The sequence below is a fragment of the Pan troglodytes genome, chromosome 1 (assembly GCF_028858775.2).
Source record: "Pan troglodytes isolate AG18354 chromosome 1, NHGRI_mPanTro3-v2.0_pri, whole genome shotgun sequence".
Lineage (NCBI taxonomy): Eukaryota > Metazoa > Chordata > Mammalia > Primates > Hominidae > Pan > Pan troglodytes.
Genome location: NC_072398.2, coordinates 202,741,726 through 202,812,710, shown reverse-complemented (window position 1 = coordinate 202,812,710; position 70,985 = coordinate 202,741,726). Strand labels below are relative to the sequence as shown.

The 70,985-nt window shown below is 45.9% G+C and overlaps 2 protein-coding genes and 1 long non-coding RNA gene across 4 annotated transcripts; 1 reads left to right on the top strand and 2 right to left on the bottom strand.

Moving 5' to 3' along the window:
* Window positions 1-18,770: 18,770 nt before the first annotated feature.
* DNAJC8 (DnaJ heat shock protein family (Hsp40) member C8) lies at window positions 18,771-54,733 on the bottom strand. Of its 2 annotated transcripts, none has more exons than XM_054663997.2 (11): window positions 54,525-54,733; window positions 52,574-52,699; window positions 51,112-51,316; window positions 47,105-47,206; window positions 33,135-33,191; window positions 28,792-28,858; window positions 28,198-28,292; window positions 26,567-26,638; window positions 23,481-23,572; window positions 21,953-22,028; window positions 18,771-19,583 (listed from the first exon to the last, which is right to left on the bottom strand). In XM_054663997.2, the coding sequence occupies exons 3-11, from the start codon at window positions 51,187-51,189 to the stop codon at window positions 19,461-19,463; spliced, it is 762 nt and encodes a 253-aa protein (XP_054519972.1). In that variant the 5' UTR covers window positions 51,190-51,316; window positions 52,574-52,699; window positions 54,525-54,733; the 3' UTR covers window positions 18,771-19,460.
* On the top strand, window positions 54,225-56,292 carry ATP5IF1 (ATP synthase inhibitory factor subunit 1). Its single transcript, XM_003338984.7, has 3 exons — window positions 54,225-54,462; window positions 54,553-54,644; window positions 56,029-56,292. Exons 1-3 carry the CDS (start codon window positions 54,376-54,378, stop codon window positions 56,168-56,170), a joined length of 321 nt encoding a protein of 106 aa, XP_003339032.1. The 5' UTR covers window positions 54,225-54,375; the 3' UTR covers window positions 56,171-56,292.
* Window positions 56,293-57,698: 1,406 nt separating this feature from the next.
* LOC101058434 (uncharacterized) lies at window positions 57,699-65,403 on the bottom strand. Its single transcript, XR_680972.5, has 3 exons — window positions 64,758-65,403; window positions 59,438-59,609; window positions 57,699-59,242 (listed from the first exon to the last, which is right to left on the bottom strand). It is a non-coding gene; the product is annotated as an uncharacterized LOC101058434 (long non-coding RNA).
* Window positions 65,404-70,985: the final 5,582 nt, after the last annotated feature.

Sequence of the window (70,985 nt, the reverse complement as noted above, 5' to 3'; positions counted from 1 at the left end):
CCCATTAGTCTGTTTTTTTTTTGTTTTTTTTTTTTGTTTTTTTTGAGCTGGAGTCTCATTCTGTCACCCAGGCTGGAGTGCAGTAGCGCGATCTCAGCTCACTCCAACCTCCGCCTCCCAGGTTCAAGCAATTCTCCTGCATCAGCCTCCCAAGTAGCTACAATTACAGGTGTGCGCCACCACGCCCAACTGATTTTTGTATTTTTAGTAGAGACGGATTTTCACCATGTTGGCCAGGCTGGTCTTGAACATCTGACCTCACATGATCCGCCCACCTTGGCCTCCCAAAGTGCTGGGATTACAGGTGTGAGCCACCGTACCCGGCCTAGTCTGTTCTTAATACAGCAACGCGGTTGAACTATTAAACATCAGTCACATCACATCACTCCTCTGCTCAAAGCCCCCCAGGGCCTTCCATCTCACTTACAGGAGATGTCAAAGTCCTTTAAAGCACCCTCAAGACCCTGTAAGACCTCACCTCATCTCCTACATCTCGCTCCCTCCACTGTAGTCGTTCTGGTCTTCCTGCCCTTCCTCAACACACTCTCACCTCACCCTTTTGTTTTTCCTTTTGTTTTTTTGTTTGTTTTTGAGACAGAGTCTCCCTCTGTTGCCCAGGCTGGAGTTCAGTAGTGCAATCTCAGCTCACTGCAACCTCCTCTTCCTGAGTTCCAGCAATTCTCCTTCCTCAGCCTCTCAAGTAGCTGGCATTACAGGCGTGCGCCACCACACCTAGCTAATTTTTGTATTTTTAGTAGAGATGGGGTTTCACCATGTTGGCCAGGCTGGTCTCGAACTCATGACCTCAAGTGATCCACCCACCTCGGCCTTTCAAAGTGCCGGGATTACAGGCGTAAGCCACCATGCCCGGCCTCACCTCACCCTTTTGCACCTGTTGTTCTCTCTGCCTGGACCACCCTTCCTCAGACACTCAAAGTTAGGTCTTTCCTCAAAAGCCACTTTCTCAGTGGGGCCTTTCCTGACCACCCTAATAAGTTGCAGCCATCCCCCTACATTCCCAGGCTCTCATCCTGCTTTCCTTTTCTCCACAGCACGTATCACATCTAATACAACATGTATTTTATTTATTTATTTACTTTGCTCATTATCTTCTCCCCAGCTAAACTGTAATCTCCTTGAGTTTATTGCCAAGATCTGGAACATTGCCTGGCACATTGCAGGTGCTGGATAAAGCTTATTGAATGAATGAATGACATTAGAGAGAGGAAGTGATTTATCCAAGTAACATAGCTGGTAGGTAACAGAGCTGGAATTAGGATCCAGATACACTAAACTAGGGCAGTCCTGCACAACTATTATAAAGGGGTTGTTCAGTTCTTTCTGCTCTCAAAACTTGTCCTTTGCCAAGAGTGTTGTGGACATTTCCTTGCTGTGAGTATCGCTTTTCTCATCAGCAAATGGAGGATAATGGGGGTGAAAGAATACCATAGGGAAAAGGGCATGGGTTTTAGAATCAAAGAGACTTGAGTTCAAATCTTGATGCCATCTGCTTTCTGTGTGAACTTGAAAAAGCCAAATTACCTCTTCAAGCCTGTTTTCTAATTTGCAAATGGGAATAATCATATAGGAATAATCACAACCTTATTCTGTTGTAAAGACTATCAGACCAAAGGAAAAAAAGGTTACGAAGATTGGGAAGGAAAAGCAAAACTGTCATCTTCGCAGACAGTATGACTATTTACATAGGAAAATTGCAGCAATTCCATAGAAAAATTATTAGAACCAAAACAGCACCTAAACAAGATTTCTGGATATAAAACCAACATGTAAAAGCAATCATGCTCCTATAAACAAGCAATTAAATAGAAAATGACATTATTAAGAAGACACAACTTATAACAGCAAGAAAACTATTTTGGCTTTTTTTTTGTTTTTTCTTCTTTTGGCCAAAGATATGCAAGATCTTTGAGATGCAGTCTTATCCTGTCACCCATGCTGGAGTGCAGTGGCGCCATCTCAGCTCACTGCAACCTCCGCCTCCTGGGTTCAAGCAATTCTCCCTCCCCAGCCTCCCCAGTAGCTGGGATTACAGGTGCACATCACATGCTCGGCTAATTTTTTGTTTTGTTTTGTTTAGTAGAGACAGGGTTTCACCATGTTGGTCAGGCTGGTCTCGAACTCCTGACCTCAGGTGATCCGCCTTCCTCGGCCTCCCAAAGTGCTGGGATTACAGGCGTGAGCCACTGTGCCCGGCCCCAAAATGTGCAAGATCTTCATGAAGGAAATTACAAAAGTTATTTAAAAAAAAAACAAGAATTAAATAAATGGGTAGATGTACTATATTCATGCATGAGACTGTCAATATAATCAAAATACAAATTCTTTCCAATTTAATCTATAAATTCAGAACCAGTACAATCAAAATCCCAGTAGTTTTCCCAGAAAATTTATAGGCTAATCCTAAAATTCGAAATGAAAAAGCAAAGCGCCAAGAGTAGCTGAGAAATTTTTGAAGAACAAGGGCATATATATGAACAACAAGGATACCTGAAAAGACTTTTCATATCACATGTCAAGTCTTACTTTAAAGTCACAGTATTAAGACAGAGTGGTGCTGGGCGTAGTGGCACACACCTGTAATCCCAGCATTTTTGGTAGGCTGAGGCAGGCGGGTCGCCTGAGGTCGGGAGTTCAAGATCAGCCTGGGCAACATGGTGAAAACCCATCTCTAATAAAAATACAAAAATTAACCCGGGGTGGTGGCACACGCCTGTAATCCTTGCTTCTGCAGAGGCTGAGGCAGTAGGATCGCCTGAACCCGGGAGACAGAGATTGCAGTGAGCCGAGATCGTGCCATTGCACTCCAGCCTGGGTAACAGAGGGAGACTCCATGTCAATCAATCAATCAATCAATCAAGACAGAGTGGTATTTTTTTCTTTTATACCAACGGGGGTCTCACTATGTTGCCCAGGCTGGTCTTGAACTCCTGAGTTCAAGTGATCTGCCCGCCTCGGCCTCCCAAAGTTCTGGGATTACAGGCGTGAGCCACCTCATCCGGCCCTCAAGAGTGATATTATCATAGTGATTCCAAAACCCATGCTCTTTTCCCTGTGGTATTCTTCCACCCACACTATCCTCCGTTTACTGATGAGAAAAGGGCTACTCACTGAAGTGAGGAGGAATAAACAGAGGAAAGGAACAAAACAGAGACCCCCATAAATAGAGAGCTCATCTATGGAAACTTGACACATATGACAGAGTTGCCATTACAGATCAATAAGAGTAGATATTAGCTACTAATAGCCACTAATAGTGCAAGTTATTAGCTATCCATTAAGGAAAAAATAAAATAAAATTAGATCTCTCACATCATATCCACAATTAAATTCCAAATGGAATAAAAACCCACGAAAAGCAAAATATGGAAAATTTTGGAAGAAAATAGAGTTGAATATGTTTATGATCTAGGGGTGAGAGAAAAAAAAATTTTTTTTAAGACAGAGTCTCGCTCATCACCCAAGCTGGAGTGAAGTGGTGCAGTCTCGGCTCACTGCAACCTCTGTCTCTGGGCTCAAGCCATCCTCCCACTTGAGCCTCCCGAGTAGCTAGGAATAGAGGCACCGTGTATTTTTTGTAAAGGTGGGGTTTCGCCATGTTGCCCAAGCTGTTCTCAAACTCCTGGCCTCAAGCGATCTGTCCACCTCAGTCTCCCAAAGAGCTGGGATTACGGGCGTGAGGCACCATGCCCAGCCAAGAAAACTTCTTAAATTAAGACATGGAAATTACACATAATAAAGAAAAGCTGGATAAATTTGACCATAGAAATGTGAAAACTGGGCTGCGCTGGGAGGCAGCGATGAGAGGCTCGCACGCCTCCAGCCCGGCCCCGGCCCCCCGGGACGGAGAGCCGAGCAGCCCCGGCTCTGGGCTATGGACTATGGGCGAATAGCTCTGACCACCCGGCGAAGCATGCCGCCTGCCTTGGCCTCCCAAAGTGCCGAGATTGCAGCCTCTGCCCGGCCGCCACCCCGTCTGGGAAGTGAGGAGCGTCTCTGCCTGGCCGCCCATCATCTGGGACGTGAGGAGGCCCTCTGCCTGGCTACCCAGCCTGGAAAGTGAGGAGCGTCTCTGCCCGGCCGCCATCCCATCTAGGAAGTGAGGAGCGCCTCTTCCCAGCCACCATCCCATCTAGGAAGTGAGGAGCGTCTCTGCCCAGCCGCCCATCGTCTGAGATGTGGGGAGCGCCTCTGTCCCGCCGCCCCGTCTGGGAAGTGAGGAGCGCCTCTACCCGGCCGCGACCCCGTCTGGGAGGTGAGGAGCGTCTCTGCCCAGCCGCCCCGTCTGAGAAGTGAGGAGACCCTCCGCCTGGCAAACACCCCATATGAGAAGTGAGGAGCCCCTCCGCCCGGCAGCCACCCCGTCTGGGAAGTGAGGAGCGTCTCTGCCCGGCAGCCACCCCATCCAGGAGGGAGGTGGGGGGGTCAGCCCCCCGCCCGGCCAGCCGCCCCGTCCGGGAGGGAGGTGGGGGGGGTCAGCCCCCCGCCCGGCCAGCCGCCCCGTCCGGGAGGGAGGTGGGGGGGTCAGCCCCCCGCCCGGCCAGCCGCCCCGTCTGGGAGGTGAGGGGCGCCTCTGCCTGGCCGCCCCTACTGGGAAGTGAGGAGCCCCTCTGCCCAGCCAGCCGCCCCGTCCGGGAAGGAGGTGGGGGGGGTCAGCCCCCCGCCCGGCCAGCCACCCCGTCCGGGAGGGAGGTGGGGGGGGTCAGCCCCCCGCCTGGCCAGCCGCCCCATCTGGGAGGGAGGTGGGGGGGTCAGCCCCCTGCCAGGCCAGCCGCCCCGACCAGGAGGGAGGTGGGGGGGTCAGCCCCCCGCCCGGCCAGCCGCCCCGACCGGGAGGGAGGTGGGGGGGTCAGCCCCCCGCCTGGCCAGCCGCCCCGACCGGGAGGGAGGTGGGGGGGTTAGCCCCCCGCCTGGCCAGCCGCCCCGTCCGGGAGGGGAGGGGCGCCTCTGCCCAGCCGCCCCTACTGGGAAGTGAGGAGCCCCTCTGCCTGGCCAGCCGCCCCATCCGGGAGGGAGGTGGGGGAGTCAGCCCCCTGCCCGGCCAGCCGCCCCGTCCGGGAGGTGAGGGGCGCCTCTGCCCGGCCGCCCCTACTGGGAAGTGAGGAGCCCCTCTGCCCGGCCAGCCGCCCCGTCCGGGGGGGAGGTGGGGGGGGGTCAGCCCCCCGCCCGGCCAGCCGCCCCATCCGGGAGGGAGGTGGGGGGGGTCAGCCCCCCGCCTGGCCAGCCGCCCTGTCCGGGAGGGAGGTGGGGGGGGTCAGCCCCCTGCCCGGCCGGCCGCCCCGTCCAGGAGATGAGGGGCGCCTCTGCCCGGCCGCCCCTACTGGGAAGTGAGGAGCCCCTCTGCCCGGCCACCGCCCCGTCTGGGAGGTGTACCCGGCAGCTCATTGGGAATGGGCCATGATGACAATGGCGGTCTTGTGGAATAGAAGCGGGGGAAAGGCGGGGAAGGGATTGAGAGATCGGATGGTTGCCATGTCTGTGTAGAGGAAGGTAGACACGGGAGACTTTTCATTTTGTTCTGTACTAGGAAAAATTCTTCTGCCTTGTGATCCTGTTGATCGGTGACCTTACCCGCAACTCTGTGCTCTCTGAAACATGTGCTGTGTCCACTCAGGGTTAAATGGATTAAGGGCGGTGCAAGATGTGCTTTGTTAAACAGATGCTTGAAGGCAGCATGCTCGTTAAGAGTCATCACCACTCCCTAATCTCAAGTACCCAGGGACACAAACACTACGGAAGGCCGCAGGGTCCTCTGCATAGGAAAACCAGAGACCTTTGTTCACTTGTTTATCTGCTGACCCTCCCTCCACTATTGTCCTATGACCCTGCCAAATCCCCATCTGTGAGAAACACCCAAGAATGATCAATAAAAATAAATAAATTTAAAAAAAAAAAAGAAATGTGAAAACTGTACATTAAAAGACACTGTAAAACTGATGAAAGCCAGGTGCAGTGGCTCACACCTGTAATCCCAGCACTTTGGGAGGCTGAGGCAGGCCGATCAATTGAGCCCAGGGTTCAAAACCAGCCTGGGAAACATAGCAAGACCTCATCTCTACTGAAAATACAAAAATGGCCGGGAGCAGTGGCTCACACCTGTAACCCCAGCGCTTTGGGAGGCTGAGGCAGGCGGATCAATTGAGCCCAGCAGTTCAAAACCAGCCTGGGCAACATAGCAAGACCTCATCTCTACTGAAAATACAAAAATGGCTGGGAGCAGTGGCTCACACCTGTAACCCCAGCACTTTGGGAGGATGAAGCTGGCAGATCGCTTGAACCCAGGAGTTCGAGACCAGCTTGGGCAACATATCAAGACGCTGTCTCTACTAAAAATACAAAAACTAGCCTGGTGTGATGGTGCACGCCTGTAATCCCAGCTACTTAGGAGGCTGAGGCATGAGAATCACTTGAGCCCAAGAGGCAGAGGTTGCACTGAGCCAAGATCTTGCCACTGCACGCCAGCCTGGGTGACAGAGGGGGACTCTGTCTCAAAAAACAAACAAACAGGCTGGGTACAGTGGCTCATGCCTGTATCCTAGCACTTTGGGAGGCCAAGGCAGGAGGATCACCTGAGGTCAGGAATTCGAGACCAGCACGGCCAACGTGGTGAAACCCTGTCTCTACTAAAAATACAAAAAATTAGCTGGGTGACAGGCCCCTATAATCCCAGCTATTCAGCAGGCTGAGGCAGGAGAATCCCTTGAATCCTAGAGGTGGAGGAACCCGGGAGATCGCACCACTGCACTCCAGCCTGGGCAACAAGAGTGAAACTCCATCTAAAAAAAAACAAAAACCAAAAACTGATGAAGAGTCACAAATCAGAAGATATTTGCAACATATATAACAAAGAATTTTCAGGCATTGCATAATATAAATTTTATAAGTCAACAAAAGAAAAACCCAATAGAAAAATGAGTCAAGAAAGGAATAGGCAATTCACAGAAGGAAAAGCCCAAATGACCGAGAAATATAAAAATATAGTCAACATTTCAGGAAATCAGGAGCCTAAGTTAAAACAATCACCACCCACCTGAATAGAAGAAATTCAAGTCTGGCAGTTCCAAGTACTGGAGAGGATACAGAGCGATGGAAACTCTCATTACCCTGCCAAAAGACAGTGCAACTGCCACTACTATTTTGGAAGTTAATTTCATAATCAATGCTTGCCAGATGTTGTGCCAATTAAAAGAAAAATAAAATAATAAAAAATAATAATTGTACAATAAAGTTGAAAATGTGCACATTCTTCCTAGGTATTTACCAAAAATATTAAACACAGAAATAAGGAAACAGACATTTGTATGATTCTTCAGTGCGATCCTGTACATATGTTAAAATGAAAAGAGCTGCATGTAATAACAAAGATAATAAACATAATGCAGCCGGGCATGGTTGCTCATGCCTGTAATCTCAGCACTTTGGGAGACGGAGGCGGGCAGATCACGAGGTCAGGAGTTCGAGACCAGCCTGTTCAATATGGTAAAACCCCATCTCTACTTTTTAATACAAAAATTAGCCGGGCATGGTGGCGCGCGCCTGTAGTCCCAGCTACTCATGAGGCTGAGGCAGGAGAATCGCTTGAACCCAGGAGGTGGAGGTTGCAGTGAGCCGAGATGGTGCCCCTGCACTCCAACCTGGGCAACAGAGTGAGATTCCGTCTTTAAATAAATAAATAAATATAAATAAACATAATGCGATACTAAAAAAGCATGTTGCAGAGGATAAATTATGCTTTTTGAGACAAGCTCATGCACTCCAGGCTGGAGTGCAGTGGCATGATCTTGGCTCACTGCAACCTCCACCTCCTGGGCTCAAGGCGTCCTCCCACCTCAGCCTCCCGAGTAGCAGAGACTACAGGTGCACACCACTGTGTCCAGCTAACTTTTGTATATTTTGTAGAGACAGGGTTTCACCATGTTGGTCAGGCTGGTCTCTAAATCCTGGAATCAAGTGATCTGCCTGCCTTAGTCTCCCAAAGTGCTGGGATTACAGGCATGAGCCACCATGCCTGGCCAGATAACATTTATTTTTTTTGAGATGGAGTTTTGCTCTTGTTCGTTGCCCAGGCTGGAGTGCAGTGGTGCAATCTTGGCTCACCGCAACCTCCACCTCCCAGGTTCAAGCGATTCTCCTGCCTCGGCCTCCCAAGTAGCTAGGATTATGGTCATGTGCCACCACGCCTGGCTAATTTTGTATTTTTAGTAGAGACGGGGTTTCTCCATGTTGGTCACGCTGGTCTCAAACTCCCAACCTCAGATGATCTGCCTGCCTGGGCCTCAGAGTGCTGGGATTACAGGCGTGAGCCACCATGCCTGGCCAGATAACATTTCTTAGCACATTAACACATTATTATGCTGGAGAATGCAATACACATGCATCCACATATAAAGACAAATTCAGGATATGATTACCTCTGGGAAAGAGGGGGTGGAATGAGTGTGGGTACACAGGAGGCTTCTATTACATCTGTAATATTTAACAGTACAGTGGATACACAACTGTTTTGTAATATTATTCTACAGATTATATTTATCTTGTATTCTATAAGATAAATACATAAGCCTGAGATTGGCAAAGAGAATCTAGAGAATGAGGAAGTGAGAAGTCCAGGAATATGCCACATCATCTATCAGGCTTGCCATTAAGTCGTAGTAGTTAAGAAGGGGTGGTATAGACAATATCAAGAATAGACAATAGTGCAAAAGAACAGAATAGAAAAAGAGTCACGGGAGGAAGGGGACTGCTCTAAAACCAGAGGTCTCTGAGAGCCCAAAAGTAACTTAGGCAGCAAGTTCCCAGGGAGACTCCTGAGGATGGACAGCCCTGAATCTTCTCTTCCTCCTCACCACAACCTCAGCTTTTCTCTTGGGCTCTCTCTCCCTCTCTCTCACAGCCTTCCTCAAACTTAGGGAGTTTAAATCTCACCTCTGCCACTTCACAACGGTGTCACCTTGGACAAGTCCCTGGGCCTCCCTGAGCCTCAGAGTCTTCATCTGTGAAGCACTGCCATCCTCACAATGGGATTAGGCCAGTAAAGGACGCCTGGCCGCTATCATTCTCCTCTCTCTTCTCCTCTTCCTCTTCCTCTCCCTCACCCTTTCCCTTCCTTGCTCAGGGCTGAGTCCTGCTGGCCCTCCCTCTTCAGCTCGGGAGCAAAGCAAGACCTGCTCCGCTCCCTATCTTGTAAGAAAGGTCACCGTGGCATGCACTGTATCCTGAGAGGAAGACTCAGAGATGTGGCCAGGCCTCGCGGGGGAGGCCTGACAGGGAGAACAATCCAGACCAGGAAATTCAAAGGCAGGGAGGTCCCTAGAGGTTTAGGGCAGCAGAGGACTTAAGTTGGAAGAAGCCCTAGATGAGGCCGCTGGCTTTGCCTGGGCAGGGGAGGGCCTGGGAAAGCCCACAGAGCCTGGGCACTCTTCATAGACCTAGAAAGCTATGACATTGGTATGAAATGTAACTGTCATGAGTCTAACTCAGTGGTTAAAAGAAACGTCTCCAGCCGGGTGCAGTGGTATATGCCTGTAGTCCAAGCATTTTGGGAGGCCAGGGTGGGTGGACCACTTGAGCTCAGGAGTTTGAGACCAGCCTGGGCAACATAGCGAAACCTCATCTCTACAAAAAGAAAAAAGAAAAATGAGAGAGAGACAGAGACAGAGAGAGAGAGAGAGAGAGAGAGAGAGGTCTCCTAGAGTAACTCAGGCTTCCTCCAAGAGGGAGATAGGGTGGTTGGAGAACAAGGATAGGAGAGCGTCTTTTCTCTATGTACTCTTTTATATCTATTGAACTTTTAACTTGCTAATTTGTTACCTCTCTCTCTCTTTTTTTTTTAATTAAAAAAAAGAAGTAAGAGGCCAGGTGTGGTAGCTCATGCCTGCTGCAATCCCAGCACTCTGAGAAGCCAAGGCGAGAGGATCACTTGAGTTCAGGAGTTCAAAACCAGCCTAGGCAACATGATGAAACCCTGTCTCTACAAAAAAATATAAAAATTAGCTGGTCATGGTGGTGCATGCCTGTGGTCCCAGTTACTCATGAAGGGACTGAGGCGGGAGGATCGTTTGAGCCTGGGGTCTCCAGGCTGCTATGAGCTGAGATCGTGCCGCCACTGCCCTCCAACCTGGATGACAGAGTGAGATTGTGTCTCAATAAATAAATAGTAAAACATTTAAAAAAAAAAAGGTGGACTCTGGGACCAGACTCACCTAAGTTTAAATTCCATTACAGCCTCTTAGCTGTGGTACATTAGGCAAGTTTCTTAACCTCTCTGAGCCTATTTCCATAGTTGTAAAATGAAGATAATAATACCTACTTCATAAAGGTTTTACACAACTGCATAAGATAATACTTGTGGCCGGGCGCAGTGGCTTGTAATCCCAGCACTTTGGGAGATCGAGGCGGGTGGATCACCTGAGGTCAGGAGTTCGAGACCAGCCTGACCAACATGGAGAAACCCCGTCTCTACAAAAATAGAAAATTAGCCGGGCATGATGGCACATGCCTGTAATCCCAGCTACTTGGAAGTCTGAGGCAGGAGAATCACTTGAACCTGGGAGGTGGAGGTCGCAGTGAGCCAAGATCACGCCATTGCACTCCAGCCTGGTCAATGAGAGCAAAACTCCGTCTCAAAAAAAAAAAAAAAAAGATACTGTTTGTAAAAGCCTTGGTGTTTGGCTCCCAGGAGGCATGTGGTAAATGCTGGGGGTTTTTTTTGTTTGTTTGTTTGTTTTTAAGACAGAGTCTTGCTCTGTGCCCAGGCTGGAGTGCGGTGGTGGGATCTCAGCTCACTGTAACCTCCGCCTCCCGGGTTCAAGTGATTCTCCTGCCTCAACCTCCCAAGTAGCTGGGATTACAGGCACCCGCCACCATGCCGGGCTAATTTTTGTGTTTTTAGTAGAAACATGGTTTCACCATGTTGGCCAGGCAGGTCTCGAACTCCCGACCTCGGGTGATCCACCCGTGTTTTTATTATCAGTGTGCTCTAAGTCCTAGGGCCATAGGAAGCAGCACTGAGACAGCTGGGAGTGCTAGCTTCTCCTGTCATGCTCTTTAGTGCGGCTGGGACCCCCGGCTCAGCTCTGCCCTTCTTGCTCCACTGTGTGGCCTGGCTGCCAGTGCATGAGCTCGGGAGGGTGAGAAGTGGGGATGGGATTACTGACCGACTGACTGAACAGTAGGGCGGGTGCATCTAGGGGAAGGGGAGTTCTGTGATATGTACAGATGGTTGCATTGCTCTGTGTGTGTGTGTGTGTGTGTGTGTGTGTGTGTGTGTAGGGAAGATATTTGTGAGACCTTGTGGAGTAGGTTTGTTTGCAGTGAGTGGGTGGAGGGTCTTCCGGGTTGGGGTGTGGATCTGTCAGTGCAGTTGTGCATGTTGTGTGTCTGTAAGGATGTTTTCCCTTGGGTTAGGATCTGCATCACGTGAGGCAATATTGTCCGTTGGTGCCTGTTCGTGTATGTGTATAGGGAGGGTCATGGGTTGTATCTGTGGATGATGAGGGTCTGTTGTGTGTTGTGAAGGGGTTCTGTGGGTGACGAGGATGTGTTTTGTGTGGTGTGTGAGGAATGCTGCGTCTGTTGGTGAGTGTGTGTGAATGGCCCTGAGGGGTGAGAGGATTGTGCTGTGTCTGTGGGCAACAAAGACGGGCCATGTGTCCTTGAGGGGGTGCCAACAGGAGGGAAATCAGACATCACCTAGCTTTGTGGACCCTTCCAGAATCTGAGCAGCCTTGGGGATTCTGCAGGACAGCTAGACAAAGTGGCCGAAACTTAGCCCTTCCCTCAGGCCACCAGCCTCTTACCTGAGAAACAGCAGGGACAATGGTCCAGGCAGTGACAAAGAGGCTGAGGCAGATGGGGGTCCCCTGAGAGCATGTTTCCTGGACGGCTTCTCGGAGAGGTCCTGGATGACTTCTCGGGGAGCTCAGGAAGCAGGTAATGAGTGCACAGGAGGCAGAGGACGGGCCCAGGCACAGGTGTGTGACTTACTCTGCTCTACCCTCCAACGAGCAGCAGCAGGATGAAGGATTAGGAAAGGCCTGCCCCCGGGCTCTGCTGGGTGGGCAGGGCAGCTGAGGCCAGGAAGCCAGCTCCTGGGGCGGGGCCCCAACACCAAGGTCACCGGGAATACCCACATCCAGCCAGGCACACCAGCTCATCCCACAATACTGGGCTGGGCCCCTCTGATGCTGCGCCCCTCTGGGAGGAAGGGCTGGGCTTGGGCTGGCAGGGGAGAGAGGAACTGGGTCCTTTGACTGAGGGGGAGATGAGCCCTGACCTAGAGAAGGTTTTAGCCCTGTCCTCAGGAGCCCCCAGCCTGGGGGGAGATGGGGACACAGCCCTGTCCTCAGGAGCCCCAAGCCTGGGGGAGATGGGGACACAGCCCTGTCCTCAGGAGCCCCCAGCCTGGGGGAGATGGGGACACAGCCCTGTCCTCAGGAGCCCCAAGCCTGGGGGAGATGGGGACACAGCCCTGTCCTCAGGAGCCCCCAGCCTGGGGGAGATGGGGACACAGCCCTGTCCTCAGGAGTCCCAAGCCTGGGGGAGATGGGGACACAGCCCTGTCCTCGGGAGCCCGGGCTTCAATTCAATGGGTACAGCCCCAAATCCAGTGAGCCCCAAGTTGATGAAAAAGACCCAAAGCTGCTTTCAGAAGGCACCCTGTCTGAGGGGACACACAGCCAGTTTGCCCACAGGAGGCCAGTACAATGGGTGTGACAAAGCCCTGCCCACAGGTGCCCTCAACAGAAGGGGAGACAGACCTGCCTTCAGAAATGCCCAGCCTCTGGGAAAGAGAAGTTTCTGCCTTCTGAAGCCATATCTGGCTGAGAGGGAGACAAAGCCATCCCTGTCCCCATAGCCATCAGGCTGAGGGAGAAGACAAACCCTTGCACCTCAGAGTTCTGGCAAAAGCCTAGGACTGCACTCAGTGCTCCAGCTTTGCACATTCTGCACTGAAAGTTACTCTATTTCTATTAATACCTCTCCCCACCGCCCCCTACCACAACCAAAATATTGGGCTTAGCAGGGAGCAGAGGTGTCAGGCCACAGAGGAAAGCAAACTGGGCCATGGCATAGGTGAACATTCTCAAATGCCAGCTCTAAGAATCTGCCAGATGAGGGCTTAACCGCCGCCTCTGGTCCTCAGCTTGAGCCCTGCAGTGAATGTTTTCTGAGCCTATTTCCTGAGTCTGTAAGAGCCACACATACTCCCTACCTCACACTTAGCATGATGACTGGCACGTACCAGGAATTCAGTAAATGAAAATCACTTTATTTACCCAAGCTCCTGTCGAGTGTCCCAGGCTTAGGGGTCAACTCCTTTCCCCACATCAGACTCAGTTGGAGAACTTGTTAAAAATAAAAGTTTAGCCGGGCGGGGTGGCTCACGCCTGTAATCCTAGCACTTTGGGAGGCTGAGGTGAGTGGATCACCCAAGGTCAGGAGTTCAAGACCAGCCTGGTCAACATGGTGAAACCCCGTCTGTACTAAAAATACAAAAATTAGCCAGGCATGGTGGTGGGCGCCTGTAATCCCAGCTACTCGGGAGGCTGAGGCAGGAGAATCGCTTGAACCCAGGAGGTCGAGGTTGCAGTGAGCTGAGATTGCACCATTGCACCCCAGCCTGGTTGACAAGAGTGAGACTCCATCTCAAAAAAATAAAAAATAAAATAAATTAATTAAATAAAGGCTTAGGCCAGGCGTAGTGGTGTATGTCTGTAATCTCATCACTGTGGGAGGCTGCCGTAGAGGATCACTTGAGACCAGGAGTTCGAGACCAGCCTGGGCAACAAATCCAGACCCCATCTCTACCAAGAAAAAAAAAAATAGCTAAGTATGGTGGTTTGCACCTGCAGTCCCAGCTATTTGGGAGACTGAGGTAGGAGGATCGTTCAAGCCCAGGAGATTGAGGCTGCAGTGAGCCATGATCGCAACTGCACTCCAGCCTGGGTGACAGAGCAAGACCCCATTTCAAAAAAAAAAAGATTCTGATATAGCAGTGCTGGTGATGGGGCCAGGAAGAGTGAAATTTTAACAAGCACCCAGGCGATTCCAAGGTAGCAGCCCATGGAGCAATACAGGCTTGGAAGGACTCCAGAGGAAGCCAAGGAGAGGAGGGTTCAATCCTTCAGAGGCTGTTTCTAGCTATGCTTGCCTATCTCCCACCAGAGGAATGGCAGCCCCACTAAGCCACAGGTATGTGGTTAGGATAATGGCATCACTGACAGAACCCTAAGCTCCACCCACCCCCCACCTCTTGGAGGACTGGCTGTCCCTGCCTGATGGCTCCATCCCTGGCTGGGTTAAGTTGGGAGCTTGTTAAAGATCCAGCTGTCTGTCTCCCCACCACACACACACATACCCCACCCTGAATCAGAATCTTCAGGGAGATCAGAAAATGTCCTTGTAGGCCAGGTGCGGTGGCTTATGCCTATAATCCTAGCACTGTAGGAGGTTGAGGTGGGAGGACTGCTTGAGCTCCAGAGTTCGAGACCAGCCTGAGCAACATAGTGAGGCAGGATAGTTTGAGCCCGGGAGGTTGAGGCAGCAGTGAGCCATGATCATCGTGCCACCACACTGCAGCCTGGGCAACAAAGACCCTGTCTCAAAAAAAAAAAAAAAAAAGAAATGTCTTTTTAACAAGCTTCCCAGGTGTCCTCAATCCTCAGCTCTTTCATCCCTTTATTTAAGCAGGGAACAACCAGCAGGAGTGGGGCAGGGAGGAACGGCCACTGTGCACCCCACTGTGCTGGGCACCTGGCTTCCCTGACCTCCTCAGTCCTCAGGATACCACACACAGTAGAGTCAGGATTCAAACTCCAGTCTGTCTGATGCCAAATGCAGGCATATTGTCTCCATTTGGAAGGTTTGCCTCCATTTGTTTTATAATGAACAGAATCTCACTGATTTGCAAAACACGAATGGAGACGGTGTTTTTACCCTCATTTTACCAGAGGAGGCAGCTAAAGTCCAGAGAGGGGAAATGATTTGCCAGAGACACAATGCTAATGAGTGGTAGAGCAGAAAACTCAAGGAGGTGGGTGACTTCACGCCCTTTTGCACTCATTCCACAGGGCCCTTGTCGAGCTCCGAGCCCCCAGTTCTAATGGTGAGAAGCACTGATAACCTCCAGCAAGAGGCAGATGATCCAGATGTGCTAGGTTGAGGTTGGGGAGAGGGAGAAGGAAATCTAGAGGGGCAAATCCTGTTTCCTTGAGTTCCACCCTTAGAGCAGGCCCAGACCCATCCACAACCTCCCACACATTTCTTCCTACTTCCACTGGGGCCCCAGGGAAGCGGGAGGGGCCAGAAAGTGAAGCTGGCTGTGGCTGCTCCAGGAAGCAGCTGAGAAGCCACAGCCATAGGGTGCGGGCGTTCAGGTGACTGGAATGCCGAAGGCAACAACAGCTGATGCTTTCTTTCAGTGGTTACAATTTTTTTTTTTTTTTTTTTTTGAGACAGAGTCTCGCTCTGTCACCCAGGCTGGAGTGCAGTGGCACAAGATCTTGGCTCACTGCCTGCAACCTCCACCTCCCGGGTTCGTGATTCTCCTGCCTCAGCTTCCCAAGTAGCTGGGACACAGGCACGTACCACCATGCCTGCACCACCGTGCCCAGCTAATTTTTTATTTTTAGTAGAGACGGGGTTTCACTATGTTGGCCGGGGTGGTCTCAAACTCCTGACCTCTAGTGATCTGCCTGCATCGGCCTCTCAAAGTGCTCGGATTACAGGCATGAACCACCACGCCCAGCCTACACTTCATTTTAAAGGTGCAGTTCCCACTTTACATACCAGGATGCTGAGGCTCAGAGTTGATGTTACTGGCCCATATGCCGGGTTTCTACCCATACCTGGCTGGCTCCTTCCACCTCACCTCTGCCCACAAAGGTCATCTTGCCAGCAGTTGGCTCCACAGCTGGGGAGCCTATCTGCTCCACTATTTACAGAAAACAAGAAAAGTGGCTCATCCAGCCTTTCATTTTCTTCTGGGCCCTGGCACTCCTCCAGCAAGCCTTCCCTACCCAGAGAGCTCCCCTTAACCTATTCATGGATGAAGGGGTGGGAGAGGATGGCACTGCCATAGCCACAGCCCCACCCTGGAGGCCAGTCTTGACTGTACTGCCTCAAGTCAATGCCCAGCATACACTCCTCTCCCCAGCCACGTCATCACAGAGATTGCTCCAAGCAGGGTTATGAGAATGGGCTGGGACCACTGCTGATCTTCCCAGTGGGTCTGTCATTAAAATGTGCCAGAAAGTAAGTGGGAAGACTTTGGTCCATCTAGGAAAATACGATGTCCTGACTGAAACCCAAATTCCTCAATATGCCATTATGATCTCCCTGATCTCATCTCACCTCGTCTGTGCTCTAAGCATAACAAATGTTGTTCAGTCCCATGAATGGGCTATTCTCTTACCCTCTGGGCCTTTGCACATGCCATTCTCTCTGACTGAAACATCTTTCCCTCAAGTCCCACCCCTTCTGTGCCAGACACTGTTGTTTCTAGCAGGCATTCTTTTTTTTTTTTTTGAGACGGAGTTTCATTGTCGCCCAGGATGGAGTGCAGTGGCGCGATCTCGGCTCACTGCAAGATCCGCATCCCGAGTTCACGCCATTCTCCTGCCTCAGCCTCCCGAGTAGCTGGGACTACAGGCGCCTGCTACCACGTCCGGCTAATTTTTTGTATTTTTAGTAGAGACAGGGTGTCACCGTGTTAGCCAGGATGGCCTCGATCTCCTGACCTTGTGATCCGCCTGCCTTGACGTCCCAAAGTGCTGGGATTACAGGCGTGAGCCACCCCGCCCGGCCTTTCCAGCAGGCATTCTTTCATCTTTACCAACTTTATTTTATTGGAAACAGGTGCCCAATCCCAAGGAGTAAGGCTTGGTATATTGCCTGTCTGTTCTTCGCAGCTCTCCCAGCCAAACTTACCAAGAGGGGTCCCTGTGACCCATTTTCTAACCAGTGACATCTTCTGGGAAAAATTTTGCTCCCTGGATGACTTATTTCTGTTTGGTAGTTGTTATAAGATGTGGTGCTAGAAACTTCTTGCAACTATGAGATGCCAAACCCTCCACAGAGGACGGAGAAGCATAGTAAGAGCCTGTTTCCCTGGAGGTATTACTGAATGAATGATTCCACCATGAACAATACCTGAAACCACCTGTCTCCACTTATGGAAGTAAAATATTCCTCTAATTCTTTTTGCCATTATTCCTTGCAGCCAAAACACTCCTAACTGATGCATCAGCCTCTGGGTTCCAGTTTTTAAAAGGGCCACTTTCTTCTGGAAACATTCCCCGGCTGCTAAAAATGAGATCAAGGGCCCCCTTCTCGGAGCAGTGGACAGTCTTCTTGCCCGTGTGCCCCAGCTGTGAGGCAGGCAACAGGGGTCCTGCAGTGTTCACCATTGTATTTCTAAACCAGCATATTTGTTCAATGAATAAACACACCTGATATGATTTGGATTTGTGTCCCCACCCAAATCTCATGCCCAATTGTAATCCCCCATGTTGGAGGAGGGACCTGGTAAGAGGTCATATGATCCATATGTTTGGATCATAGGGGCCACCCCCTTTGCTGTTCTTGTGATAGTGAGTTCTTATCTATCACTATCCAGATAGTGAGATCTGGTTGTTTAAAAGTGTACGGCACCTCTCCCTGCGCTCTCTTCCTCCTGCTCCGGCCATGTAAGACGTGCCTCCTTCCTCTTCACCTTCTGCCACAACTGTTAAGTTTCCTGAGGCCTCCCCAGCCATGCTTCCTGTAAAGCCTGTGAAACCATGAGTCAATTAAACCTCTTTTCTTTATAAATTACCCAGTCTCAGGTAGTTCTTCATAGCAGTGTGAGAACTAACACCCATAGCTAATTGCTGGCACAGCCTCCTTGAGGGCAAAGGTAAGTTTGCAGATAGCTGAACTGAACCACCACCACTTAACCTCTAAGGAAGCGGTGTGTGCACACACATCCTGGACTGAAATGGGGTTGCTTGGCTTTGCTTGGCTAGAAAAGATAATCACTGTCCCCCTAGTCAGGACTGCATTACCTCACGGCATGTATCACTTTTGCAGGGCAACTAAACATTTTCTCCCCCTGCCTTGGTCCAGTTTTAGCCAGAAGCACACCCACCCACCCACCCACTCATCACTGTGCTCTACTTCACATGTGGTTTGGATGTGCTCAGTGGTACTTGGAAGGACAGTAAGACACCCAAGCCTCTGTCCTCTCCCACAGAGAAATGAAAGTTGCACTTCTCATGATACTAAAAGACATGGTGCCTTTCGTAGTCATTGTGCCTGTTTACTCATCTACAAGACATTGCAAAAAGCAAAACTCTAGTTTTGAGTCACCTAGTTTCCTGTATCTTCACATTTCAAGTGTCACCTTTCCCCTTCTCACTTTGGGCCCCTCCCGAGGGCTGATTCTGTCCCTGAAAGCAAGCAGGACATTTAAGCATAGACTATGAGCTGGACGCTTTCATATATTACTTCATTTAATCCTCAAAACAATCAGTATCTTCATTTTACACAGAAATAATAGGATATTGGCAATACCCAAGGAGCACTATGGTAGTTACCTTGTATATGCCATGGCAAATCTGCCCTAAAAGCTGCTGCAGTAATTCATATTCCCATTTCATAGATGAAGAAACTAAGGTTCAGCCAGGTCTGTCCAACCCCAAAGCATTTTGGGGTTCGGCCAAGCCAGACAAGGGACCCACAAGGGAGAGTACAAGGAAAAGTACATCAATGGCTTGGGTATAAAAATTTATTATACATAAAGAATATTACCACTAACAAATGCAGACAGGCTAGGACATGGTACTGGGTGGAGGACGGCTAGCTCTTTGGAAAGTGAAAGGTTTGCGTGGCGTGGGCCTCATGCCACACTGATTGGTCAGTAGACGGGGGCACATGCCAAACACCACAGGGCATCAGATGCTCCTCTGTGTGCTCACAAGTGTTCCCTGTCTTATCTGGGCCTTCGAAGGGAGCACACCCAGAAGCGAGCAACTGAAGCGAAGGGGCTTCCTAAGGTGCCCCTTCCAGGCTTGTCTCTGAAGTCACAGCAACACCGTTTTAAGCAGTATGTTTAATTGGATGATTTCCACAAACTATCCACGAAGTTTCTAACCATCACAATTCAGTGAAGTACAAAACACTGAGTTACAGGCTGTGGGAAGAGAAGGCAGCACCAACGGTGGCACCTTCTAATACTGGTTGTTCTAGGGGCAGGGAGAGGGAAAGGTCTTTTTTTAAACCAAGCCCCTCATTTCAATGTACAAAAGAATTACTCTGATCGATATTAAATCGTATTGAAAACAAAATGGACTAAAAAGCAAATACTACTCTATGTTGGGGTGGAAGTGGGAGGAAAGAATGAGTCCTTCGAAGCAGGAAGGGAGATAGCAGGGGAAAGGTTCTGTGCCTGTGACCTTGGGTGGTCACTCACGTTGCTCCATTTTTACTTTCGGTGGTCTCAGGAAGGTCCGATTTTTCTTCTCTTTCTTCCCCTTTGTATTGGCTTGGAAGTTTCGCCAGCTGTCCACACGACCATCTCGACTTTCCTAAGTACAAAAGAAGTTTGAGGTGAGGAGACCAGTCAATGAGTGGAAAGGCCTAAACCTGGTCTGCCATCCACTCACCCTCCTGTAGCCCAGCCCAGTTCAGTCCTCTGGAATAACCCAAGAGTAGAATAGAGCTGGCCAGGCACAGTGGCTCATACCTATAATCCCAGCACTTCGGGAGGCCAAGGCGGGCAGATCACCTGAGGTTAGGAGTTCAAGACCAGCCTGGCCAACATGATGAAACCCTGTCTCTAATAAAAATACAAAAAGTAGCCGGGCGTGGTGGCAGGTGCCTGTAATCCCAGCTACTCGGGAGGCTGAGGCAGGAGAATCGCTTGAGCCTGGCAGGCAGAGGTTGCAGTGAGCCCAGACCATGCCACTGCACTCCAGCCTGAACAACAAGAGCGAGACTTTGTATCAAAAAAAAAAAAAAAAAAGAAAAAAAGAAAAAAGAGTAGAATAGTAGAATAGGCCAGGCATGGTGGCTCACACATCAGGTGGATCACCTGAGGTTGGGAGTTCGAGACCAGCCTGACCAATATGGAGAAACCCCATCTCTACTAAAAATATAAAAAGTTAGCCGGGCGTGGTGGCGCATGCCTGTTAATCCCAGCTACTCGGGAGGCTGAGGCAGGAGAATCACTTGAACCTGGGAGGCGGAGGTTGCAGTGAGCCGAGATCACGCCATCGCACTCCAGCCTGAGCAACAAGGGAAAAACTCCGTCTCAAAAAAAAAGTAGAATAGAGCTTTCTTCCCACTCCCAAGGGCCCAAGAAAGTGTCATAGCACCCCTAGAAAGCAGGATGAGCTGCAGGTTGCAAGAGGAGGACGAAATCAGTAATAATCATCACAACACTGAGGCCCCATTTGTTGGGGACCTCGAGGCTAGACGTTTAACATGGTTTTTTTGTTGTCATTGTTGTTGTTTTTTGTGAGATGCAGTCTCGCTCTGTTGCCCAGGCTGGAGTGCAGTGGTGTGATCTCGGCTCACTACAACCTCTGCCTCCCGGGTTCACATCATTCTCCTGCCTCAGCCTCCTGAATAGCTGGGACTACAGGGGCCCGCCACCACGCCCGGCTAATTTTTTGTATTTTTAGTAGAGACGGGGTTTCACCGTGTTAGCCAGGATGGTTTCGATCTCCTGACCTCATGATCCGCCCGCTGTGGCCTCCCAAAGTGCTGGGATTACAGGCGTGAGCCACCTCACCCGGCCTTTTTTTTTCTTTTGAGACGGCTCTGTCACCCAGGCTGGAGAGCAGTGGCACAATCTTGGCTCACTGCAAGCTCCACCTCCTGGGTTCATACCATTCTCCTGCCTCAGCCTCCTGAGTAGCTGAGACTACAGGTGCCAGCCACCACACCTGGCTAATTTTTTGTATTTTTTTAGTAGAGACAGGGTTTCACCATGTTAGCCAGGATGGTCTCAATCTCCTGACCTCATGATCTGCCCGCCTTGGCCTCCCAAAGTGCTGGGATTACAGGCTTGAGCCACCACGCCCGGCCAGCATATGGTATTTCTAATCTTCACCAAAAGCCGACTATGGTGTGTACTGCTACCAGTGCTTCACAAATAACACTGAGGCTCAAAAAGGTTAAATGATTTTCTAAAAGCCATACAGCTAGCTAGCAGTACAGCTACTCTTTCCACTGCACCTTTCTGCTGCCCCCCAAAACTTGGATGGCTGCTCCAAAGCCAGTACAATGCCTAGCGAGTTGTGTAGGGGTGGCCACTAGGACCTCTACCTCATTATCATTTTTTCTCTCTCCATACATGAAGTGCAACAGAAACAAAGTCATCAACTCTGATTAGCCAGCCCCTAACCATGAGTCCTAAACCCTATAGAAGAAAAGACCGAATGTTGCCACAATCCTTCTGGCCAACCACCTGAAGCATATAACCAGGGTGTCAAAGAAGAGTCAAGTTCAAAGGTTCTAACTCTCTCTGCAGGCAGGACACTGTGGGCACAAGAACTTCAGCATCTACTAACAGATCTCTAAGCAGCAAAATACTCTATGCTTACCCCCTAAATTAAAAGTACAATCCATTTTTCTTGAGCCCACTGGGCAGCTGTGCCTACTACAATCTAAAAAACCATTCAGGGTAAAACTGTTAGTGTGCTGTAAAAAGAAATTAAACAATAATTTTTAAAAATAATTTTTTAAAAAGCCATTCAGGGATCCTCATCGTCCTTGCCAAGGCTACAGAGCTTACAGGAGGCTGAGGCAGGCCCAGCCTCATTCTTCACCTCTCCCACTCTTCCCCACATATCCCACTCCCCTCTGACTGCCCCACTCAGTCCTGGGAGCGCCACAGGAACCAAGTTGCCTTATTCTGGAATTAGAATCCCTGGCCACCTTGGAAATTTACCTCAAAGTTTTTCTGCCACTCTCTTTCCCGTTTGGCTTTTTCTTGAGCTTCAATCTCTTCTTCCCTTTGTCGTTTCCTAGGAGGAAAACCAGATCATAGTATTTATATGATACTTACAGACTGAATTAACCATACAAGGTGGCATCTCCCCACAGAAGCAAGCATATATAGTAAATCAATTCCCTAGAAGTCTACAAAGATGGCTGTCTGGAAAGGGCTCATAGCATTTTCATGAATGTCTCATTCTAAAACACGCAGATCAGGCTTGGGCATGGCTGTGGGGAAAGACATAAATATCCTTGTTACACAGATAAAGTAACTAAAGCCCAGCCAAGAGCAATCTGAGGTTTTGGGCTCTTTCAGTGACAAAGCTATGTCGAGAACACAGGCCACCTTATTTCAGCAGAATGACCATTATAAAGCCAAAGTTCTTAAGATCTCTGGACAAAACCCTATCTGAAAACAAAGATATTTCACACAACCTCAACTAGCAAATTTTAGTTACTGGTACCTACCAAGCAACAATATAAAATACATACAGAAACAAAACTCGGCCGGATGTAGCGGCTCATGCCTGTAACGCCAGCACTTTGGGAGGCTGGGGCAGGTGGATCATGTGAGGTGAGGAGTTCGAGACCAGCCTGACCAACATGGTGAAACCCCGTCTCTACTAAAAATGCAAAAATTAGCCAGGCAGGAGAATCACCTGAACCTGGGGAGGTGGAGGTTGCAGTGAGCCAAGATCATGCCATTGCACTCCAGCCTGGGCAACAAAAGCGAAATTCTAACATTTCTGATGTTCAAGAGAAATCATATTTTAGAACATTAAACATTTTGTTACTGATGACACTACAGTACTATACACTCACCAAAGCTGTAGCCACTAGTCCCACAAAAGGTTCTGGCTTCAGTAACAATGGCCTTAATAACTGCTTATTTCACTCCAGGACATCAGGAAGAACACACACAAGGCTCTTGATTATAAATAAACTCCCTGGCAGCATGCAGTGGCTCATGCCTGTAATCCTAACACTTTGGGAGGCCAAGGCAGGCAGATCACGAGGTCAGGAGATCGAGACCATCCTGGCCAACATGGTGAAACCCTGTCTCTACTAAAATACAAAAAATTAGCCGGGCATGGTGGTGTACACCTGTAGTCCCAGTTACTCAGGAGGCTGAGGCAGGGGAACTGCTAGAACCTGGGAGGTGGAGGTTGCAGTGAGCCAAGATCGCACCACTGCATTCCAGCCTGGCTACACAGCAAGACTGTGTCTCAAAAAAATAAATAAAAAATACACTCTCTAAGGACAGACCTATTCAATAATTCTCAAAAGTCAAAGAAAAAAACTTCTTACCCTGGTGATTCAAAAGCTTGACTGTTTTTAGGTAACTATTTTTATAGTCTCTTAAATGGTATAGTCTCTTAAATGGTATACTATATAATTCCCTCATTAGGAAAATCACCAAAGACCAATGTTAGTTAATCTAGGTATTTAAATATGGTTTAAATGAATATACTGATATGTACCTTTCATGCATCTCTTTGGCTTCTCTCTCTTTCCTTTTAATTTCCAGCTCTGCAAAGAGTTTCATTGTCTGTTTATATACAGCTTGTTTGAACTACAGGAAAATCAAGAACAAAAGAAAATCAGAGTAAATATTTTTACCAGCAATTTGAACCACGTACTTTCACCTGGAGTCCAAGATAAAGCAGATTAAAACCTGGCACAGGCTGTGCACCGTGGCTCACATCTGTAATTCCAACACTTTGGAAGGCCAAAGGCAGGAGAATCGTTTGAGGCTAAGAGCTTGACTGCCCTGGCAACATAGTGAAACTCTATTGCTACAAAAAAAATTTTTTTTAAACTAGCGTGCAGGCCAGGCGCAGTAGCTCACACCTGTAATCCCAGCACTTTGGAAGGCCAAGGTGGGCAGATCACCTGAGGTCAGGAGTTCAAGACCAGCCTGGCCAACATGGTGAAACTCTGTCTCTATCAAAAATACAAAAATTAGCCAGGCATGTTGGTGCGTGACTGTAATCCCAGCTACTCGGGAGGCTGAGGCAGGAGAATCACTTGAACCCAGGAGACAGAGGTTGCAGGGAGCTGAGATCATGCCATTGCACCCCAGCCTGGGCAACAAGAGGGAAACTCCGTCTCAAAAACAAACAAAAATTAGCGGGGCATGGTGGTGCACACCTGTAGATCCAGCGTTTCAAGAGGCTGAGACAGCAGGATCACTTAAGCCCTGGAGTTTGAGACCACCCTGAGCAACATAGTGAGATCCCATCTCTACAAAAAATATTAAAAATAAAACATTAACCAGGTGTGGTGGCGCACACTTGTAGTCCCAGCTACTCAGAAGGCTGAGGTGGGAGGATCGCTTGAGCTCAGGAGGTCAAGGCTGCAGTGAGCCATGACTATGCCACTGCACTCCAGCCTGGACAACAGAGCAAGACTCTATCTCTTTTTTAAAAAAGTATATTATATGATAGTCTTACAATGATAGGAACAGAAGCTATTATTATTTATTATTATTGTTTTTGAAACAGGGTCTCAATCTGTCACCCAGGCTAGAGTGCAGTGGTGTGATCATAGCTCACTGCAGCCTCAACTCCTAAGCTGAAAAGATCCTCCTACTTCAGCCCCCAAAGCACTTGGATTATAGGTATAAGCCACCAGAGGTTATTATTAGAATGTATAATATCCACTAAGGTGGGAGGATCACTTGAGCCTAGGAGGTCAAGGCTGCAGTGAGTTAAGATCATGCCACTATATTCCAGCCGGGATGACAAAGGGAGACCCTATCTCTAAAAAGAATTACAAAAAATAAGTGAACGTAAGTGATCCAGCCCCTGTCACACTAAGTTAATGAAATCACAATGCCCTCCCTACCAGTTTTTAATTCTTTATTTTCAAGAGTTCTTAAGAACACAGCTTGTTATTCTACCTTTAAATATTTTTCTCCAGATATAAAGTATTTTAAATAGACATGGAAGTACAAAAGTAATCTGTCATGCATATTTAATAGTGCCTAAATTCTAAAATCAGACACTGGAGCAAAGAGTGATATATGGAGAGAAAGGAAAATAAAGAAGTCCCTAAATCTCTGTGACTTCTCTTTTATCCTGTTACCTGCTAGACACTGCTCACTAAAAGCAATGCTTCAACCCCAGTCCCTAATAAAGACAAACATCAAAGGGATAAAGGAGTCTGTAATGAATAGCTCAGTATATTTAAAAGCTCCATACACGGGATAGACAGACACTGCGATTTTATATTTTTTATATTTCTCTTTTTCCAAATTTTCTATCATTAGCATGTGTTCTTTTATAATCAGGAAAAAAAAACAACAACTGAAAAAATTTGGGCCAGGTGCGGTGGTCCACGCCTGTAATCCCAGCACTTTGGGAGGCCGAGGAGGGCAGATCACTTGAGGTCAGGAGTTTGAGATCAGCCTGACCAACATGATGACATCCCGTCTCTACTAAAAATACAAAAATTAGCCAGGCTTGATGGCGGGCATCTGTAATCCCAGCTACTCAGGAGGCTAAGGCAGGAGAATCACTTGAACCTGGGAGGCAGAGGTTGCAGTGAGCTGAGATCGCACCACTGCTCTCTAGCCTGGGCAACAGAGTAAGACCCTGTCTCAAACAAATACATAAATAAATGTATATTTATATGTTTTAAGTTCAAATAAAATGTTTGTTGTTGTTGTTGTTGTTGTTGTTGTTTTAAGACAGAGTCTTGCTATGTCACCAGGCTGAGGTGCAGTGGCGCGATCTTGGCTCACTGCAATCTCTGCCTCCCAGGTTCATGCGATTCTCCTGCCTCAGCCTCCCGAGTAGTTGGGATTACAGGCACGTGCCACCACGCCCAGATAATTTCTGTATTTTTAGTAGAGACGGGGTTTCACCATGTTGGCCCGGATGGTCTCGAACTCCTGATCTCATGATCCACCTGCCACGGCCTCCCAAATTTCTGGGATTACAGGCGTAAGCCACTGCGCCCAGCCAAATAAAATGTTTTTTAAAAAAATAAAAATTAGGCCGCGCACGGTGGCTCATGCCTGTAATCCCAACACTTTGGGAGGCCGAGGCGGGTGGATCACCTGAGGTCAGAAGTTCAAGACCAGCCTAGCCAACATGATGAAACCCCGTCTCTACTAAAAATACAAAAAAATTAGCCAGAGGCCGGGCGGGGTGGCTCATGCCTGTAGCCTGCAATCCCAGGACTTTGGGAGGCCAAGGCAGGCGGATCATCTGAGGTCAGGAGTTCGAGACCAGACTGACAAACATGGAGAAACCCCATCTCTACTAAAAATACAAAATTAACCGGGCATGGTGGTACATGCTGGTAATCCCAGCTACTTGGGAGGCTGAGGCAGAAGAATCGCTTGAACCCAGGAGGCAGAGGTTGCAGTGAGCCGAGATCGCGCCATTGCCCTCCAGCCTGGGCAACAAGAGTGAAACTCGGTCTCAAAAATAGTAAATAAATAAATAAATAAATGTGAAATAGCATATATTCATCATTCTTTTGGCTTCTGTCTCTGTAACCCACCAATTCGTAGACACAATCACACAAGATACAGTGGCTTTTCCTATATTTAACTCACCAGCTCAGGATCATCCTCCTCTACAATTGTAGGTTTTCCTTCCTTCTTTAATTGTTTTTTTCGCTCTTTCACCTAAAAAGAATTTTTTTTCATCAAAAGACGAGCATCTGTGCTTTGAGAATATCCACTGGGCTGTACACATACAATATATTTAACTTTCTATAGGCACGGGTATAGCAAAAAGTTTTCATTAAAAAAAAACATGAGCCCCTCCCCTCCCTCCTCAAAAGAACAACAGAATCAAGGAAAATCAGGAACCACAAGTCCTTTTTCTAATCTCATCTAAAATCCAATCTACCAGGAAGAATGAAAGATGAAAGGGGACCAACGGGAGGTTGTCCCCAACTCATCAGATCCAAAAAGTCTTTGAAACAGACTACTCATTTACCTTTCTTGGCTTGTGGTTATGTGTTTAGAGCAAAGGAAATATATCTGTCAAGTATTAGAAGAAGCTACAGAATCTGTGGCATTATGTCCAAGTAGTTTTTCTGGCATTTCTATAACTGCATTCTTGATCACTTTCACCGTGGAACCTCCTTAAACCACATATCATATTAACTGATACTTTTATCACTTTGGCCACTACTGAGATAAAAAATAAATAAATAAATATACGAATTCATACAAGAATGACACTACTCCATGAACTAACCAGTCTATTATACCAGCAAAGGCCAAGTACCCTCTAAGCTCAGAAAGGCCCTACTGCCACCCTGTGGTCAGGAAGCCTAAGGATGACTTTCTTACAGGTGAAAGACATACAAAGCCACAATGATTTAAGGAGAAACTGTCAGGCACTTTTCCTATTTCTACCAGGATAGGGCCTACAAGTGCCATTTCCAACACATGACCCGCAGGATATAGTTATGGGCCCTTTGTCTCCTCTTCTTATCCATTTTCCTCACCGAAACTGGATTCATTATTATGGTTATAAAGTTGTCTCAGATTTCAAAGCTCTTCATGTGAAAAGTCACCCAATCACCATTGAAGCAGCTCTTACAAATGACCTCAAGATTCTTGCCCCAGCAAGTAAAAAGTTAAAAGACCTTTCTTACCTTGGGAAAGCCATACTGACATTTCCCACCACATTGGAGACTTATGTATGCCCTCAAGAGCAAACAAAAATAACACCAGCTACAACTCAGTTTCCTTCAACTGAGTTCTTCCCAACTCTGTTACTAAGATGGACATAAACCTCCTCCTATTTTAAAAAAAGTTTACGCCTATCCTCTTGCTAGCCTTTGCCAAGCCTTGTTGCAAACCCTTCACAGGGACAAGAATAAAAATCAAGAGTCAAGAGTCACAGGCTGCTCCACGTTTCCACTCTAAGAATGGGGTAAGTGGCAATATGTGATGAGAGGGAGAGAACAACCCTTTCTCCCCAACACAGGACTGGTAGGGAAAGAGGTAGGAGCAGTGTACCAGCTACTCCTCATCTGAGTTCTTCTCTTAGGGGTGAATTACAGCTTCAGGCACACACTATTCATGACCACCACAGCAAAGTGGTGGAGAGCACATAAGTAGCCACAGGTTGTGCCAGTAGGCATTACTATGTTCATATGTACCCTTCTACAAGGTGCCCAAGGCTTGCTGATACTTCCTGTAAACACAGCAGCACTATAAATACTTACAGTGTGTTCCACGTATTCTTTTCCTGCCTGAATTACATCCAGGGCCCTCTTCTTTTGCTCCTGATCCAGTAGCAACTTGTAAGCTTTGTCCACAGCTAATGCAAAACATTGAAATTAACTGTTTCTGCAAACACCCTCTGAAAGTCTGAACTAAGGCAGTGTAAATGGACTTGTGCTCTCTAAAGCATTCCCTACTTTAATTATTTACTGTCGTCAAACTAAGTTAAAAAAAACATTCAACTATAGCAATGACTTTCCTTAAGAGCCTTGGAAAAAATTAAATATATACTCAAGGCTAAATACACCACATCTGGATTTAATTCAGTGATAAAATTCTTTATGTTCAAAGAAAAAAAATGATCCTATGCAATAACAGTCTTTGTTGGCATATAAAAGTTTTAACAAAGCAAAGTTAAGGTCTACTTCTTAAACAACAACATTCTGCTTTGAAATGGCAACTGCTCTACTGAAAACTACAGCTTCTTGGTGACCAGAAGACAAAACTATAACAGTCTTTGCTTGATCTAGGACAAGGAACAGTTAGGCCCTGCAATTCACAATCTAATACTCAGAAGCAGGTAAATTTACAAATACCTTCAAAAGCCTTTTGTGCTCTGTCAGCATCATCTTGATTTTTGTCAGGATGCACCAAGATGGATAACTACAATAAGAGAAAAGTTGGGGTTGTCAATAAGGGAAACATTTACTAACTTCCAGCCTGCCCTGTCTCGTTACAACCAAAAGCTCTAAGGTCCTACGGCAAAAAGAGACTCTTAGCAAAAGCATTTAAAAAATTAACAAATCTCTTTAAATGCCCAGAAATACTGATCTTTAACAAAATTCAAGCACCAAAAGGTAAAGGTACAACTAGGAAACATTTCAGGTTTTAATCACAAAGTTGAGAACAAACATGCCAGGCACAGAGGCTCACGCCTGTCATCCCACCACTTTGGGAGGCTGAGGTGAGAGGATTACTTAAGCCCAGGACTTCGAGACCAGCCTGAGCAACATAGCAAGACCCTGTCTCTACAGAAAAAAATTTTTTAATTACCCAGACATGGTGGTGGTCGCCTGTAGTCCAAGCTATTTAGGAAGCTAACGTGGGAGAATCACTTGAGCCTGGGAGGTTGAGATTGTGCCACTGCACTCCAGCCTGGGCAACAAAGTGAGACCCTGTCTCCAGGAAAAAACAAAAACAAAAACAAAAACAAAAACAAAAACAGATGGAAGCCTAGCACTATGAAGATGTTGTAATAATTTGGGGTAGGAGGGAGACTGAAAAGTATCAAGTTCCTATTATGTTCCTTATGCAGGTTGAGCACCCAAAATCCAAAAGCCTCCAAAATCTGAAACTTTCTGAGTGCTGACATGATGCTCAAAGGAAACGCTCATTGGAACATTTTGAATTTTCGGATTAGGGATGCTCGACCATTATGCATTCTGCAAATATTCCAAAATCTGAAAAAATCTGAAATCTGAAATACTTCTAGTCTCAAGCATTTCAGATAAGGGATACTCAACCTGTACTAAGCACTAAGGTGGCTAAAGCAGGTATGAGACATCAACTCTCTCCTAAAAGAACTCCTAATCTAAAGCAGTTTCTCATTCTGCCTGTGCTCCAACCCTGTGAAGCTTCTGAAAAAGACAACATTCTAATTTCCACCCTCAGACCTTCTGAGTCAGTCTTTGGCATCTGCACTTTGTAAACCTCTACTAGACTGGGTTTCAGATGATCGTAGGGAATTAGCCCTTATTTTGTTAGGTGGGATAAGTAATTATGCAAGAAAATGTCCTTTTTTTGGGAAGGGTACAAGCTGAAGTATTTAGGGGTAAAGCATCATGGTTTATTGCAATTTACAATGATTCAGCCAAAAATATATAGTTAAATATATAGTCAGTGTCTGCCAGGAGCAGTGGCTCCCGCCTTGTAATCCCAGCACTTTGGAAGGCTGAGGCTGGCAGATCACTTGAGGTCAGGAGTTCGAGACCAGCCTGGCCTACACGGTGAAACCCCGTCTCTACTAAAAATACAAAAATTTGGCAGGCACAGTGGCACACATCTATAATACCAGCTACTCAGGATGCTGAGGCAAGAGAATCACTTGAACTCGGGAGGTGGAGGCTGCCGTGAGCCGAGATCGCAACACTGTACTGCAACCTGGGTGACAGAGCCGGACTCCGTCTCAATAAATAAATAAATATATATAAATATATAAATGAAATTAACTATTCAATATAGATGGTGGATACATGAATATTCATTGTTCTATTCTTTTTTTTTTTTTTTTTTTTTTGAGACAGAGTGTTGCTCTATCATCCAGGCTGGAGTGCAATGGTGCTACCCCAGCTCACTGCAGCCTCAATCTCCTGGACTCAAGTGATCCTCCCACCTCAGCCTTCTGAGTAGCTGGGACTACAGGCACGGCTAATTTCTGGCTTTTGCTGTTGTTGTTTTTCGTTTTTTGTAGAGACGGGGTTTCACCATGTTGCCCAGGCTGGTCACGAACTCCTGAGCAAAAGCAATCTGCCCGACTCAATGTCCCAAAATACTAGGATTACAGGCATGAGCCACTATGCTTGTCCATTCTTTTTTCTATATAAAATTTTTATAATAAACCAGCTAAAAAAAAAGAACCATAGGTAATTCAGATACTCACAGTTAAAAACCATGACATATTGTCAATTGACAGAAACCAACTAGTTGGAACCCAGGGAACTATGTCGGGGAATGAGAACAAATGGGAATCTAACGCTCCGTTCAGCATTACTGGAACCATTATGCTGGGTTCTAATTCCAACTTCAATCACCTACTAGCTATGAGACCTCGAGCAAATCACTTAACCTATCTCTGCCTCAGCTTCCTGCTCTGTAAATGAGATAATACTATGTACCTATATCTAATTGGGCTGATATAAGAATGAAACAAACAATGCAAGTAAAGAAATTAGCAGACTAACACACGCTGACAATAGTTAGCATATAGTGAGGATACATTATGTGTCAAGACTTACTCTAAATGCCTTCTGTGTAATACATCATTTAAATTCTTACAACAAACTCATGGGATAGACACCATTATTACATTTTACAAACGGGGTAACAGACACGGAAAGGTTAAATGTAACTTGCTGAAGTTTACACTGCTTGTTAAGTGGTACAGTCAAGATTTAAACTAGTTGTATAGCTCCAATATGCACACTCTTAACTATCAGTCCATATTAATGATTTATTAAGAATTCTTAACTCTTATTATTTATGTAGCTACATAAAAAATTGTTTTGACTATGAACTTAAATGCTTATTAATATGGGAATGATTAGTAATGCATATTAGAAAATTTGAAATTTTAGAAAAAGGAAAAAAGCTAAATATAAGTATAGAGTAGAGCTTAGGAAGGAAAAAAAAAGCTATAAAGTTATATAATGGGATATGATTACGTAGACCAAGTTAAAAAACATCTTGGCTTAACTGTAGATCAGAAAATGACTATGAGTCAGCAATATGGGGAAAATTACTGTACTGAAGAAACAAGCACACCACTGGATATTAACAAGTATCTCATCAGAAGCTGAAAATTACATTCAGCTCTGGTCAGACCCTATTAAAATATGAAGTACATAAGACTATAAAGAAGCTAAGGAAAGTTTTTTTAAAAGACATGGAATATATAGAAAATCCAGTTTGCAAAGGCAAATTATAGGGACTATGATTATTCAACTCAGAAAAAAAGGTAGCCAGGCGCGGTGGCTCATGCCTGTAATCATGGCACTTTGAGAGGCCGAGGCCAGCAGATCGCTTGAGCCCAGAATTGAGACCAGCCTGGGCAACATGGCGAAACTCTGTCTCTACAAAATACACAAAAATTATCTGAGCATGGTGATGCACACCTGTAGTCCCAGCTACTGGGGAGGCTGAGGAGGGAGGATTGCTTAAACTCAGGAGGCACAGGTTGCAGTGACCCAAGATCACACCACTGTACTCCAGCCTAGGTGACAGAGTGAGACCCTGTCTCAAAAAATAATAATAATTTTTAAGAAAAAAAGGCTGGGGGGAGGGTTACTCAACTGTCAAAACTGGAAGGATTTTTTTTTTAAGTTTACTTTAAAACTTTGTAGTTCCAGTTATTAAACCTAAGAATGGGCAAGATTCAGAAGCTATAGATCTCCTTTCCTGGAGAACTTTCAAAAAGCACTCTTTATACCAGTTATCTCTTGGGTATTCATTTAAGTTGGCAAAAGATAAAATTACGGCCGGGTGCAGTGGCTCACACCTGTAATTCCCGCATTTTGGGGAGGCTGAGGCAGGTAGATCACTTGAGGTCAGGAGTTCGTCACCAGCCTGGCCAACATAGGGAAACCCTGTCTCTACCAAAATACAAAAATTAGCCGGGTGTGGTGGCATGCACTTGTAATACCAGCTACCTGGGAGGCTGAGGCAGGAGAACTGCTTGAACCCAGGAGGTGGAGGTTGCAGTGACCTGAGATCATGCCACTACACTCCAGCGTGGGTGACAGAGCAAGACTCTGTCTCGAAAAATAAGAATAAAAATAAAAGATAAAATTACAGACAAATGGAGTCTTAAAGATAAAAATGTGCTATGAATCATTTGATATGTTCCCTCCTAGAAGACAGGGGGTTTGGTAGTTACAACTCCATGCAAGCTCTATTATTCTACTTTATACTTATCCCTCTTAATTAAGGAGTTGCAGAGATTCTATTTGGATATAAAATTCATTCTATTCATAGGTAAGCTATGGTCATTAAATTATTTAAGATTTTATATATTATTATGAGCTTTTTTTACAAAACAGTTACACAGCCTTAAAAAAAAAGTTAAATTTTGGCCCAAACATATCAAGTCAATAATAGCAAGTGATAAAAGAATCATGTGCTTCATACATTTTCAAAAAGTTCAAACAGGGAAATAGTACTGTACCTGCCGAAACCTCTTTTTTATTTCTTCATCTGTAACTTCAGGATCTATCTGAAGAACCTGGAAGTTATCAAAATCAAAACCATAAAAAAGGTGAAAATAAATTACATGTATATTTAAGAGTTGCTCAGTAATTATATATATTATAATCAGCATCTAGAATAGTACCCCATGTTCTAGAACACAGGCTGGCACACAGTTCTAGAAATTGCTAAAGAAATATGAATGATCAAATCAACAGAATAACAATTATATTGTCTTATGGTACTCAAATAACATAATGCTTATTTTCTCTTCATCATAAAAATAATAATTTATTTTACACCCAGAGACATTTTTACATGAGAAAATTTTGCATTTCTCCTTCATTCATTAAAAGAGTTTAACTCCCCCTCCCTTTATTTTTGCAAATGTCGAGAAACCATAATAACTCAAAAAAGAAAAAAATAGCCCAATGGACACTTTATAATTTACAAGGCCCAGTGGTTCTCAATCAGAGTGAATATTAGAATCACCTGTGGAAACCTGTGAGCAATGGCTGGCCCACTCTACGAAAGTCTGATTCCAACCCCATAGAGCAGGGGTAGGGCCAATAGGAGGAACAACTCTATTTTTTTTTTTTTTTGAGATGGAGTCTCGCTCTTATTGCCCAGGCTGGAGTGCAATGGCGAGATCTCGGCTCACTGCAACCTCCACCTCCGCGGTTCAAGCGATTTTCCTGCCTCAGCCTCCTGAGTAGCTGGGATTACAGGCACGTGCCACCACACCTGGCTAATTTTGTAATTTTAGTAGACACAGGGTTTCTCCATGTTGGTCAGGCTGGTCTCAAACTCCCGACTTCAGGTGATCCGCCTGCCTCAGCCTCCCAAAGTGCTGGGATTACAGGTGTGAGCCACCGCGCCCAGCCTTAAGCAACACTTCTTTAAACAAATAATTTTTTTTTTTTTTTGAGACAGTGTCTCACTTTGTTGCCCAGGCTGGAGTGCAGTGGCATAATCATATGTCACTGCAGCCTCAAGCTCTGGGGCTCAAGTGGTCCTCTGGTCTCAGCCTCTTGAGCAACTAGGACTGTAAGTGCGTGGAGCACACAACCATGCCTGGTGACTTTTTAAAATGTTTTTAGAGATGGGGTCTCCCTGGCCGGGCGCAGTGGCTCACGCCTGTAATCCCAGTACTTTGGGAGGCCAAGGCAGGGAGATCACTTGAGGCTAGGAGATTGAGACGAGCCTGGCCAACATGGAGAAACCCCGTCTCTACTAAAAATACAATATTAGCCAGGCGTAGTGGCGCATGAAAATGAGAATTTTCAAGTCAGTGCGCCCCACTCTCATAACTTCCCAAGGAGAAAGGAATTGGGAAAGTCACTCAATAGGAAGGGCGAAGTCACGTAAGATTTACAGACGAGGGACTGTAACTGTTCATACAAAAATATTCATAGGAAAACCACTAGTTCTGAGGAAAAGGAATCTCTAGGGGCAAACCAAAGTCCAACAAATCCCAGAGGATGCCCAAATAAATGAGAAAGAACAGAAACTGTCCCACCCTCACAAAAAAAGCCTCTGATAAGATTATAGCTTACAACTAATCATGCCAAATGTAATTCATAAACCCTGATTGATTTTTTAAAAATAAATTTTGCTGTGTGTATTTGGGGATTACAACATGATGTTATGGGATATATACAGACAGTAAAATGGTTATAGTGGTTCTTGAGTTAAAAAAAAAACCTAAAATAGCTATAAAGGAGATTTTGGGGACAGCTGGGACCATTTGCATGTGGACTGTATGCTGGATAAAGTTACTTGATGTTGTTTTCCTATGGCTAAAGTTTCCTAAGCTCTAATTTTATTAGAGGCTTTTTTTGTGAAGGTGGGGCGATTTCTTTTTTTTTTTTTTTGAGACGGAGTTTCGCTCTTGTTGCCCAGGCTGGAATGCAATGGTGTGATCTCGGCTCACTGCCACCTCCGCCTCCCAGGTTCAAGCGATTCTCCTGCCTCAGACTCTCGAGTAGCTGGGATTACAGGCATGCGCCACCACGCCCGGCTCATTTTGTATTTTTAGTAGAGATGGGGTTCCTCCATGTTAGTCAGGCTGGTCTCGAACTCCCAACTTCAGGTGATCCGCCTGCCTCGGCCTCCCAAAGTGCTGGAATTACAGGCGTGAACCACCGCGCCTGGCCTTAAGCAACACTTCTTTAAACAAATAATTTTTTTTTTTTTTTTGAGACAGTGTCTTACTTTGTTACCCAGGCTGGAGTGCAGTGGCATAATCATAGGTCACTGCAGCCTCGAGCTCTGGGGCTCAGGTGGTCCTCTGGTCTCAGCCTCTTGAGCAACTAGGACTGTAAGTGCGTGGAGCACACAACCATGCCTGGTGACTTTTTAAAATGTTTTTAGAGATGGGGTCTCCCTGGCCGGGCGCAGTGGCTCACGCCTGCAATCCCAGTACTTTGGGAGGCCAAGGCAGGGAGATCACTTGAGGCTAGGAGATTGAGACGAGCCTGGCCAACATGGAGAAACCCCGTCTCTACTAAAAATACAATATTAGCCAGGCGTAGTGGCGCATGAAAATGAGAATTTTCAAGTCAGTGCGCCCCACTCTCATAACTTCCCAAGGAGAAAGGAATTGGGAAAGTCACTCAATAGGAAGAGCGAAGTCACGTAAGATTTACAGACGAGGGACTGTAACTGTTCATACAAAAATATTCATAGGAAAACCACTAGTTCTGAGGAAAAGGAATCTCTAGGGGTAAACCAAAGTCCAACAAAACCCAGAGGACGCCCAAATAAATGAGAAAGAACAGAAATTGTCCCACTCTCACAAAAAAAGCCTCTGATGAGGTTATAGCTTACAACTAATCATGCCAAATGTAATTCATAAACCCTGATTGATTTCTTTTTTAAAAATAAATTTTGCTGTGTGTATTTGGGGATTACAACATGATGTTATGGGATATATACAGACAGTAAAATGGTTATAGTATAGTGGTTCTTTAGTTAAAACAAAAACTAAAATAGCTATAAAGGGGATTTGGGGGACAGTTGGGCCCATTTGCATGTGGACTGTATGCTGGATAAAGTTACTTGATGTTGTTTTCCTATGGCTAAAGTTTCCTAAGCTCTAATTTTATTAGAGGCTTTTTTTGTGAAGGTGGGGCGATTTCTTTTTTTTTTTTTTTGAGACGGAGTTTCGCTCTTGTTGCCCAGGCTGGAATGCAATGGTGTGATCTCGGCTCACTGCCACCTCCGCCTCCCAGGTTCAAGCGATTCTCCTGCCTCAGACTCTCGAGTAGCTGGAATTACAGGCATGTGCCACCACGCCCGGCTCATTTTGTATTTTTAGTAGAGACGGGGTTTCTCCATGTTGGTCAGGCTGGTCTCAAACTCCCGACTTCAGGTGATCTGCCCACCTCAGCCTCCCAAAGTGCTGGGATTACAGGCGTGAGCCACCGCACCCAGCCTTAAGCAACACTTCTTTAAACAAATAATTTTTTTTTTTGAGACAGTGTCTCACTTTGTTGCCCAGGCTGGAGTGTAGTGGCATAATCATAGGTCACTGCAGCCTCAAGTTCTGGGACTCAAGTGGTCCTCTGGTCTCAGCCTCTTGAGCAACTAGGACTGTAAGTGCGTGGAGCACACAACCATGCCTGGTGACTTTTTAAAATGTTTTTAGAGATGGGGTCTCCCTGGCCAGGCACAGTGGCTCACGCCTGTAATCCCAGTAATTTGGGAGGCCAAGGCAGGGAGATCACTTGAGGCTAGGAGTTTGAGACAGGCCTGGCCAACATGGAGAAACCCCGTCTCTACTAAAAATACAATATTAGCCAGGCGTGGTGGTGCATGAAAATGAGAATTTTCATGTCAGTGCGCCCCACTCTCATAACTTCCCAAGGAGAAAGGAATTGGGAAAGTCACTCAATAGGAAGAGCAAAGTCACATAAAGATTTACAGACGAGGGACTGTAACTGTTCAAACAAAAATATTCATAGGAAAACCACTAGTTCTGAGGAAAAGGAATCTCTAGGGGCAAACCAAAGTCCAACAAATCCCAGAAGGCGCCCAAATAAATGAGAAAGAACAGAAATTGTCCCACCCTCACAAAAAAAGCCTCTGATAAGATTATAGCTTACAACTAATCATGCCAAATGTAATTCATAAACCCTGATTGATTTCTTTTTAAAAAATAAATTCTGCTGTGTGTATTTGGGGATTACAACATGATGTTATGGGATATATACAGACAGTAAAATGGTTATAGTGGTTCTTGAGTTAAAAAAAAAACCCTAAAATTGGCCAGGTGTGGCGGCTCACGCCTGTAATCCCAGCACTTTGGGAGGCGGAGGCAGGCAGATCACTAGGTCAGGAAATCGAGACAATCCTGGCTAACACGGTGAAACGTCATCTCTACTAAAAATACAAAAAAATTAGCCGGGTGTGGTGGCGGGCACCTGTGGTCCCAGCTACTCAGGAGGCTGAGGCAGGAGAATGGCATGAACCCGGGAGGCGGTGCTTGCAGTGAGCCGAGATCGTGCCACTGCACTCCAGCCTGGGCAACAGAGCGAGACTCTGTCTCAATAAATAAATAAATTAAACTAAAATAGCTATAAAGGAGATTTTGGGGACAGCTGGGCCCATTTGCATGTGGACTGTATGCTGGATAAAGTAACTTGATGTGGTTTTCCTATGGCTAAAGTTTCTTAAGCTCTAGTTTTATTAGAGGCTTTTTTTGTGAAGTTCAGACTATTTCTATTCTTTTTTTCTTTCTTTCTTGAGACAGAGTCTTGTTCTGTCAAGTGCAGTGGAGCAATCTCGGCTCACTTCAACCTCCGCCTCCTGGGTTCAAGCAATTCTCCTGCCTCAGCCTCCTGAATAGCTGGGACTTCAGGTGTTTGCTACCACGCCCAGCTAATTTTTTGTATTTTAGTAGAGATGGGGTTTCACCATGTTGGCCAGGCTGGTCTCAAACTCCTGAACTCAGGCAATCTGCTCACCTCAGCCTCCCAAAGTGCTAGGATTACAGGCGTGAGCCACTGTGCCTGGCCTTTCTATTCTTTCTTAGTGTTATTTTCCAGTGGGTGATAGTGTTGTTGTGGTTACACGGAATTGTTCTTGTTTCGAGGAGATGCATGCTAAAGTATTTAGGCATTAAGTGTTAACAACATCTGGAGCTTACTTTCACCACAAAAAGGAGGAGAGTATATATACCTACATACACATACAAACACACACTCCAAAAGTTATTTTTCCAAGAGCTATATCAGAACAAATATTCACTGAGTGCCTTCAAAGCCAATCCAACTCCTCTTTCGTCTTTAAGAGCTGGAGGTGCCACACGTGGCATGGTGAAGACAATGGACTTTTACCTGCGGCCGGTCCTCTTTGAAGCCAGCTTTATACATTCAGGACCAACTTTTAGAGCACAAAAATTTTCTAAGATAGCTAGATACTGTGCTCACTACTTTTCTTAGTCTGTTTTGTGTTGCCAGAACAGAATCCCATAGACTGGGCACTTTATAAAGAAAAGAAATGTATTTCTTATACTTCTGTAGGCTGAGAAGTTCAAGGTTGAGTGGCCGTCATCAGGTAAGGGCAAGAGGGGGCTAAACTCACATATGTAACAAGTCCATTCTTGAGATAACTAATCCACTCCCAAGATGAGGACATTAATCCAATTGTGAGGGCAGAGACCTAATCACCTCTTATTAGGCCCTACCCCGAAAAGCTGTTGCATTGGGATTAAATTTCTAACACATGAATTTGGGGGACACATTCTAACCACAGCTCTACTGTCCTCACAGAATTTAAGAACTACCGTTCTCACAGTAGATAAGGGAGAGACAAGTAACAAGTAATTCTGACAAAAATGATAAATGCCTTATTACCAACATGGCTCCAAGCACACAGGTCTGTTCAGATTCTTGGAAGGTTTTTCTGAACTCCTGTTGTGTCTCAGGCTTTTAGGATATGGAGGGAGAGACCCACAGTTTTGAACCTCAGGGAGCTAATTAATCATCACACAGAAACAAAAATGCTTAACTGTTGCATTCAGATAAGTTCCTGAACTCAAAATATAACAGCCATCTCCTTTAGGATCTTCTGCTTGAAAAAGGAATCCAGGCTGGGCGCGGTGGCTCACGCCTGTAATCCCAGCACTTTGGAAAGCTGAGGCGGGTGGATCACGAGGTCAGGAGATCGAGACCATCCTGGCTAACATAGTGAAACCCCGTCTCTATGAAAAATACAAAAAATTAGCCGGGCGTGGTGGCGGGCGCCTGTAGTCCCAGCTACTCGGGAGACTGAGACAGGAGAATTGCTTGCACCCGGGAGGCGGAGGTTGCAGTAAGCCGAGATCGTGCCCCTGCACTCCAGCCTGGGCAACAAGAAGGAAACTCTGTCTCAAAAAGGGAAAAAAAGAAAGAAAGAAAGAAAGAACAGTCAGGGAGTCCTGCCCACTCAAACACAATCTTGCAGCTTTCAGAGCGTGCAAACTCACCATATTGTCACACATCTAAACATACTTCCTATAGTGAGAACAAAGGCTACAGGGCAATGAGTTCCACTTTCAGAACTACAATAACTAATAGGGCACTAAAATCCTAGCCTTCACACTGATGCCCAACAATCTGTCCCTTCTCATCCATCAGGTCCCCACAGGAGACACTAATTACCTTAATAAAAAATAAATTATATGGTCATATGTTCCCTTTCATGGTACTATGCTCGATTTTAAAGTATGGCTAGATAGAAAGAACATACCATAAATTCTTTATCATCTCTCCAGCAAATCATCTTCCCCTAGGCCCTCCCCAAAATCATATCAAAAGTACTCTTCAGTATTTATACATCCATGTTTATAGCAACACTTTTCTCAATAGCTAAGATGTAGAACAACCCATGTCCATCAACGGATGAATGAATAGGCAAAATGTGGTATATCCATACAACAGATTACCATTCAGCCTTAAAAAGAAGGAAATTCTACAATATGCTACAACATTGAAGAACCCAAGACATTGTACTAGATGAAATAAGCCAGTCACGAAAAGGCAAACACTATGATTCCTTTTATATGAGGTACTTGGTCAAAGTCATAGAGACAAAAAGTAGAATGGTGGTTACCAGGGGCTGGGGAGGGAGGAATGCGGAATTATTGTTTAATGGGTATACAGTTTCAGTTTTACAAGATGAAAAGAGTTATGAGGATGGATAATAGTAATGGTTGGACAACACTATGAGTGTATTTAAAACCAATTAACTGGCTGGGCACAGTGGCTCACACCTGTAATCCCAGCACTTTGGGAGGCTGAGGCGGGTGGATCACCTGAGGTCAGGCGTTCGAGACCAGCCTGACTAACATGGTGAAACCCCGTCTCTACCAAAAACACAAAAATTAGCCGGACGTGGTGGCATGCACCTGTAGTCCCAGCTACTCAGGAGGCTGAGACAGGAGAATTGCTTGAATCCAGGTGGCGGAGGTTGCAGTAAGCCGAGATCACGCCACTACACTCCAGCCTGGGTGACAAAGCAAGACTCCATCTCAAAAAAAAAAAAAAAAAAAAAATGAACTGGTTAAGATGGTAGATTTTATGTTATGTATATTTTACAATTTTAAAAATTGAAAAAAAAAGTAATCTTCAAGCTTTTTATCTCCCCCTTCCCTTCCTAAGCAATAAATCCAAATCCATTAAGTGGGGTCAGGCAAAACAGACGTCTACTCTGGGTGGGAGTCACATGGCCCAGAGCACAGTGTCAGAGGCCACCTGGAACAAGGAAGGCAGTGACCACACAGAGAGTAGTGGCTAGTCACAGGGTGCTGAAGCCCAAATGGGGTGAGAAGGGCATCCACAGAGAAGGACAGCCTAACATGGTGTACAAAGAAGTTCAGAAAGGCATCCCCATAGACAGGGAGGCCAGCACAGGAACATCAGAACCTAAGCAGGGGGAAAATGTCAGCATGGGAGGGCAGCCAGTGCAGGATATCAGGGCCCAAGAGGGATGAGGAAAGCATCCGTGTGGAAGTAGAATCCAACACAGGGTGTCTGAGACCAAGCAAGGTACGGAGGGTGTCCACAGGGGAAGGTAGCCTGGCACAGGGTACAAGAGCCCAAGCAAGGACATTCTCACAAAGGGCAGCCAAGCATGGGGTATGGAAGCCTGGTATGGTGAGAAGGGTGTCCAAGTAGTAGGGCATCCAGTGTGAAAAGGCAGCCCAACACAAGGTTCAGAGCCCAAAAAACATGAAAAGAGACATGGTATGTGGAGCCAGAGCCCGAGTAAGAGGAGAAAGGTGTTCATGGAAGAAGGTGGCTTGACAGAGGATGTCAAAGCCAGAGCAGGGTAGGGAAGATGCCTACTCAGCGGGGAGGATCAGTGTGGGATGCTGGAGCCCATGATCAGTGAAAAGGGCCCCCAGCAGGAAGACAGCATGCTCAGAAAGCCAGAGAGCCACATGGAAGGGTGGCCTGACATGGGAGTTCAGAGCCCAGGTGTGGTGAGAAAGGTTTTTGCATAGACATATCCTGGTGCTGGTATCAGAGTACAGCGGGGTGAGGAGAGCATTCAGAGGGAAGGAGTGGCAGTGGGAAGTTAGTTGCATACAGAGAGATCAATTAAGTAAATGTAGATATTAAATTCTGTAGGAGCCAGCGCCAGGTGCACTGGCTGTAATGCTATAATCAATCCCAGTACTTTGGGAGGCCAAGGGAGGATCACTTGAGGCCAAGAGTTTGTGATCAACCTGGGCAACATAGTGAGACCTTGTCTTTACAAAAAAAAAAGAATAATAATAAAGAAAAGATAGTGGGAACCAGGTTTCTAACTATTAGAATAAATCCTGTGGGGTTGGACTGAAAATGGATGTTGGGTGTAAACATATACGTACACACACGAACACACAGACTCCAGGGTCTGTAAGCTGTGATATCCCAACAGCAATGAATCCACCTAGCATTCAAATCTTGATTTCTATATATCATTCTTTGCCAAAAGGAACCAGGGCTCCTTGGTGAAATGGTTAATTCCAGGCTGGGTCAGGAAAAACACAAAAGTGCCTACTAATCAAAGAATGATGAAGACATATGAAAGACACAGGAGCTAGATTGAAAGGTAACCCACTGGCCAAACTTGAGACAATCTGAGCATCAAAATAAACATAAAATTACAACTTACTGAATAAAATAGAAAAACCTAAGTCCATACTGGCAAATAAATGAACTAAAATTTTGATATGGACAGGATATTTACCAAGTTTCAAAGCACCTCCACATAAAATACTTATTCATTACAAAGGGGAAAAATAGTAACCTCATGACACTTCTTTTTATTTTTGAGATGGAGTCTCACTCTGTCACCCAGGCTGGAGTGCAATGGTGCAATCTCGGCTCACTGCAACCTCTGCCTCCCGGGTTCAAGCAATTCTCCTGCCTCAGCCTCCCAAGTAGCTGGGATTACAGGGGCACTCCATCACACCCGGTTAATTTTTTTATTTTTAGTAGAGACAGGGTTTCACCATGTTAGCCAAGCTGGTCTTGAACTCCTGACCTCAAGTGATCTGCCCGCCTCAGCCTCCCAAAGTGTTGGAATTACAGGTGTGAGCCACCACGCCTGGCCAGGGAGACCCCATCTTACAAAACAAAACAAACACGCCAGGTGCGGTGGCTCACGCCTGAAATCCCAGCACTTTTTGGGAGGCTGAGGAGGGCGGATCATGAGGTCAGGAGTTCGAGACAAGCCTGGCCAGCTTGGTGAAACCCCATCTCTACTAAAAATACAAAAAATTAGCAGGGCATGGTGGCACGCTCCTGTAATCCCAGCAACCAGGGAGGCTGAGTCAGGAGAATCACTTGAACTCGGGAGGCAGAGGTTGCAGTGAACCGACATTGCGCCACTGCACTCCAGTCTGGGCAGTGGAGTGAGACTCTGTCACGAAACAAACAAACAAACCAAAGAGCCAAACACAGTGGCTCACACCTTGAATCCCAATATTTTGAAAATCTGAGGTGGGAGGATCAATTGAGCCCAGAGCCCAGGAGTTCGAGGTTGCAGTGAGCTATACAGTGAGCCGAGTGATAGGGAGGCCCTGAAAAACACCTTTTTGGGACAATTAGTAAAACCTGAATGGGGTCTGATGATTATATAGTAACAATGTATCCAGAGAGGCCCTGAGAAAGACTTTTTTGGGACAATTAGTAAAATTTGAATGGGGTCTGATGATTCACATAGTAACAACGTATCAGGGTTCATTTCCTGATTTTGATAGTTTATATTGTGGTTCAGTAAGAGGATATTTGTAGAAAAATCACATTAAAGTATATCAGGGTGATGGACCATCATACTAACAATTTACTCTTAAAGAGTTCAAGGAAAAGTCTTCATATTGTATTTGAAATATTTGTTAATCTGAGATTATTTATAAATGAAAAAATTCTTGAAAAATTACTCTTCAAAAAACAGAAAACAGATGAACCTTGAAAATATCATGCTAAGTGAAATAAGCCAGACACAAAGTAACAAATACGATACCATTCCACTTACACGGGTTTCCTAGAAGAGGCAAATTCATAGACAAAGTAGAGTAGAGGTTACCAGGGGTCAGGGAGAAAATGAGGAGTTACTGTTTAGTGGATACAGAGTTTCTGGTTGGGGTGACGAAAAATTTCTGAATATGAACAGTGGTGATGGTTACACAACACTGTGAATGTACTTAATGCCACTGAATTGTAAAACTAAAAAAAAATTTAAATGGTAATTTTTTTTTTTTTTTTTTGAGACAGTCTCGTTCTGTCGCCCAGGCTAGAGTACAGTAGCACAATCTCGGCTCACTGCAACCTCCGCCTCCTGGGTTTAAGTGATTCTTGGGCCTTAGCCTCCCAAGTAGCTGAGATTACAGGCATGCACCACCATGCCCAGCAATGTTTGTATTATTTTTGTGGAGATGGGGTTTCGCCATGTTGGCCAGGCTGGTCTCAAACTCCTGGCCTAAAGTGATCCTCCCACCTTGGCCTCCCAAAGTGCTGAGATTACAGGCGTGAGCCACCACACCTGGCCAAAATGGCAAATTTTATGTTATACATATTTTTCCACAATAAAAAAAAGTGAGGGGAGTTTTTTTCTAAGTGCCCAATAAGTGTTGTTTCTATTATTTAACAGATACAAAAATATTCACTTCAAAATTATTTGTAAATGTGAACAATTAGAAAGTAGTTTAGAGAGTCTCTCTGAACCTATTCTGGTTCAGAGGGCCGCCTGTTAAAAAAACTTTTTAAAGATCTGGGTGTGGAGGCTCACATCTGTAATCACGGCACTTTGAGAGGCCGAGGCAGGCAGATCACAAGGTCAGGAGTCTGAGAAAAGCCTGGCCAATATGGTGAAACCCCATCTCTACAAAAAATACAAAAATTAGCCAGGCGTGGTGGCACATGCCTGTAGTCCCAGCTACTCGGGAGGCTGAGGCAGAAGAATCGCTTGAACCCGGGAGGCGGAGGTTGTGGTGAGCCGAGATTGCGCCACTGCACTCCAGCCTGGGCGACAGAGACTCCATCTCAAAAAAAAAATTTTTAGAAAGAAATAAACTAGCTAAACTATTCCACAATAAAGAAATGATTAAATAAATTATATGGAATTTTTTTTACCCCCCAGTCTATTATTTTATAACCAGTTCATAAAAAGTTTCTTGGGGGGTGACATATTACTTACACATCTATTGTGTAGTAAACATGTATGTATATGTGTGTGTACCCAACTACTTTGTTGGAGTGATTGCTGTGGTTTGGAACTGCTGGGGCCAACTTTATGCAAAAATCTACATTTTTGAGTAAACTCCTCATGACTAGAGTAAGTTTCCTCAGTATTTGAGAATTCTTCATTTTCTAAAGCTGTACGAACATCAGATATCAATATTTGTAAGCACAGATAATGTAATTTATAATAAAATTGCTTTCTCAACTATTAGTATTAACTATATATCATCTTCATATAGCCTTATAACTCATTTGTACTATTCCATTTTCCTCTGTTCCTTTTATTTTCACTTCCTGTGTAATGTTAGTCTGTACTGATTTCTGAAGAGTTCATTTATGATTAAAGATGTTAACAGATTTAACATCTTGTCAAGCATTGCAAAAAAACAAAAAAAGAATTTCTCTCTCTCTCTTTTTTTTTTTTTTTTTTTTTTTTTGGACAGGCGCGGTGGCTCACACCTATAATCCTAGCACTTTGGGAGGCCGCGACAGGTGGATCGCCTGAGCTCAGGAGTTCGAGACCAACCTGAACAATATCGCAAAACCCCGTCTCTACTAAAAATACAAAAATTAGCCAAGCATGGAGGCAGGCACCTGTAATCTCAGCTACTCGGGAGGCTGAGGCAAGAGAAACACTTGAATCTGGGAGGCGGAGTTGCAGTGAGCCAAGATCGCACCATTACACTCCAGCTTAGGTGACAGAGTGAGACTTCATCTCAAAAAAAAAAGCATTTAAAACAGCACTGAGGCTGGACATGGTGGGGAATGGCTGTATGGCTGTAATCCCAGCACTATGGGAGCCCAAGGTGGGCAAATCGTTTGAACCCAGGAGTTCAAGGGTGTAGTAAGCCATGATTGCACCACTGCACTCTAGCCTGGGTGACAGTGAGACCCTGTCTCAAAAAAATAAAATAAAATAAAATAAAATCGTATTGAGCTGAGCCAGGTGTGGTGTCATATGCCTGTAATCCCATCTACTCCAGAGGCTGAGCAGGTCAAGGAGATCACTTAAGCCCACGAGTTCTAAGCCAGCCTGGGCAACATAATGAGGCCCCATCTCTTTAAAAAAGAAAAAGAAGAAGAAGAAGAAGAAGGATTAAGTGTATGATGCTCCCTGTTTTTAAGCAAAACAGTTTGAGTGTAAACAGGAGTGGCTATTTCTCTTAGGTGGGATTATATATGATTATTCTTGCTTTCTGTACATTTGCAACAAATATGATTTACTTTTATAACCAGGAAAAGTTTAAAGCTATAAAATTAAGAAAATCAAAAAGTATATTCACTTATCTAAAATCTTGTGATCTTTGTTTTGTTGTTGTTGGGTTTTTGGCATTTATTATAGTGAAACAGAAGTTTTAACAAGTAGTTTAAATCAAGAATCCTAGGCTGGGCGCAGTGGCTCACGCCTGTAATCCCAGCACTTTGGGAGGCTGAGGTGGGTGGATCACAAGGTCAGGAGTTCGAGACCAGCCTGGCCAACATGGTGAAACCCCATCTCTACTAAGAATACAAATATTAGCCAGGCACAGTGGTGGGCACCTGTAATCCCACCTACTCGGGAGGCTGAGGCAGGAGAATTGCTTGAACCTGGGAGGAGGAGGTTGCAGTGGGTCAAGATCGCGCCACTGCACTCCAGCCTGGGGGACAGAGCAAGACTCCGTCTCCAAAAAAAAAAAAAAAAAAAGAATCCTAAACTTATTAGAGCTAGCCACCCCTTCACATCTGAAATTAAATCCTTATATATTTGGGTTGCTAAAAGATGATGAAAGATATGTGACCATCTCACTTTCCTTAACATGCTGCCTCTCCAGTTCTGCTCAGTACAATCACCCAAGTTTAAAGACAATCTATATACAGGTTACATATCCCTAATCCAAAAATGCAAAATCCAAAATGCTCCAAAATCTGAAACTTTCTGAGAGTCAACTGATGCTCAAAGAAAATGCTCATTAACATTCTGAATTTTCTAATTTGGGATGCTTCAACCAGTAAGTAAGCAGAATGTATGTATATATTCCAAAATCCCAAAAAAATCCAAAATCCAAAAAACTTCTGGTCCCAAGCATTTTGGATAAGGAATACTCAATTTTGTACTATACAGATTCCATCACTTTACTCCACCATTTTTCTCAATCCTAACTATGATATAAATTAGGTATGTATTCTGATGTAGGTATGCCTGCAGCTATGCAAATCTCCCCCATTACAGAGGCCCTAGCAACATCAATCAGCTCACCTCAAATGGGTTCAAATTGAAGTAAGAGGAACCAGGACGGGTCAGTCTTTCAATCTGATTTTTCGAAGTTAGAACCGAGTCTCTCTTCTCTATTTGTTTCACCTAAAATTATGAGGATTAAAAACTTCATTAATAGAATTCAATAACAAACTGAATTATCTTAACAAAATGTTCACTGATATGTTCAACAAACATTTATTTGTGTGTTTACCATGTGCAAGACATTTTGCTAAATGCTTTGAGAAATTAAAACTACCATTTGCTGAATTTTAATATAAAAATCTTACATGTATTTATTAATCTCAACAACCCTATGTGGTAGATACTGCTATTATACCCAATTCACAGATAAGAATACTGAGGCTTAGAGAAGGTAACTGACTTATTCCCAATTACCCAACTTGTAAGCCAGAATTTTAACCCCAACAGTTTGACCCCACAGCAGGCATCAAGAGGATTCAAAGATAAATAAGTCACAGCCTTTAAAGAACTTCCACTTTAATGATGGAAGATGTGCTTGTGTGTGGTTATACTTCATTTATAGCTTTTAATTTTAAGAAAAAAAAAAAATAGGCTGGGCACAGTGGCTCACGCCTGTAATCCCAACACTTTGGGAGGCTGGGGGGTGGGCAGATCATGAGGTCAGGAGATGGAGTCCATCCTGGCCAACATGGTGAAACCCCGTCTCTACTAAAAATACAAAAAATTAGCTGGGCATGGTGGCATGGCGTGTAGTCCCAGCTACTTGGGAGGCTGAGGCAGGAGAATCGATTGAACCCCAGGGACAGAGGTTGCAGTGAGCGAATATCGCGCCACTGGACTCCAGCCTGGGAGACACAGCGAGACTCCGTCTCAAAAAAGAAAAAAAAAAGTAAGAGATTTCTCTGTGAGGAAAAAAAATAAAGAAAAAAATTTAAAGAGCAAAAAAAGGAAAAATACAATCACAGTAAGACATAAACTATGAGCAGCATTTAAAACTGTTGATGGGAAGGAACAAACAACTCCACCACCTAATTCTAATAGTGTTAGAAAAAATCCCTGACTTGGCCAGGCGGAGTAGCTGTCACCTGTAATCCCAACATTTGGGAGGCTGAGGTGGGTGGATTGCTTGAGCTCAGGAGTTTGAGACAAGCCTGGGCAACATGGCGAAACCCCATCTCTATTTTTAATTTAAAAAAAAGAAAGAAAGAAAAAAGAAAAATCCCTGACCTGAAGACAATGCCAGGGAGAACAAGCACCAGGCAGTCCCAGGAAAACATTCTTGGTGTCACTGTCAGAGTTGGAATGCTAGTTGGAATGAATCTCTGGTATGCTACATGCCATCTTTATTCCTATAGCCAAAACAAGGTTGGAAAGAATTTCATTAACATAAAAAGTCATTCCTTCTAGACATCTTCCCTCTTCACTCTATGAAAACAGGATTTTTTTTCTCTCTTGTTCACTACCGTATCCCCAACACCTAAATAGCAAACTAGTACATTTCCAATGTTCAATAAACATCTGTTAAATGAATGAGGCCAGTGTGGTGGCTTATGCCTGTAATCCCAGCACTTTGGGAGTCTGAGGCAGGAGGATCACTTGGGTGCAGGAATTCAAGACCTACCTGAGCAACATGGCAAGACCTTGTCTCTATTTTTCAAAAAAATGACTGAAGCATCCTTCCTTAGATATTTTTTCCCATCCAATTCAAACAAACAAAGGTTGCCATTTGGCTTTTTGTTTGTTTTTGTTTTTTGAGAAGGGGTCTTGCTCTGTCACCCAGGGTGTACTGCAGTGACAGAAGACAGATCATGGCTCACTGCAACCTCCACCTCCTGGGCTCAAGTCATCCTCCAGTCCTCTTGCCTCAGCCTTCCGGGCAGCTGAGACTACAGGCAGTGCCTGCCAGGTGTCTAGACCTAAATGTAATACTTTGGAGAAACTACTATGTAACAAGTACTGTTACAATTGCAAGAAATAAAAGATGGATGTGATATGGTCCTTAACCCTGAATAGCTCACAGCCTGCTGGGGGGCAACTCCATTCCTCAAACCCATGCCAACCTACAGAGGTCCCATCTTCTGCCTTGTTTAACCCTGAGAAAGATGCTTCTGCTTTATTTTTTTATGAAACGCTTTCTTATACAATAACTTCAGTCCTCATGAAAATGTTTATTTTAAAATTAACTCTCTTGCCAAGCACAGTGGCTCATGCCTGTAATCCCAACACTTTGGGAGGCCAAGACGGGAGGATTGCTTGAGCCCAGGAGTTTAAGACCAGCCTGGGCAACACAACAAGACCCTGTCACAATAAAAAAAATACAAAAATCAGCCAGGCATGGTGGCCTGAGTTTGTAGTCCCAGCTACTGACGTGGGAGAATCACTTGAGCCCAGGAGGCAGAGGTTGTGCACTCCAGCTTGGGCAAGAGTGAGGCTCTGTCTCAAAATAAATAAATTAAATTAAATTAACTCTCTTGTTTTTACAGATGTGGAATATGAAGATCTGCAAAATTAATGTCTTGAACAAATTCAATCCCGGCCAGGCGTGGTGGCTCAAGCCTGTAATCCCAGCACTTTGGGAGGCCGAGGCGGGCGGACCTTAAGTCAGGAGATCAAGACCAGTCTGGCCAACATGGTGAAACTTCCGTCTCTACCAAAAATACAAAAATTAGCCAGGCGTGGTGGCAGGCGCCTGTAATCTCAGCTACTCGGGAGGCTGAGGCGAGAGAATCACTTGAACCAGGGAGGCAGAGGTTGCAGTGGGCCAAGATCGTGCCACTGCACTCCAGGCCTGGGCGACAAGAGCAAAACTCCGCCTTAGGAAAAAAAAAAAAAAAGAATTCAATCCCGGTCCAGTCAGGTTAACTGTCTTCCAAGAATTTTTTTCTTTTTTAGACAGTCTCTCGCTCTGTCACCCAAGCTGGAGTGCAGTGGCGCGATCTCTGCTCACTGCAAGCTCTGCCTCCCGGGTTCACGCCATTCTCCTGCCTCAGCCTCCCGAGTGGCTGGGACTACAGGCGCCCACTACCAGGCCCAGCTAATTTTTTGCATTTCTAGTAGAGACGGGGTTTCACCGTGGTCTCGATCTCCTGACCTCGTGATCCGCCCGTCTCGGCCTCCCAAAGTGCTGGGATTACAGGCGTGAGCCACCGCGCCCAACCAAGAATTTTTTTTTTCTATCCTTTTTTTCCTTCTTTTTAAAGAGACAGGGTCTCACTCTCGCCAAAAACGGAGTGCAGTGGTCCGATCATAGACCACTGCAGCCTCGAGCTTTTGGGTTCCTCCCGCCTGGGCCTCCCAAAGTGCTGGGATTACAGATGTGAGCCACTGTGCCCAGCCCCTTGCAATAATTTAATCTGAGATTCTGACTCCAAACGGCATGCTTTTATTTCATTTATTCATTCATTCACTCAACAAATATTTACTGAGCATCCACTACATACTATGCGCTGGAGATGCGATAGTAAAGGAGGCTCAGAACAAGCCCACTGCTGTCCTAACATACCACCAAGCAAGCTGTAACCTACTGTAAGGCCCCAAACTATTTCACCTCCCTAAACCTCAGGTTCGTCATCTGTAAAATGGGGGTAATATAATGCCTAACTGGCATGATACACAGTGCCTGGCGTTCGTGAATGGCAGAAACAACCACTAAAACAACTCATTACAAAGGACTAAGAAACGTCTCGGGGGCCAAGAAGGCTAAGTCACTCCCAGGAAGGGCCCAGCCTCTGCCAGCCCCCGACTCCGCGGACTTGGGGCACTCTGCCCGCGCGCCCGCACTATGTTGGACACACTCGCCACCTCCCTCGATAGGTCGAACACCATCCCCTCTTTCGTTGCCCCGGGGGATCTCCCAGCAGCTATCAGTGGGAGACGCTCACACACCCCCAGACCCCCGCCACCCCGAAGACTGGACTGAAGGAATCGCCCAACGGTCCAGGCCAGGCGGCCACTGCCTTTGTCCACTGGGAAAGCAGATCCGGGAGCGGTCGCCCCGGTGCCACTACTCCTCACTCTGTGTTCACCTCACTGTAGAAGGTCATAAATGCTTCCTCGGTGCTGCCTCCGCCGCCTGAAGTCCCGCTCTCTCCTGAAGCCGCCATTTCCCCGGCCCAGCCACCACGTGACCCTTCTGCGCCGGCGTCGCCTCACGTGATTCTTACAGGTCCGCTCCTCTAGCCCCGCCTCCCGTCTGAGAGGTTCTTAAAGGGCTCGCAGCCCAGCCAGGCACTTTAAACGTAGGTGGGCTTTTTAAAATTTAAACGAATTACACATAACATATAATTAACCACTTTAAAGTAAATAATGTGCTTAAGTTATTGTTAGGTAAAAAATAATAAGAAGAATAAAAGAAAAAGTGAATAATTCAGTGGGTTTATTTATTTATTTATTTTTGAGACAGGATCTCTGTCGTCCAGGCTGGAGTCGAGTGGTGCAATCACAGCTCACTGCAGCCTCGACCTCCCAAGCTCAAGCGATCCTCTCACTTCAGCCTCCCGAGTAGCTGGGACTGCAGGCGCGCGCCACCATGCCCGGCTAATTTTATGTACTTTTGTGGAGACGGGGTCTTGCCATGTTGCCCAGGCCTCCCGAAGTACAGGAATTACAGGCATGAGCCACCGCGCCGGACCAGCTCAGCGGTCTTCAGAACATTCACAATGTTCTGCAACCACCATGTCTATCTGGTTCCAAAATAGTTTCATCACCTCAAAAGGAGACTTAGTATCTACTTTTTTTTTTTTAGACGGAGTCTCACTCTGTCACCCAGGCTGGAGTGCAGTGGCACCTCCCCGGTTCCAGAAATTCTCCTGCCTTAGCCTCCCGAGTAGCTGAGATTACAGACAAACACCACCATGCCCCGCTAATTTTTATATTTTTAGTAAAGACGGATTTTCACCATGTTGGCCAGGATGGTCTACGATCTCCTGACGTCGTAATCCGCTCGCCTTGGCCTCCCAAAGTGCTGGGATTACAGGCGTGAGCCACCGCGCCTGGCCGAGGAGACCTAGTACCTATTAAGCAGTTACTCCCTATTCGCCCCCTCTCCCCAGTCCCTGAAAACAAGCAATCTGTGTTCTATCTATATGGATTTACCTATTCTGGATATTTCACATAAATGGAGTTAAACAATATGTGAATACGTATTTCACATAAATGGAATTAAACAAAATACCAGGCAGGGCTGCTATTTTCTCAACTAAAATATGATCAATAAAGCCAGTTTTACTATTTCATAGAAAACAAAGAAGGTTTTTTTTGTTTGTTTGTTTGTTTTGTTTTTTTTGAGGCAGAGGCTTGCTCTGTTGCCCAGGCTGGAGTGCAGTGGCATGATCTTGGCTCACTGCAACCGCCGCCTCCCAGGTTCAAGCGATTCTCCTGCCTCAACCTCCTGAGTAGCTGAGATTACAGGCGCATGTCACCACGCCCGGCTGATTTTTGTATTTTTAGTAGAGACGGAGTTAGTCAGGCTGATTTCGAACTCCTGACCTCATGATCCATCCGCCTCGGCCTCCCGAAGTGCTGGGATTACAGGTGTGAGACACCACGCCCAGCCCCAAAGAAGGTATTTTTATAATCATCAATCAGGTAGATAATCTGGCCCAATTCTCTCATCTAAAAAAGAAGAAACAGAGAAGAGAAAATGAGTTAGAGAAGAGCTATAAACTTCATGAGAGTAAAGACTACTGTTGTCTTGTTCATATTCATTATATGGATGAAGGGAGGTTAAGGTCAAGCTTTCCCTAGACTCCTAATTATCCTTTTTTTTTTTTTTTGAGACAGAGTTTCGCTCTTGTTACCCAGGCTGCAGTGCAATAGCGTGATCTCAGCTCACCGCAACCTCAGCCTCCCGGGTTCAAGCATTCTCCTGCCTCAGCCTCCCAAGTAGCTGGGATTACAGGCATGTGCCACCACGCCTAGCTAATTTATTTTTTATTTTTATTTATTTATTTTTGAGACAGTTTCTCTCTTGTTGACCAGGCTGGAGTGCAGTGGCGTGATCTCAGCTCACTGCACCCCCTGCCTCTCAGGTTCAAGCGATTCTCCTGCCTCAGCCTCCCGAGTAGCTGGGATTACAGATATGCGCCACCATGCCCAGCTAATTTTTCATATTTTTTTTTAGTAGAGATGGCGTTTCTCCATGTTGGTCAGGCTGGTCTCGAATTCCCAACCTCAGGTGATCTGCCCGCCTCGGCCTCCCAAAGTGCTGGGATTACAGGTGTGAGCCACCGCACCTGGCCTGCTCTTTTCTACTGCATTGCACCACATTGCCAAAAGTGCAGTTATTAAGCCCATTCAACAATATGTTGCTAACGAAAAAAACAAACTAAAATATTTTTAAAAGGTTTATTCTGAGCCAAGATGAGTGACCATAGCTTGGGGAAACACAGCCTCAAGAGGTCCTAGGAAACTGTGCCTGAGGTGGTCAAGTTATAATTTGGGTTTTCTTTTTTTTGTTTGTTTTGAGACGGAGTCTCGCTTTGTCACCAGGCTGGAGTGCAGTTGCGCAATCTCGGCTCACTGCAACCTCCGCCTCCCGGGTTCAAGCCAATTCTCCTGTCTCGGCCTCCTGAGTAGCTGCGATTACAGTCGCGTGCCACCACACCCGGCTGATTTTTGTATTTTTAGTAGAGACGGGGTTTCTCCATGTTGGCCAGGCTGGTCTCGAACTCCGGACCTCAGGTGATCCACCCACTTCGGCCTCCCAAAGTGTTGGGATTACAGGCGTGAGCCACCGCGCCCAGCCAGAACACTGCCACTTCTCATAACAAATGAGCGCGATTTATGTATATCTAAGCCAGGGCACATTGGACGTCGGTATCCTGGACATCAGCATCCTGGACACAGCTCCCAAACCCCGAATTCCCCCATTTTATTGATGCTAGCAGGCCAGGGAAGGGAAAACTTCCTTTGAGCTTTGAATAATAACGACTTTAGAATTGAAATCGTGGGCTGGAGGTGGACGCCACGCCTCATTCTGATGGGTCCAAGAGCCGAAATTTCGGCTTCCGTCACTCTCCTCACTCAGCTCTCCAAACTCCTCCATCATTCCTCTTTCCAGTCCTTTGGCCCTAAGCCCTTGCTAGCGGTTGGCTAAGAATAAACCCGTCTCTTGCTCGGGATTCGCTGTGAGCTCCGGGAAGCCCGCCTCCGCTCTCCCGTGATTCGCTATTCCTGTGTTCATCCGCCCCTGCGTCGACCAGATTGAGTGCTTGGCCGTCCCTGCCATTAGCGCGTAACGAGAGACTGCTTGCTGCGGCAGAGACGCCAGAGGTGCAGCTCCAGCAGCAATGGCAGTGACGGCGTTGGCGGCGCGGACGTGGCTTGGCGTGTGGGGCGTGAGGACCATGCAAGCCCGAGGCTTCGGCTCGGATCAGGTACGCTGCGGCAGTGTCCGCTGCTCCAGCCCCGCGGGCGGATCCCATCTTTGCTTCCGTACCTTTACCAGTGTCCCTGTCTCTCTGCAGTCCGAGAATGTCGACCGGGGCGCGGGCTCCATCCGGGAAGCCGGTGGGGCCTTCGGAAAGAGAGAGCAGGCTGAAGAGGAACGATATTTCCGGTGAGGCTCACCGGGTCCCAAGTCCAGCCCTAGATCTCCCAAGGGCCTTCCAATCCTTAAACTGCCAATCGCCCCACCCGTTCCTACCTGGTGCCTTGGGCGCCCCATCCCCCAACAGAACTCCCGGGCCCCAATCCAGTATACCCTAACCCTTGATGTCCCGACCGTTGCCACGTATAGGGCACTCCCAGTTCCCTGCACAACAGTTTCAGGCCCCCAAACCATTTCCACCGGCGGGTCTCCAAAACAACCCACGGCTCAACTCCTCCTTCATCATTACCATCTCCCGCGTGGAGTTCTCCTCAGGTCGTGCGAAACACCCCCAGATTCTTCGCACAGTGTCTAGATCCGACCGTCCAACGTTTGCCTCCCAGCCTGACTCCCTCGGCCCTTACCCACCTGTCACCCCCTCTACGCTCTCCTTCCTCGCCAGCACGCCTTAGCTTTGCAAGCCTGCATGCATTCAGGCTTCTCAGGTGTTTCTAGACCCCTGACTCCGCAAGGGTGAGGATGATGGGAGCTGGTCATGGGAGCTACTTATGGTTGGACACCATCTTCTAAAGGCTTTTGCCCTACTCAGCCCAGCCTAGACCTGTAGATTTCCCTCTCCTGCTTAGGAGTATGGAGTGGGCTGGGCCTCCCTTTGCCAGCCCTGAGTTATCTTTAACTGACTTCTGTCCACTCTGGAGAGCAGTGAGGAATTAATCTTGCTTTTGCTTGTCCTTTGGCCTTTCACTTCTGCCTTCTGTTGAGAATTATCACCATGACACCTGCCATACCGTATAGAGAGCCAAGGTACAGCCGTTAGAGACTATCTAATTGAGCCCCTACATTTTGTAGTTAAGGAAAACTGAGGCCTAAATGTGACCAAACCAACATTGTAATCCAGTCCCTTCTTGGAACCTAAATTGAACTGCCAAGTACTGCGCATGCAAGAGACCCTTTATTGGCCTTACAGTGGGCCATTCATTTCTATAGGCAAAGAAAGCTCTAGACAGATTGGAATAGGAAATGGATATTTGCCTTTTAGCTACACCCCTTTGTCTGTCTTCCTCATTTTGTTCCTTTTCTTTTCCCTAAAGGGGAGTCAAGTTCCCTGGGTTGTTCCCCTCATAAGGTATTAGGGACTTGTGTCACATCTCTCTGGAGTTTTCTATTTTAAAGAGGAATCTGAAAGCAATAAGCTCTTTGGTCTTCTTAAGATGGCTACACCTCAATTTAAGATGGGGTATTCTTTCACTAGTTGAGGAGTAGAAGAGGATGACCAGCTAGACTCCCATGGAATTGGGACTCCTATTCCTTGCTTAGACATTACGGGTTATGCTTTGAGATCTCTTTGGGGTGAAGGGTTGAAATTAAACCCTGAGCCACCGTGTCCTTGTAGAGCACAGAGTAGAGAACAACTGGCAGCTTTGAAAAAACACCATGAAGAAGAAATCGTTCATCATAAGAAGGAGATTGAGCGTCTGCAGAAAGAAATTGAGCGGCATAAGCAGAAGATCAAAATGCTAAAACACGATGATTAAGTGCACACAGTTCCCCATAGAATGGCACATGTCATTGCCCACTTCTGTGTAGACATGGTTCTGGTTTAACTAACATTTGTCTGTGTGCTACTAACAGATTATAATAAATTGTCATCAGTGAACTGTGTTTGATGCCTTCTTCTATCTGGAAGAGATAGACAGATACCAATGGACTGCTAAAATGGATTAGAGGCGTCCCTGCATCCAGGAACCCACAGACAATGCACAGTGTGATTAAGTGCTATGAAACAACACGAGTTGGGGGGGATAGGTGTGACACAGACAAAGTACCCCTCCCCGTCTAATTAGAAGTGTTCAGAGAAAGCTTCCTGAAGGATAAATCCCAATCTGAAGCATAAAGATCAGGAGGATCCTAGAGATCCGAAGGAGTCATTGCTTCAAAAGATAAAATTAGGCCAGGTGCGGTGGCTCATGCCCGTAATCCCAGCACTTTGGAAGGCCAAGGTGGGTGGATCACCTGAGGTCAGGAGTTCAAGACCAGCCTGGACAACAGTAAAACCCCGTCTCTATTAAAAATACAAAAATTAGCCAGGTGTGGTGGCACGCACCTGTAGTCCCAGCTACTCAGGAGGCTGAGGCAGGAAAACCACTTGAACCTGGGAGGTGTAGGTTGCAGTGAGCCGAGACTGTGCCACTGCACTCCAGTCTGGGTGACAGAATGAGACTCCATCTCAAAAAAAAAAAAAAAAAAAAAGATACAATTGAAAGTACCATCAGTTAAAACAGCATTTTGCATTTTTAAAATGGTTTAGAGGATACTTAATATGAGCTAGTCATCCTTGTTCTAATTTTGTAGATTGAGAGAACTGGAATTAGAAATCATGTGATTTATACAGTCACTCAGCACCTTGGCAGTGAGACTTGTGTCCAGGTTTTTTGACTACTAAACCAAGTCTGTTATTAGCAGAAAATCAGAATTATTTCTTAGATTATATTTTGCTTTGCCAAGTATTTTGTTTCAAATTAGACTTGAGGGCCTAGTATAACTAAATTACTATACAAACTAGTTGTGTAACTCCTCTAGGCAAAAAAATTTGAGGTGACATTTGGGCCATTAGCAAAACATTTTCAGTTCACCAGTTCAGTAGAGTATTTGCCCAGGATTGTAATGAGTTATTTGTTCTAAGACCCTATCTATCTCACAAGGGCCTCTAGGACCATTGAGTGATAAAAGCTTGGAAAAGTCGCATTGACCTTGTCTGTACAGACAAAACACTAGATAGTTTGACTTGCCCATGAAACTGAACACAGCTAGGTGTGGTATGTGCCTACAGTTCAGCTACTTGTCTGTCTGAGGCAAGATGATTGCTTGAGCCCAGGAGTTCCAGACATGCCTGGGCAGCATTTTGACCCCATCTCTTTAAAAAAAAAAAAAAAACGAAACTTTGAATTATAATGATTATAATGTTGCTGAATCTCAGCACTGAGGCCTCAGTAGTGCCTATAAATCTTGCAAGTGGCCAGCAACAAAATAACCTGAAAAGATGAAGTTCAAGAAACAATCATACTAAGTCAAATGCCTTTTATTTTAACATTATTAACAGTGCAACACTTGAAAAGTTTAAAAATTGGAAACAAGTATTAGCAAACATCTTTAATTTTGCATATTTGTAACCAAAAAAACAAGGTATGCAAAATCCCCTGAATTTGTACATGATAGTGTTTTTTTGACTTATAATCAACAATTGCCTTACTAAGAGTGATGTTCCTGAATTGTTTCCTCAGTAAAGGTGTACCATAGGCTGGGCACGATGGCTCATGCCTGTAATCCCAGCACTTTGAGAGGCCGAGGCAGGCGGATCACCTGAGGTCAGGAGTTCAAGACCAGCCTGGCTAACATGGCAAAACCCCATCTCTACTAAAAATACCAAAATTAGCCATGTGTGGTGGTGGGCACCTGTAATCCCCGCTATTCGGGAGGCTGAGGCAGGAGAATCACTTGAACCTGGGAGGCAGAGGTTGCAGTGAGCTGAGATCGTGCCACTGTACTCCAGCCTGAGAGACAGAGTGAGACTCCATCTCAACAACAACCAAAAAAAGATTAAATAGGCTAATTTAAATATATCTGAACTTTGTGAAAATGGTAACTCATGGTCTTTTTGTTATGATATACCTGTGGTTAATTTTTCTGTCATGCTGCAGTAAAAGCAAGATGTAAATACTGAGTAATATCACAAACATGTTTGAATCTTAAAAGAATTTATGTGACATGAGCCAGTAACCACAGAAAAAACAGCACAGGTCATAGGTGGTTCTTAGAATCAGGATAATTTGGAAAATACTACAGCAGTGGTTCCATGAGCCAGCAGTGTCAGCATCACCTGGGAACTTGTTAGAAATGCAAATTCTCGGCAGGGCGCGGTGGCTCTTGCCTGTAATCCCAGCAATTTGGGAGGCCGAGGTGGGTGGGTCACAAGGTCAGGAGTTCGAGACCAGCCTGGCCAATATGGTAAAACCCCGTCTCTACTAAAAATCCAAAAATTAGCTGAGCATGGTGGCGGGCACCTGTAGTCCCAGCTACTCAGGAGGCTGAGGCAGAAGAATCGCTTGAACCCAGGAGGCGGAGGTTGCAGTGAGCCAAGATCGCGCCACTGCACTCCAGTCTGGGCAACAGAGCGAGACTCCGTCTAAAAAAAAAAAAAAGAAATGTAAATTCTCAGGCCCCACCACAAACCTGCTGAAACTAGGGGTTTGACTCAGCAATCCTTTAACAAGCCCTCCAGTTGATTCTGTCATGTATGCACCAAAGTTTGACGATCATTGTAGTACAGGTAGTTTCTCATGGAATCTGCTGGCATTTTTGGGTAAACACTTTTATAAAGACAGATTATTAGGTATAATAAAAGTAACTATATATGTTTAATATAATTCATAATATGAATGTGACTTTAGAATTTAGAAATAAATGGTTCTTGTATGGAACTTGTTAACATTTGAGAACACAGCATTTCACAGAATACAATTTGGGAAATACTTCACTTGTATAATATATTTATTGCCTTAGTCAAAATTCTTTTTGTCCTCCGTCTCCCACTGCTTCACTTGACTCGCCTAAAAAAATAAAAAATAGAATCCTTTTTGTTTACATGTAACAGAAACCAGCACTGGCTGTCTAAAGGGGAAGAAAAAGAGTAATTTACTGGAAGAAATAGGGGCTATTGTCTCACAGAATCTCAAGAAGATTTCAGCAAACAAGACTCAGGAAAAAAAGGGACAGCAGTAGCCAGAGGAATTCTGTGAACTTACAGGAGCAGATCTGTCTAAGCAACTTCTAAACCCTCTGGGTCAGAATCGTGCTGGCTGGGCTGGGCGCAGTGGCTCCCCGCTGTAATCCCAGCACTTTGGGAGGCCAAGGCGGACAGATCACTTGATCCCAGGAGCTTGAGACCAGCCTGGGTAACATGACCAAACCCCATTTCTGCAGAAAATACAAAATAATAATAATAATAATAATAATAATAATGGCGGTACAGGCCTGCAGTCCCAGCTACCTGGGAGGCTGAGGTTGAAGTGAGCTGTGATCATGGCACTGCACTCCAGCCTGGGCAACAGAGTGAGACCCTGTTTCCAAAAAAAAAAAGAATCATTGGGGTGCTTTTTTTATATATTTGAAAGAGTTCTATAGAATTTTATGCAGTGAAGTTATTTAACAATCGCAGAATTAATGGAGCACTTTAAAATTATTTGCTCATTAAATCTCATATTTTTAGCAAATAGATCCATTCCATTAGTTTAATTTTATAACCAAAGTAACCGAAGCAGGGAATTGTGAAGTAACTTTCACAAGGTCACATGATCAGGTTTGTGCTGATCAAGGTCTTCACTTCAGAACTCTTGCTCCCACAACCTTGAGTTGCAGTTCCAATCCAGTGCTTCAGTTGCCTATTAGCTAGCTCCCTCCTCAATCTGGGGGAGTGGGAGGTACATGGGTAGCGGGGTATGGGTGGTAAAGGCAAGGGCTCCTGGAAGTAAATATAGAAGTGCCAGCGGTTGGTGTTGGCATTAGCTTTTTGGCTGTAACATAAACCCCGTCAGCATGTCTATGCATGCCTATATGATGCAAACACATGTTTGCAATAGAGCCTAGTTTGAGATTTTCACAACAGTAAGTCTAAAGTTGTAGTTCTCAGGCCGGGCACAATGCCTCACATGTGTAATACCAGCACTTTGGGAGACCGAGGCAGGCGGATCACCTGAGGTCAGGAGTTTGAGACCAACCTAGCCAATGTGGTGAAACCCCATCTCTACTAAAAATACAAAAATTAGTCAGGCATGGTGGCGCACACCTGTCCAGCTACTTGGGAGACTGAGGCAAGAGAATCACTTGAACCCAGGAGGCGGAGGTTGCAGTGAGCCGAGACTGCACCACTGCATTCCAGCTTGGGCGACAGAGCAAGACTCCAACTCAAAAACAAGTAAAATAAAATAAAATAATAAAGTTGTAGTTCTTAGCACAGGTGGCACATTGAAATATGTGGAGAGCTTTAAAATCTCTTCCGCAGCCAGGCGTGGTGGCTCATGCCTGTAATCCCAGCACTTAGGGAGGCTGAGGCGGACGGATCACGAGGTCAAGAGATCGAGACCATCCTGGCTAACATGGTGAAACCCCGTCTGTATTAAAAATACAAAAATTAGCCAGGCATGGTGGCACGCGCCTGTAGTCCCAGCTACTCGGGAGGCTGAGGCAGGAGAATCGCTTGAACCCGGGAGGTGGAGGTTGCAGTGAGCCAAGATTGTGTCACTGCACTCTAGCCTGGGCAACAGAGCGAGACTCCGTCTCAAAAAAAAAAAAAAAAAAAAAGAAAGCAGAAATAGGCCAAAAGCTAGGCCTCTTGCACCAGTCAAGTTGTGAATACAAAGAAAAAGTTCTTGAAGGACATTAAAAATGCTACTCCAGTGAACATACAAATGATAGGAAAGCAAAACAACCTTATTGCTTGAGTGATCTGGATAGATGATCAAGCAAGCCACAACATTCCCTTAAGGCAAAACCGAATATGGAGAAAAGCCCTAAATCGCTTCAATTCTAAGAAGGCTAAGAGAGGTGAGGAGGCTGCACAAGAAAAGTCTGAAGCTGGCCAGGTGCAGTGGCTCACGCCTGTAATGCCAATACTTCGGGAGACTGAGGCGGGAGGATCCCTTGAGCTCAGGAGTTCAGTCATCATGCCACTGCACTCCAGCCTTTATTGGAGTAGCATTTTTAATGCTACACGAATGATAAGAAACCAAAACAGCCTTATTGCTGACAGGAAGAAAGTTTGTGTGATCTCAAACTTTGATAAAAGATCAAATCATCCACAATATTCCCTTAAGCCAAAACCTAATCCTGAGCTCAACGGAAACACCTGCCTCAGTCTCCCAAGGTGTTGGGATGACAGGTGTGAGCCACCACGCCCAGCTCAAAATTTTTAAATTTTTCTTCTTTTTTTTTTGAGAGGAGTTTCAGTCTTGTTGCCTAAGCGGGAGTGCAATGGCACAATCTCGGCTCACCACAACCTCACCTTCCAGGTTCAAGTGATTATCCTGCCTCAGCCTCCCAAGTAGCTGGAATTACAGGCATGCACCAACACGCCCAGCTAATTTTGTATTTTTAGTAAAGATGGGGTTTCTTCATGTTGGTCAGGCTGTTCTTGAACTCCCGACCTCAAGTGATCCGCCCGCCTCGGCCTCCCAAAGTGCTGGGATTACAGGCGTAAGCCACCGTGCCTGGCCTAAAAAAAAAAATTTTTTTAAGTAGCTGGATTTGATGGCATTCAGATGTAGTCCCAGTTACTCCAGAGGCTGAGGCAGGAGTATCACCTGAGCCCAGAAGTTTGAGGTTACAGTGAACTATGATTGCACAACTGCACACCAGCCTGGGCAACAAAGCAAGAACCTGTCTAAAATAAGAAATAAAAGAACAACAAAGTGACCAGTATAGCTGGAGCAGAGTGAGCAAGCAGGAAAGACACAGGAAATAAGGGGCAAGAGCTGTATGTGAAGTTGCACACACCCTGTAGCAGCAAAATTTCTACTTCTGGACATTCCATTCCATTTGGTTTGATCCAATTGGCTGACTTTGGCCTGGTCTTATCAAGAAAAATAAATGCCTCAAGTTAATGAGTGAAGAAGCAAATGTGTTAGTTAGAAAAGGCTGGATAATGACATAAGAAATGCTAGTTGTTAAGTCTCATTCTGCCTGCCTTACACTTTTACCTTGAGGAAGTGTGTGTGTGAGCAAGGGTGAGCAAGAGTGGAAGGAAACAAAGATGAAAGGGGGAAAGCACAAGACTATCAAGGAGCTTTTTTTTTTTTCCTTTTTTTTTTTTTGAGACAGAGTCTCACCCTGTCACCCAGGCTGGAGTGCAGTGGCACAATCTCAGCTCACTTCCACCTCCGCCTCCCAGATTCAAGCAATTCTCCTGCCTCAGCCTCCAGAATAGCTGGGACTACAGGCATCTGCCACCACCCCAGCTAATTTTTTTGTATTTTTAGTAGAGACGGGGTTTCACCATGTTGGCCAGGCTGGTCTCGAACCTGGACCTCAAGTGGTCCACCCATCTCGGCCTCCCAAAGTGGTGGGATTACAAGTGTGAGCCACCGCACCCAGCCAATCACGAAGCTTTGAATACCATGTTAAGGAATCATGACCCTGTCCAACAGTTTTGAACTCAAGTTGCTACAGGGGCCAGGCAGGTAATGTAAATCATCAAGTCTTCCATTTGTTACTGTTACGGGAAGTGAGAAACCAAGTCTGGTTTGTGGGACCCTCGAATGCAGTCTCAGTGTTACCAGAACTTCCTGTTTTCCAAGGGAAATCATAAATTGGAGATTTTAAAATCTTAGTAAATTCTTCAAACCCAGAAGACTGAATAATATATATTAAGTAAACCAAATTCTGACCCATCGCATGTCCAAGTACAACCAGGACAATGCAAGACAGAAAGAGTTTTGTGCCCGGAAGTGTCTGGGTCAGAGTATTTTTGGATGTCTTTGCTTATCTGAGCTATTTATATTTGCCTCTCTTGTCACCTGTCTGATCCTGGCAGCCAGATTTTGGCCATTACTCAGCTCTGTTCTCACACACACCGACACCCCCACAAGGATAGCACAGGCCCATCTTAGGCATCAATAATGTTCACAGAAACAAACTTTCAAGAGTTTCGGCCGGGCGTGGTGGCTCACGCCTGTAATTCCAGCACTTTGGGAGGCCGAGGCAGGCAGATCACGAGGTCAGGAGATGAAGACCATCCTGGCTAACACGGTGAAACCCTGTCACTACTAAAAATACAAAAAATTAGCCGGGCGTAGTGGCACGTGCCTGTAGTCCCAGCTACTCGAGAGGCTGAGGCAGGAGAATCACTTGAACCTGGGAGGTGGAGGTTGCGGTGAGCCGAGATAGCCCCACTGCACTCCAGCCTGGGCGACAGAGGGAGACTCCATCTCAAAAAAAAAAAAAAAAAGTTTTACAATTAGCATTAAGAGTCTTTTGTCTTTTGGGTTTTTTGTTTTGTTTTGTTTTGAGATGGAGTTTTGCTCTTATTGCCCAGGCTGGAGTGCAATGGCGCGATCTCGGCTCACCGCAACCTCTGCCTCCCGGGTTCAAGCGATTCTCCTGCCTCAGCCTCCCGAGTAGCTGGGATTACAGGCATGTGCCACCACGTCCGGCTAATTTTGTACTTTTAGTAGAGACGGGGTTTCTCCATGTTGGTCAGGCTGGTCTCAAACTCCTGACCTCAGGTGATCCGCCCACCTCAGCCTCCCAAAGTGCTGGGATTACAGGCATGAGCCACCGTGCCTGGCCCAAGAGTCTTAAAGTCTGGTGCAGTGGCCTGTAGTCCCAGCTACCCCAGAGGCTGAAGCAGGAGGATCATGTGAGCCCAGGAGTTTGAGACCAACCTGGGCAACACAGCAATACTCCCTCTCTTAAAAAAAAAAAAAAAAAAGCCTTAAATTTATTTGTTCATAGTCTTCAACTCATGAATTTTTCTAGGAATTTAATTAATCAGGAATATAATTATTTAAGAGTTTTATCTCATCTTGAAATATGTGAAAAATTGGGAAGAAAACCCTAAATGTTCTCAATAAGGATTAACAAATTATAGCATACATGAATAGTCTGCAACCATTAACAATTATATTTAAGGAATATTTAATATTACAAAAATTATGAAATGTGCTAAGTGGAAAAAGCAGGCTATATAGCTATACATTATTAATACGGTATATAAACTTATATGCTATAAAAATAACCAACATGTTGGTTTCTCTTGGTAGTGCAATTGGGATTTGAGGGAGTTCTCCCTTCTCTGTTTAAAAGGATCTCTTTAAAAAACAACAAATGTAATACAACTTAGCACATAGATAGATATTAAATAAGTGTATTATATAAAGAATCGTAAAACTTCTCCCTTCTCCGTCCACCCCAGAGCTAACCAATGGTAACAGGTGCAAACTACACATCTTTCCAGATCTTTGTTTCCTCTGTGTAACTATGTATACAACTATGAGACTGTTCTATATGTATCATTGCGCAACCTCGGTTTTTGCTTCGTTCTGTTTTAACCTAACAGGAAATCCTGCATACCTTTCCATTTCAGAGCACTTGGAGCTACCTTCTGTTTCTTTGCTGTAGAAGCCGTTGTGTGAACAAATCCGTTTATTTCTCTCATCAGTCTCCTTTGATAGACATTTGGGTCACGTCCGGTTTTACGCTTTTACAATACATCAGTGAACAGCAGTAATACGAGCTCAAGACAGAAGGCCTGAAAAACACTGAAAAACACAGAGACGGAAAAAAAAAACCACAGAGGGGGAAATATAATTTCGGATTATTTCAGTTTCACCTTTACACTTTTTTATATTCCACATTTTTTGCAACAAATATAAATTTGGAAGTAAAAGCATAAAACGAAAACCAAACGATTGATTGATTGATTGATTGACTGAGACGGAGTATCACTCTCGTCGTCCAGGCTGGAGTGTAGTGGCGCGTTCTCGGCTCACTGCAACCTCCGTCTCCCGGATTCAAGCGATTCTCCTGCCTCAGCCTCCCGAGTAGCTGGGATTACAGGCGCCCGCCACCACGCCCGGCAAATTTCCAAACGTATATTTAAAAGAAGAAAAGGAAAAGAGGGGAAAAAAAGAAAGAAAGAAAGAAAGAAAGAAAGAAATTAAAAGCAGATGGGGCAGTTCAGCCTCTTCTCGCGGAGGCGGGGCTAGACGGAGTCAGGGGCGGGCCGCCACAGCCTGCACCAATCAGGACCCGGTTGATAGGCCGAGCCTGGCGACTTCGAAGACTCGCCCCCAGTCAAAGAGCCCCGGGGATTCGTTTCCGTATGCAGCCTGGAAACCAGCCTGGGCCTATCCTGCGCGCCGCTGCGGGCTACTATTGGCTGCCAAGAAACCCCGCCCATCTTCCTGCTCATTGGCCGGTGCGGTTTACGTAAGAGGAGCCTGTTGCTGAGCGAAAAGTCTGTTCTGCAATTTTCGTGGAGTTGTTAACGCTGAAACCGCACTGGGCGTCCTGGGGTCAAAAAAACAATACTAGCCACAGTTTATTAAACTGCAACTAAATGCCAGGCTATGTGCGCCAAACTTTTAATATTAATGGTTGTAGGCACCTTTCTTGAACACCCACCACTATCAGCCAGTCACTGAGCCAGATCCTTCAAAATAACAGTAAAAATATAGATAATCTACAGTTTATTGAGCACTTCATCTGCATCAAGCCTTGTTAAGGGCTTTCCATGCATAAGCTCTCATTCTCACAATAGAACGGTGGAGGTAAACTATTGCCCCATTTAACATTTAACATGCAGTCCTGTAGACCCAGCTACTCGGAAGGCTGAGGAGAGAGGACCCAGGAGCTCCAAACTTAAGTGAGCTATGATCGCGCCACTGCACTCCAGCCTGGGCAACAGAACGAGACCTGTCTCAGAAAAACAAAAACGTAATAAAAGAAAAACAAAAACAAAAAAACAGGAAACGGGTTCAGAGAAGTGAAGTGATTTGCTGAGGTTCACAAAGAAAGGGTTGGAACTGGAACCTTCAACTCCGATATCCTGATTCCAAGTGTGGCCTTTTTAGGGAGGGGGTCGGGGTACAGAATTCCGCTGGGGATAGGGAGAGGTAGGACAGGATGGTGGCAGGCCAGAGGCGTTGCTCCAGGGACAAGCCTCAGGGTGGTTCTCTGAGAATAAGATGTATAGAGCCTCTAGGAGTGGAGGGTTGGGAAAGGAAGGGAGACCAGAGGAAAGGGAGAAGTTGTTCTTTCTGAAAATGTGAGGCTTCTCTCCTGGGGCAGCCTATTAAGGTGTAGGTAGCCCTGGACCTCGAGATTCTAGTCTCCACTCTGTGGCCAACTTCCTAGGGAACCTTGGGCAAATTCCTCTCTCTCGACCTGAGGCTTCCTGCCTTGTAAGAGAGGTAGTAAGCCAAAACAATGGAAAGTGCATTCGGGCTGTGAAGTATTTCAGGACTCTGGTCCTTGCTGGCAGCAGGGGGAATCTTCAGCAACCACAAGACCTTTACTTAGCTGTTGCCTGGCCTCTTTTCAAGACCTTCAGGCGGTGACATGGACCCTGACAATCCTATAAACTCAAAACGGTTTGGGCCAGCCCTTTCCTACTCCATTCTGACTGAGCTATAGCAGGATCTGGCCTGCAGGGGGCGTTGAGGAACCACTCAGCCGACAAAACTAAACTAAATCAACCAAGCAATTTGCCCAAAAGCACCCAGTGCGTTAGTTTTTGCATTTTATTTAAGAAGGGTAAACGTTTCCAAACCTGAAGATTTCTGTCCTCAGTATGCAATCGAGAAGACGAATTATATACACTGCCAGTTCTCTATGGCACCAGTTCTCTCCATAATGGCTCTGCAAGTTTAGAGCTAATTTCTATTTCTTTGTTTTACAGATAGGGAAACAGATTCAAAGAGCTGGAAAAAAAAATTCAGTTTGGGTTACTTGGCTACAAGCTGGCACCCGAATTGCCTGACTCCTGGGAAGTGCTCTTAGGAGATAGTTGGCTTTGTTTCTGGGAGTCTGTGGTTGTACTGCCTGCTAATGCACAACTCCAGAGGACAATTTTGGTTGTGTAGCTTGACAGCTCGGCACCTGTCAGCTCTGTGCAGGAAGGACCTCCCTCCCCACCTAGCACAATGCCTGCTTCATGAGTAATTGAATTAATGTGTGACTAAGCCTTGAAGGATGGGTCTCCTTTGGCTTTATCAAACCAATTGGAGTGGAACTTCTTTCCTGAAAGTTCCCTCCTGGGCAGGAATTGTATCTGAGATTAGTGGGTGGGGAGGGGGGAAACAATAAGAAGAGCTCAGAAAATGACATCTGGGGTGATAAATCACAGCCCCCAGAATGGTCCCATTACAAGGTCATTATAGTAAAGTGATCTCAGAATTTGAGACTAGAAAACTAATTCAGGAAGAATGAATACAGAACAGATGACAATCATATTAGGGTCATAATCTGAAATGGATCTAAGGCTGAAGACATCTCAAAAACATTTCAAATCCAGTCTAGGTAGGTGTATCTTTGGGACTGCAAGGTGACTGAGGAATAAAAATAGCTGGCCAATCAGTGGCCTCAACATAGCTGATGCAAGAGTTGAGAGTGTGGCAACAGAAGAAGGAGATCTTTACCCAACCAAAAATACAAGGCAGTGGGGAGGGGAGGAATGTGCCCAGCCAGTGGCACCCTGCCATGCCCTGCTAGGCTGCTAGCTTCACCACTGGATTTCCCAGAGCCAGGCACAGTGCCTGGTACACACAAGATGGTAAATAAATATTTACTGAATGAAAAAAGGAAGGAAGGAACTGGAGCCCCGAACAGCAGATAGTTGCTGAGTAGAGCAGTTCAATAATTCGTCCTTTCACTTGCTCAGATTCCAGCTGCCTTAGCCACCTTCAGATGATAAATTTGCCTTTCAGTAAAGGCTCTCCTACAAAGAGGAATGCCCTGGCCTCTCAATTACAGGTTGCTTGACAGTTATGTTTCTCACTTCCAATTAATATATCTGCTTTAAGCATCAGTTCCTTTTGCCAGCTGGCTTCTTACATATTCATGTGTTTGTCTCATCAATGGAGTGGTGGAGTTTCTGCATAGGAGTCATTCCTGCCTGGGTTGGAATCCTTACTCAGCATATTACTAACCTATCTGACCTTGGCCCAGACGTGTTACCTCTTGAGTCTCAGTTTTCTCATCAGTCAAATGGAGACACAATAGCCTATTTCACAACGTTGTGGTGAGAGTTACCTGAGACAGTGATGTATCCTGAATTCTTGCTGGAGCTCAGTAACTCTTAATGTCTGTGCTTCTTCCTGGCTTTTCTTTTTTGGAGACCAGGTCACAAAAGATAATATCAAGGCTGGGCGTGGTGGCTCACACCTGTAATCCCAGCACTTTGGGAGGCCGAGATGGGCAGATTGCTTGAGCTCAGGAGTTCAACACCAGCCTGGGCAACGTGGTGAACCGCCCCACCACCCACCCCCGACCTCGTCTCTACAAAAAATACAAAAATTAGCCAGGTGTGGTGGTGTGCACCTATAGTCCCAGCTACTTGGGAGGCTGAGGTGGGAGAATCACCTGAGCCTGGGAGGTTGAGGCTTCAGTAAACAGTGATTGTGCTACTGTACTCCAGCCTGGGAGACAGACTGAGACCCTGTGTTAAAAAAAAAAAAAAAAAAAAGGCCAGCGCGGTGGCTCTCACCTGTAATCCCAGCACTTTGGGAGGCTGAGGCAAGTGGATTACCTGAGGTCAGGAGTTCAAGACCAGCCTGGCCAACATGGTGAAACCCCGTCTCCACTAAAAATACAAAAATTAGCTGGGCGTGGTGGCATATGCCTGTAGTCCCAGCTACTCAGGAGGCTGACATAGGAGAATTGCTTGAATCCAGGAAGCAGTGGTTACAGTGAGCCAAGATTGCGCCACTGCACTCCAGCCTGGGCGACAGAGCAAGACTCTGTCTCAAAAAAAAAAAAAAAAAAGAATTTTGGGTCAGGTTCAGTGGCTCACACCTGTAATCCCAGCACTTTAGGAAGTTGAGACTGGGAATTTGAGACCAGCCTGGTTAACATACTGAGACCCCTGTCTCTGCAAAAAATAAAAAGAAATTGGCCGGACAGCATAGTGCACACCTGTAGTCCTAGCTACTTGGGAGGATAGTTTGAGCCCAAGAGTTTGAGGTTACAGTCAGCTATAATCACATCACTGCACTCCAGCCTGGGTGACAGAGTGAGTAGAGGGAGACCGTCTCAAAAAAGAAAAAAAAAATTCTAAGAATTTTTTGCTTTTTCTTCTCACAAAGTTACTATGTAAATGAAGCTTTGGGAATGATTTAGTGACTGCCTTAAAGATTCTAAGGAGTTATTCAACAGAGGAGAGTAACTCATACACATTCATTCAAAAATATTCACTAAGAACTCACTACAGGCATATCTTGTTTTTTTGCCTTTTTGTTTTGAGACGGAGTCTTGCTCTGTCGCCAGGCTGGAGTGCAGTGGCGCGATCTTGGCTCACTGCAACCTCAGACTCCCTGGTTCAAGCGATTCTCCTGCCTCAGCCTTCTGAGTAGCTGGGATTACAGGGATACGCCACCACGCCCAGCTAATTTTTTTTTTTTTTTTTGTATTTTTAGTAGAGACGGGGTTCACCGTGTTGGCCAGGATGGTCTTGATCTCGACCTCGTGATCCACTCGCCTCGGCCGGCCTCACAAAGTGCTGGGATTACAGGCGTGAGCCACCGCGCCCGGCCGGCATATCTTGTTTTATTGTGCTGCACTTTACTGTGCTTTGTAGATAATGCATTTTTTTGTTTTTTGTTTTTTTTTTTTGAGACAGAGTCTTGCTCTGTCGCCCAGACTGGAATGCATTGCTCAAGCAATCAATCAAGCCCGACCCACTTTATTTATTTATTTATTTATTTATTTATTTATTTATTTTAGACAGAGTTTCGCTGTGTCACTCAGGCTGGAGTGCCTTGCTCAAGCAATCCTCCTGCCTCAGCTTTCCAAGTAGCTGGGATTACAGGCATGCACCACCAAGCCCAGCTAATTTTCTATTTTTTTTTTTTGAGTTGGAGTCTCACTCTGTCCCCCAGGGTGGAGTGCGATGGCGCGATCTTTGGCTCACTGCAACCTCTGCCTCCCGGGTTCAAGCAATTCTCCTGCCTCAGCCTCCCTGAGTAGCGGGGATTACAGGTGCCCACCACCACGCCGAGCTAATTTTTGTATTTTCAGTAGAGACGGGGTTTCATCATATTGGCCAGGCTGGTCTCTTGGCCAGGCTGGTCTTGAACTCCTGTCCTCATGATCCACCCGCCTCAGCCTCCCAAAGTGCTGGGATTACAGGCGTGAGCCACTGTGCCCAGCCAATTTTCTTATTTTTTGTAGAGACAGAGTCTCGCTATGTTGCCCAGGCTGGTCTCAAACTCCTGGGCTCAAGCGGTTCTCTTGCCATGGCCCCCCAAAGTGCTGGGATTGTAGGCATGAGCCGCTAAGCCCAGCTGCATGTCTTTCACTTTAAATCAAAAGCTAGAAATCATTAAGGTTAGTGAAGAACACGTGCCAAAAGCCAAGATAGGCCAAAAGCTAGGTCTCTTGAACCAAATAGCCAAGTTGTGAATGCAAAGGAAACATTCTTTTTTTTTTTTTTTTTTTTTTTTTGAGACAGTCTTGCTCTGTCTCCCAGGCTGGAGTGCAGTGGCCTGATCTCGGCTCACTACAACCTCCACCTCCCAGGTTCAAGCGATTCTCCTGCCTCAGCCTCCCGAGTAGCTGGGACTACAGGTGTCCACCACCACG

Coding starts and splice junctions, on each gene's coding strand:
- ATP5IF1 (XM_003338984.7), top strand. CDS start 54,376: ATGGCAGTGACGGCGTTGGCGGCGCGGACGTGGCTTGGCGTGTGGGGC. Junction 54,463..54,552: donor GAGGCTTCGGCTCGGATCAG/GTACGCTGCGGC, acceptor GTCTCTCTGCAG/TCCGAGAATGTCGACCGGGG. Junction 54,645..56,028: donor GAAGAGGAACGATATTTCCG/GTGAGGCTCACC, acceptor GTGTCCTTGTAG/AGCACAGAGTAGAGAACAAC.
- DNAJC8 (XM_054663997.2), bottom strand. CDS start 51,189: ATGGCGGCTTCAGGAGAGAGCGGGACTTCAGGCGGCGGAGGCAGCACC. Junction 22,029..23,480: donor GCCAAAGAGATGCATGAAAG/GTACATATCAGT, acceptor TTTTCCTCCTAG/GAAACGACAAAGGGAAGAAG. Junction 19,584..21,952: donor AGTGGCAGAAAAACTTTGAG/GTAAATTTCCAA, acceptor TTTTGTACTTAG/GAAAGTCGAGATGGTCGTGT.